The sequence below is a fragment of the Leiobunum rupestre genome, chromosome 8, assembly GCF_980474605.1.
Source record: "Leiobunum rupestre chromosome 8, qqLeiRupe1.1.hap1, whole genome shotgun sequence".
Classification (NCBI taxonomy): domain Eukaryota; kingdom Metazoa; phylum Arthropoda; class Arachnida; order Opiliones; family Sclerosomatidae; genus Leiobunum; species Leiobunum rupestre.
The window spans coordinates 57,092,620-57,164,708 of NC_143391.1; the positions used below are offsets into that span (position 1 = coordinate 57,092,620).

At 36.1% G+C, this 72,089-nt stretch overlaps 1 protein-coding gene and 2 long non-coding RNA genes across 3 annotated transcripts; 1 reads left to right on the top strand and 2 right to left on the bottom strand.

Annotated features, from left to right (window-relative positions):
• The first annotated feature begins 21,703 nt into the window (after positions 1–21,703).
• On the top strand, positions 21,704–27,498 carry LOC149933763 (uncharacterized). The gene is made up of 3 exons (XR_016473097.1): positions 21,704–21,794; positions 26,891–27,013; positions 27,335–27,498. It is a non-coding gene; the product is annotated as an uncharacterized LOC149933763 (long non-coding RNA).
• A 5,036-nt stretch (positions 27,499–32,534) lies between these two features.
• Positions 32,535–35,465, bottom strand: LOC149933764 (uncharacterized). Its single transcript, XR_016472855.1, has 2 exons — positions 32,942–35,465; positions 32,535–32,714 (listed from the first exon to the last, which is right to left on the bottom strand). It is a non-coding gene; the product is annotated as an uncharacterized LOC149933764 (long non-coding RNA).
• Positions 35,466–35,561: 96 nt separating this feature from the next.
• On the bottom strand, positions 35,562–38,901 carry LOC149933765 (uncharacterized). Its single transcript, XM_090156000.1, has 4 exons — positions 38,816–38,901; positions 38,151–38,212; positions 37,330–37,382; positions 35,562–36,418 (listed from the first exon to the last, which is right to left on the bottom strand). Exons 2-4 carry the CDS (start codon positions 38,200–38,202, stop codon positions 35,627–35,629), a joined length of 897 nt encoding a protein of 298 aa, XP_090012126.1. The 5' UTR covers positions 38,203–38,212; positions 38,816–38,901; the 3' UTR covers positions 35,562–35,626.
• Between the last annotated feature and the right edge of the window lie 33,188 nt (positions 38,902–72,089).

Below are 72,089 nucleotides of genomic sequence, written 5' to 3' on the forward strand. Positions count from 1 at the left end.
TTGAAAATGATTTCTTGAGTTTAAGGAGGTAGCTTTTAATTGTGACATCGGCCTCTTCGTGTTGGAATAAACATTGTTCCTCTCCAACAAGGCAAACTTTAGTTTCGGTGTTAGAATTACAGATGGCTGTAATTAACTGACGTTTGTTGTCATCACTTTTCATGATCATTTCTTTAGGGGGAAGTACCGTGTCCTTTGTCAAAATAAGTTGCTTTGGAGATGCATTTCCCGCGGGTCGAGCTCTTTCGTGAGATTTTATTAACCCTTTTTTATATTTATCAAAAATTACAAGAACTTCGTGATTACAGTTCACATATTGACATATCTTAGAAGCAAGGTCAGAAACGGTACCAAGTTTGGGCCATGAAATATGGTAAAGAGCTTCGTTACCGTCAACCAGTTCCACATCAATCTCATTCAATTTCTCGCTTGTAAAAACTACTAGCTTGGAAAATAATGTCGATTTCGTACCTTTGCTTATGTCTCCATATTCGACAAACAAAGCGGTCGAGACTGCCGAAAGTTCGTACTTAAATAAATCTTCCAATTTGACTTCTATGGATTTAATTTGCGTCAGATCATTCGGAAAAATTCCCGCCCTGCGAAACGTGCCCCAGCTTCACCTACCATACATCAAGTCACACCTATATCAACTACAACTACTGTCCAATCGTCCTTTAGGTAATATTTATTTAACAAAATCGATGTATATTACGATTATTTTATAAAATTATTACAGCAGTATGTCACTTCTTATTCTCCACGTGCAAAACGTTTACCGAAAGTGAGTCACAAAAGAGTTGTGTTATTTTGCGTCCTCCCGCTCTCGTGTTTGATGTTGCCTTTAACAGCGCCTTGCAAAGGGGGGTTGATTATTTCTTACCGCGATGACGTCACACCGTTAGTAGCTATCAGTGAAATATTTCCCAAAGAGACATACTTATTGATAGTTTTTATCAACTTATGGTATTACTATTGATTTAATTTATTTTCAATCTATAGCACTTCTCTCGCCACAATCTCCCAAGCAGTGGACCTCACTGTGGATGAACCTCACTTATTAAATAAGTATGTCACTTCTTATTCTTCACATGCAAAACATATACTGAAAGCTAGTAACAAAAGAGCCCTGCCATTTTGGGTCCGCCCGTTTTCATGTTTGGCGTAGCCTTTAACAGCGGCCTGCTAAGGGGGGGGGGGGGTTCTTACTGTGATGACGTCACTCCGTTAGTAGAGAGATTAAAAAACGCTCTAGAAGTTCCAACTGCAACGTCTAGAGCCACATGAAAATTTTTGTCATTTATCTTTCACGTTAATTTTTAGCGTATAGTTCTTATTTGAGGCTTATATATGAACTATCAACTGAACAAAACTTGAAAGGAAAACGCGAGGGGCTGATCACTCCGCGTAGTCGGTGTACAGAGCCGTACCTTTGAATGTACTAATGGGACTACGCGTAATCTTTGAAGTCCCTGCCTTTGGCAGTGGTAATCTAAGCGTAATCCGGTGTACAGACTTTCGAAGAGTGGTTAGCCTCTCGGGAAAACGAAACAAATCTTTAACGTGTGTCTAGACGTTGCAGTAGGAACTCCTAGAGCGTTTGCTTAAACTCTCTATTAGCTATCAGTAAAATATTTCCCAAAGATATATACTTCTTGAATAATACTAAACTTATGGTATTACTATTAACGTAATTTATTTTCAATATATAGCACTTCGCTTGCCACAACCTCCCAAGTAGTGGACTTTACTGTGGATTCAGTTTTCGAAATGGTAACGGACGAAATGATATGCCTTAGGACAAAGGACGCTTTCGCTGAAGCGAATAAAAAAGTAGTACCGGAGGAGGAACCCGATATTCCTTTTGATGACAGCGCTTTCATAAACGAGAAAGAACCAAAAGATGACACCGAAAGCAACCTGCCCGACGACCTTAAAGATGTAAATCTGAGCTTGCCAGATGTATAAAACCTTTCAAGGCATTTTAACGTGTTTTTTTTCTTTTGTTCTTTTTTGCCGTTTTTACATATAAATTTTTGTAAAATAACTTATCGAAGCTTTGTTTATTTCTTATACTTTATTTGCTGAAACTATTCTCAAATTGCTGTTATATTATTAAATAATCAGTTACATTTAAAATTTTCCCCAAATTTTTTAATTAAAATATGAACTACCAAATACTCAATGAAATGCGTCAAATTTAATTTTTCTCCAAAAAATAATTTTTTTCAACTAGGGGGATTCCTTAGAAATTTTTTTGGTGAGATGACCAATTAACATTCTAAATACTAAACTACATTAACTAATTTTTGGTTCTGGAAATGTGATGCATATTTCTGAGTTTCATTGATTCATAAAAAAGGGTATTTTTAAACAAAGGAGATGACCAAGATAGAAAAGCCATAAGCAGAGGGAAGATAACCGGGGGGAGGGGAGATATAGTAAGGCAGCAGCGTATGTCTGAATTTTGGGGTTACTTTGGAAATTGTGCCAAGTTTAATTTTTTTATTGGAATAGCTTATGTACATGACATACTTAATTTTAAGACCTGTTGTTAAGCTTGCATATCAGCTTAACTATTAGTTTTAAGTCATTTAGTTAAGGATAATTATCAGAATTGTGTAGCTCAATGTTTGTGCAACGTAGACTCTTGAAAAACGTGTTAATAATATCGTAATTCCACACCAGTTGGACAACATTTTTTTATTAATTTTGGTTTTTGGGAATGTTAAGCTTAAACCTTAAATATGTAGTTTTAAGGTGTAACACACGCCTCAACGTATAGTCTATCTACATTATCACGATTAAATGTACAGAGTTATTAAAAATGCTGGTTTGGATTTGTCCAGTGCATAAAAAGTGAAGATTTATTTTTTATTTTAGTATCAATCTAATTTTTATAACCTGCATTGCAACAGGTCTCAGGCCCTTAAAAACAGTGATACCGAGTAAATTGAACTATGTGGAAGGGTGGTGGCTAGCCTGCCACAGCTAACCACTAGCGTCCCTAAAATAACTATTGAATTAAAACCTCTGAAAGTTTTTAGGCGAAGGGGAAACCGAAGATATCGGGAAAACCCATTAACTAGTGGAGAGATAACTGGCAAACACTACGCAGGAGTGATTCCAGATTTCAATTCGCAAAATATATAACGTCCGCAAATCTATTTGCTATTAAATTATTTCTATGGCATCGACCTACGATGAGGTACGAATCGTTTTTGATATTTACATCGAAAATTCTTTGAAAACTAATACCCGTGAAAAACGTGTCGGGCGAAATTTATCCATTCATATCATGTCAATGATAACACTAAAATACCAAATGTAAAACAATTTCTTCAGCACGTGAAAATGAAATCCGAGCTAACTAACTATTTAAAAAAAAGCCTCTAGAATACTACAAGCTCAGTCACCAAATCTGTATTGTTTCCTCGAATAACAAACTTTCCTCTAATCCTAACCTCTCCGATGTGTTTGCGATGGAAGCTATGAAAAATGGAAAATATAACTTGTAAGAAGCTGACCAGCAAATAATTTTACACACTACCGACGTTGCAAACTCAGGCCCTTCTGTAAAGCTAGACATATATTCAATAGATACGGACGTGCTAGTTCTACTAATTGGTTTCTACCAGCAACTAGCAAAGGGCTCAACTCTTCTTCGTAACAACGGAGAAGGCTTGCCTTTGGTGACTATTACTTCAGGCTTGGAGAAAGACTAGCGAAACCATAAATTTGATGGTATGTCTTCAAGGGTAGAGATAATACAGGGTGCTTTGCGACTAAAGGTCTTAAATCTAATGTCAAAGCTTTCATAACGAGTGACGACAATATTTTAAAGGCTTTTACGTTGTTGGGATAGCAGACTATATTTTCGCCCAAATGGAAAGATATGTCTGTAGACTCTATAGATCGCTGGACAGAAAATTATAAACTTTAAAAGAACTTCGTATTAGCCTAGCTGATTATTTTTATTTATTTTTTTCGTTGGGACATATTTTCTAAATCAGGAAAAGGACGCTAATTGCCCCCAACCGTTGGAACACTTATTCCGCACACTAAAAGGGCTCATTATCAGGCTTTAGTATTAAAATCGTTCGACATTCCACGCCCAAATCTACCGTTAGCAACACAGTACGGTTGGATAAACATAGAAAGAGGTCTCCAACCTCAATATTGAAACCAGCACCTGAAGCACTACTTGCGCTCCGCAAATGTGGTTGTTCATAAGTTTGCAAAGGAAGAGCTTGTGGCTGTAAGAAAAATAACCTTCCATGCAAAGACTTATGTTCCTGTGGAGAGAAAAGCTGCAATAGAAGTGATAAGACCGTAGGATCGAATGACCCTTTTATTGACGTAAATATATTGTGATAGTTAAATTAATTTTGCAAATGTATATGAACTTACGGCCAATTAACCTTTTATTTCATATTCGGTCCTACTTTTCATAGACTATACGATTTGGCGTGTGTTACACCTTAAAACTACATATTTAAGCTTAACATTCCCAAAAACAGAAATTACTTAAAAAATGTTGTCCAACTAGTGTGGAAATACGAGATACTTAACCCGTTTTGCTTTCGAGTCTACCTTGCATGAAGATTGAGCTACAAAATTCTGATAATTATCCATAATTAAATCTAATAGTTAAACTGATATGAAAGATTAACAACAGGTCTTAAAATTAAGTCTATCATGTACTTAAGCTATTGCAATCAAAAAATTTAACTTGGCACAATTTCCAAAGTAAAATACATCTGCTGCCTTACTAACCGGTGGGGTAAAATGGCACTCGATGCCAATTTGAGGGAGGAAAACGCCCGACATTGTACCGTTATAGTTACTCGCCGAGGGCAAGCCGGGTTGTGGATTTTTTTTTCGCTACGTGGCACTTCAACAAAAGAACCAAACTCAGTCGAAGCCACAGAAACAACAGTGTATAAAAGCGAAAATTAAAAGGGCCTTTGTTTAAAAGTACCTGCGAGTTTTGCGCGATGAAGAGTAATGGTAGCGATGTTAGTGCTATGGAAGAAGATGTCGCAGCGCTAGACAAGATTGAATACCAGTTAATCGAATTGCATGTCGATAATGTTAATCCAAGTGGGAGTGCGAAGAATGGGACCGGACAACTTGATGTCGGAAGGAATAACCCTAATGGAAGGCGCAGCTCGGAAGTTATAGCCCCTTCACCCGGATTGGAAAACGGTTTCTTGACTGGCCACTGGAGTGAACCGACTGAGCTTGGAAATGTACTTCCGGACCGAAGTGAAAGCAAAGCGTCACACCATACAGTCATTTCGAGTAGAGCCGGAACCGACGGAGTGGAAGGGAGAAGAGAGAAAAGTTAGTTAGTATTAGCAATATTCAATTCTGCATTGACACTAGAGAATTTAGCCCGTACCCAAACCTTTAGCGAAGGCACAATCTTATCAAAATCATTTACAGGTAAAATCTTTCCATCCGCCAGCATGGCCACATTTAAAACGGTTACAAAGTACCTAGTGTTAACGAGGCTATAGAGTGAGGTTAAATGTTCCTTCCTCGGACCATTTAAATAACTTCAAATGTCCAGGCGGTGATTAAAGACTTCAATTTACATTATTTCAGCGTGTTGGGGATGCAAAAATACCGGCCGCCGAGAAAGATGGAGTCGTCAAAATGGAGGGAGTCGTGGAAGAATCAACCGGCGCAATCACGAGCGGGCAGAACGCAGAAATGGAATTGCTGACACAGAAAAGAGGCGATTAGTTTCGAACATGTTGAAATATTTGCAGTAAATGTAACTTCACGTAACTAAATGTTTGAGAAACATTTATTAATTTGACTTAGTTATACCTAGTGTTTATGGTCATACCGTTGCTACATACATGTATAATGATTAATGATTATAATCCGAGTTAAAAAATCCGATTTTGGGCTTCCATACTATAATTTCAGTCTGCTGATTTGCCAACGTAGCAGATGCAGTGTGTCCCCATTTGGGAGCAAATAAATGAAAATCATAAAAAACGTGACGTCTTATTCCCCCTTTTATACAAAACCAAAACAATCATATATTACCCATATCACACGCAAATATACTTCGGATCTTACGGTGTGTGGATTAAATTCAGAATGCAATCTCCGTGTACGCTATAGGTCCAAATGTATTCAAGGAAAAAAAGATTTCAAACCCTAAAGAAAATTATTTAAATATTTATGTAAAGAAGACGTGAAATGATTTAGCCTTACACAACCGTTATCCCCCACCCCCCGTTTTATACAAAATCCACCCAGTAATAAATTTTTACTATTATACGTAAATATATTTCAGAACTCACGGTTCGTGGTTTAAATCCAGCATACGATGTTCGTGTACACTATAGGACCAAATATTCTTCCTTAGGTTATTATTTGTCCGCCATGTTTCATACAACGCAAAAACAGCTGTTTAACAATTTCCAAATTGCAAAGGGAATTGAGTACGGCGCAACACACGGGCAACAGCGTTTTCACCCTAAACACTTATATTGAAATTTAGTTCTTCAAAATTATAAATGCCAGTCTATGCCATTCGAATGCAATTTTAAAAAGTTAGACCAATTAAACCACGCAAATATAACTAATCAGTTAACGCGTATTTTTCAATCAATATTAGGTAGAATCACAACAGATAATTTAGGATATAATCGCATGCGGGTCGTTATATCTTCCGATGAACTGAACGATCGTATAAATTTCCAATTAATGGTCATTAAAGAAGTAACTGCTGACAGAATTTTAGCAGGAAACGAAAAGGAAGGACAGTCCCTTAAAACTATTTATTTGTTTTCTTCCCTGAAATAAGACCTTGTACTCCTTCAAGATACACCCATGAGTGAGCCCGCTAAAAGAATATGAAATCGTTGTTTTTAATGTTTATATCAATACATAAATCAAGATAAAACATTCATCCCAATTAGATATATGGACAATTTATGTTTTTCAAGAGCACTCGTGGGGGGTTGGGAAAGTTTTTGGAAGACTATCAATATTGGCTAAATTTATGGCCGTGCGCTTGTTTTAATATAAACCAGCTAAACAGGAAGAGTAAGCTAAAAATTACACGAAATAAAAGACATAAGTAGATTCCAGAATGTTTTACTCGATTACCAGAATATTTTTAACTCGGCTGACGATGACTTCGATAAACTTTTCTTCGGTGAGTTTGCAAAAAATCAAATTTTCCTTTTAGAAAAAGACCACACCCACGTAGTACGATCTTCCTCTGCCATATTTGGCATCAAATATTTTTTTAAATTTTGTTGGACCTTATACAGGGTGTATTGATTTGATCGGCCCAGGCATTTTTCTCACAAACTATAGTTGCTAGAAATGTGAAATTATCAGGATATACTGTCTCGGGGAGGACCCTTTTTTGGAATTTTCAAAAAAATCGTGAAATTTTTCACCGTTTTGAAATTTTATTTTTCGAACGATAGGTGGTAGATGAAAATTTTCAAACAACAAGTTGTAGATTGTACTCGAAAACCTTTAATGGAATTGGTTTGGTCAAAAACGGACAATTATTCATGGAAATAATACGTAATTAAAATAAGCAAGTTGGTACTACAAATAAGGTTTACGTCTCATGAAAAAGAAAGTTAGAGAAACCTTTATAATTTGAAATGATCGTATGTATGTAAAGATAAAAAAGGACTGTTTTTAAGCCAAATCATTTTAAATAATTTTTTAGAGAAAATACAATTCCAGAATTCACGCGTCTTATTTTAAATGAGGTTCAATAATTCCACCGTCAGTTGCAATACAAATCCGTGCGCGATGAAGCATATTTTGAAACGAAGCACGGACCATCTCGGGAGTTACGTGTTGGAACGCTGCGATGATTCTCTGCCGTAGATCTTCTTCGTTAGTGACAGGCGTTTTATACACTTCCTCCTTGACGAATCCCCACAGGAAAAAATCCGGCTGTCCGAAATCTGAGGACCTCGGAGGCCATCGTACTGGACCGTTCTTAAAAATTATTATTATTATGATACGTAGAACTATGAAAGATAACTAATGTGTATTCCCTTAATTGGGTTTAGCCATCAAAACCGAAGTGAAACCTACTTTAAAAAGGAAGGATACTATACTCTCTACAGCAATCTCCTTTAAATTGAAGTATTTAAAAAGCCAAGCGCGAGACATAAAACAAGTGATGGACCCAAACCGATATGAGATCGGTATCGGTAACCGATATCGCGATTTTACCGATTAATCGCATCTCGAACCAATTTCCGATTTTTTCCCAATATTTTTCCGAGGTTTGAAAACCTTTTTTCTGAAAAACCAGGTAAGAGTCTCAGCTATCTTCGACATTCGCTTGGCTTTTATATCACTTAATATTAATAAATATTGTGTTTATTTCACGATTATAATAGGTAAGATATCGCTTACGGAAATAATCGGTTTAATTTCACTAACGGAAATGATCGGTTAGAAACCGCTAACAAAACTTTTTTTGAATTTAAATTATTATTTAATAGTCGGTATAAGTCTCGGAAAAATGCTTAAAATCGGTATCGGTGCCGGTTACAACACTACATTAAACGTTGTCAAGAGTCAAAACGAAGATCGCGTAAAATAATACTACTGAATAGAAAACGCTAGTCAAGAAACATGGAAACCTTGCCTCACTCAATTGTCCGGGACTTTGGGTCCTTTTTTGACATACATATTCAAGTATATCTCAAGAAATTCCGAAAATAAAACACTAAAAATAACAGGGACATAAACGTTTACTATTTTATTTTTCACAAATTAATCGTCAAATTGATGATTCCACCAGGATTTGAGACACATGCAAGCGGATATTGTATCGGGTTTCAGAGAACACCTCTTCAGGAAAATAATATCTTCTGGCGGTGCCAACCTTATCTCAGATGCAACTGAAGAACCTTAAATACATAGGTAATCTTTTGCCATGTTACTGACTGTGAGAAAATAGTCTTGATTTGCCTGCAATAGCGCTGAGAAAGTAGGAGTATACCTGATTTTTGGAAGGTAGTAGTGCTACCTAGGGCGGTCTGAACGTGGCGATTCAAATGGAAACATTAACATAATCCGACATCGATTTGTTTAAAAATTAGTGTTATTCCATATTATGTATAATTTGAAAATATACCAAGATTTTTGTTATTTATGGTGAATTCAATTAAATTGTTAAATTTAGCTTATATTAGAGTTTCCCGAACTAAATTGCAAAAAAGTTTGACGTAACTCTTAACTAATTATCGAAAGGTAGAAGAAAACGTTCTGGCAACCCACACTAGATGCAGCTCTACAATTGGGAAAATAAGCCTAAACGTTTTGAGAGATAAGTTAAGCTAGTTTATTATAATATATTCCTACGTTTTCATTATCGCAAATACTTTCGGAATTATATTTATTCCGAGAGATAATCGCCTTTACAACTCAATATTATCTTCCAGCATTCAATGATGTCAGTTGTGGAGGAAGCAAATCATCCTTGAAATATTTTAGGAGCTCTGATCTTTTAGCAACTTTGGGGCATGCTTTGGAAAATGCTAAGCATGTCAACTGAATCTGATTGATGTTGCGTTGTTTCTGGTCGGGGGTCGTAATACTCGTTTAAAACGTCCAGAACTGTAGATTTTAAGGTTTTGAACTCCGTGTTTCAGTGATTGGTCTAAAGCTGAACAGGACTTTATTGTAATAAAAAAAAACAATAATCTGTTACTTTTAGACGTGGAATTAATTACCAAACCGCTTAAAGGGCCACATCGGCATTCGTATTGAAGTTATTTCCCGTGCCAGTTTCCAAAGTATGATTGGTCGTATCTGCCTATCCCGTGGCTTATTCGGGGCGGATTTTTCAAATGCCAGTGTGGCCCTCTAAGCAGCTGTGAATTGGCAAAGTTAGTCAGGCAGGTGGGTACGATAACCTCGCAGCCCTACCACCAAAAATCAACTTTTTGGCCCCTTGAGAACACGAACGGCCGCCTCAAAGCAAATTAAACCGCTGAAACGGGGGATTTTGTCCATTTATCATCCGCGTTCGTAAGGTACATGTAATTATTTCGAATGTGCTGAATTATGTAAGAAGATAAAAAGGGACTATCTACCGACTTTAATATTGATAAACTTAACCATTTTCTTAGTGGTCATGATTACACGAATGTTTTACACGGGTACACAATGCAAACTTATGGGATTCCGAAGCTTGTTTTATTTTTGCTCAAAATCGATACGTTTGATGTTTGAAAAGTTTTAAAGCGTAAACTTATACGGACATTACTCTGGCGTTTTCAATAACTCATTCCGTTGAAATCGGTGCCAATAAAAAATGTTTTAAGTTTCTGATAACTTTAGTTTTTAACTAATAGCTTTAGATTTGTTCTTAAAAATCTGACCACCTCGGCGATTGATTTGTTAGCGCAGAAAATAATCCTGTTCCACGATTAAATTCCAGAATTACGTCATCACCACCTTTAAGAGAACGATCCAGGGCTTAAAATATAAGTTGGAACACTATCCTTCATTTTTCAATTCCTTTTGAATAACTCGTAGATATATTGTAAAATCAAACCTTTCAATGGTAGCGTATGTTAGTAGAAGATTACTTTTCGATATAGTTAATACTCCCTTTAATTTTTACATTTCAGAAAAACTAAATAATTCGGCGGTTTTGGATTGTTTGTAAAGCATACTCAAAAATTTAAGTTCAATTTTTCACAAGTATGCGAGATCATAGAAAACAAGTTGGTAATAGCAAGTAATAGTTTTCACAAAGTCAAGTTAATATAATCGGAATTAAATTATCTTGGTGAAAAATGCGGCATTTTGGACTAAAACGTTCCATTTTTAGACGTTTCACAAAATACTCTATAGCTCAGAAATTGAAACTTTTTTGTCTTACACCTCACAAAAAACAAATTAAAGTCTACTTTAAACGTCCATATATAATAAATTTACCTAGTCAATTTTACAACTTCACCTTTATTGGTGTTTGACAAAAAAAACATCCCATGATATAATAATCACGAATCGATTAAAAATTGATTTATAATCAAGAAATGCGCTTTGAGAGACCCTAACTAACTCACCCAAGGAAACCAGTGTGCTTCTCTATTGGAGAGTTCATGGTAATCTTTCATTTTTGTTCGGCTAACACGCACTCTTCTTTCATAGAAACTTCATTTGAATCCATTGCCAAATTAAGCTTTAGCCATAACTAGTGAAATGGTCGGATTTTTTACAGAGGTGACCTTCCTAGTGGCCACATGAAATATTTTGGAAAGGAAAACCACGTTGCAAATTATTTAATTTCTTTAGAACTGGCCATCCATCGCGCTGGCATTAATATCAGCTTTAATATGGTCACCAATAACGATATGTTTGCCTGGATGGTGCAACAGGGCACCACTCATTTGGGGCAACGAAAATTGTTTGACGACCTTTTTGTCAACGAACAAAGTTGCATTTTAGGTATTTTTAACCCAAAAAGGGCGCCATTCAAAGATTTGCCCAGGGCGCCTCAAACCCTAGCTACACAACTGGTTTCCAGGGTTGTTTGATTTAAATCAGCTATTTAAATCGCGATTTTAATCAAATGATTTTTTTTATAAAAATCGTTGATTTAAATCTGTTCCTATAAAAGATTGTTTAAAAGGTATTAACTTTCCATAAATGAGAGATTTACTATTGAGTTATTATATTTTAGACCAATTTTGTCATTATATTACACTATTACCTATCACTACCTCGATCCCTTCCCCACCTCATTCTTGGTTTTTTGAAGATAATGGACTCTCGGATTTAGTTTTACTTCTCAACGTTACTCCTGTCTGTGATACAAATATACTTCTTTCTTGGAATACATATTTTTTGACATGATAAAACTGTCTACTATTGAATATTATTTATACAAAAATAATATTTATATCAATAAGCTTATATATTTATTTTATTAAGTGAGAAAAACCTTAAAATAAAAAAATCGATTAAAATCAACAACCCTGTGGTTTCCCAACATTGTGTGAAATACATGCACTTCAAACAAACTAGGAACGTAACCATTTCCATTAGCGTGTTTAAAACGCGGGTTTGGAGCAATATCGCCGTTACATGACCATGACTTAAGTAGTGGGTGTGAGAACAAGGTCCTTTTCCACTTGCGCATAACAAATCACTGATTTCGTGTTAAGCGATAAATAATTTCTCTAACCCCATGTTAAACGTTTTACTTAATGTAATCGTCCATCACAACCAATAAAATATTTCTTTCACGTCTCTTAATTGAAACTAACCGGTATTGGGGATGTTTTATTTCAATGTGGTACTTTAAATTTCCTGTGCTGATGGTTGATTTTAGTCCTGGGGTATATGACCTACTTAATTAAACACAATATTAAGAACAATTTCCACGAAAGTGTACAACGCATGGCCACCCGAAATTTACGGCTGTTGTTATTCCACGTTACGTGGAAATAATTCAAGGGCCACGGAAATTTATTTATTAGATTTAATCGCGTTATTTGTCTTAAAAATCGTGATATATTGGAAACACTTCGTCAACTTCTATTTATATACTTTTACAACATATTTTGAATAATTAGTAGGAGCCTTTGTGTAGGTACATGTTTCAAGTCAACAACGAGACATAATCCGAACATTGATAATACCAAATTATATTATGCACCAGTGGCGTAAGTAGATCAATACACCCAATGCCGTGCAATAGAAGGAAGAACTTTTGTCGAGTCGCTAGTTTTAGAAAAAAACGTTATCAATACCATATTCATGAACAACCTGAATCCTAGTTATCTCGAATACCATTCGACTTAAATTAAAGCTTATAAACAACTCACATAGCTCATTAGCTTGTGGAATGTTCGCAAAAAAATGTATATTAAAATCACCCAAGATAATTTTGTGTGATTTAGGGGGACCTAAGTTATTTGCAATTAAGACTAATTCTGGGATTAGTCTCGGACTTCTACTTCATTTGTAGATTCGTTGTATTTGTACTGTTTTTCATCAATTTCCACAGTGAAATTCGATATAAATTTGCCCTTATCCGCCTCTTTTAGAAATTGTCTTAGATGATAGCGGGTTTTTTCTTGAGCAGGGGGATGTAGATTTTCGAGCCTGTTAGTTTATAGCCCAGTTTAAGCAGTTGAAATTTTCGTTCTTGATCAGATAGTTGAATAACTACTTTTCTCGGGAGATAGACTTTTTCTGTCATCTTCTGAAGACTTGGAAAGGTTTGAGATTGATTTGAACATCTAACAACTCTACTAAGATGTCATAAATTAGGTTTGTGATAATCGAGCGATTATCATCGGGGGTTTCATTAATACCGGATAAAACAAAATTAGATTTTCTGATTTTATAAATTCTACTTTGTTTTTTAACTCCAAGGTAAGTTTATCGGTGTGAGGGACGGAAATAATCTAGGTTTCTTTATAGTCATCGAAGTCTTTTTTTAAGGAGTATAATTCATTTTATTTTTTTTCAACGCTTGAGATTCTCTTACGTCGTTAGAATGGTCATTCAAGTAGAAGGAAAGTGAGAGTCTGGCGCCACTCCCGGGTTCGGGTTTGGGTTCGGGATCGAAATCCGGGATTTAAGGGATGAAATGGGGGTAAAATCGTCAAAAAGTCAATGTATTTATGATATTTCTCGCGACGATTTGTTTTCCCGTATATCAACATATTGTGTCCAGGCCAACTTGTTCATTTATCTACGCTTATCTCGAAAGATACTTGAACGTATATCTTATCAAGTTTTATCGTACGGAATAAGTTGAAATGATGTAAAAATTGATAACCTAGGCGACGCGTGCGCAGATTACCCCGGGGGACGCGGTTAATTTGAATTTAAGAGTGTTTTGACGTCATGGAATATTCGTTGTTAAAGTAGAATGGAAATATTTTTAAACTTTATTTTAATATCATTGTAGTACTTAAATATGCTTGACACTTGAACCAATCTCACGAGTATTTCTTAAAACGAATATCTCGATCGCGTTTTATCGTACGAAATAAGTGGAAATTATGTAAATTGTATGATACTTGATAACCTAGGCAGGAAGATAGCGCGCGCGTGCGTGGATTACCTGGGAGGCGGGGATTGCCCGGGCGCGCGGTTGATTTGAATTTAAAACATGGATTACCTCTCCGAAATAATTCATGTACCCAAAATTGGACCGCAAGTTTTTTTTCTTTTTAGGGGAATCTCTATGGGAGTTTAACATTACAATAAAGCTAATAGGTCCAGTTTGGGGTACTTTTGGTCCGAAATGGGGTACATAGGGCCGAAAATGGTGACTTTGGTCGTTTTAAGGGTACTTTTGATCTATTTTGGTCCATTTTTGGGTACATCAGAAAAGCAGTTGGAAAAACGAAGAGCCTTATTTTCCACCCATCTCCAAACTCCAAAAATTTATTGCTTTAATTTATTTATCGCTTCCGTAGGTATAAAATAAGATAAAAACCACTTACCTATATTTTAATTACGGTAAATTAAAAATAATTAGTGTACTAAGTTACGTTTAAAAGAACCTTTTGTAACAATTTCAATATGTAAATATAGGTAAAAGGATTGAAAAAATACTTAAAGTGGTTTTACTGATAAACTCTAAAGGAATTTAACTTTAAAGGGTATCTTAGATTATTGTTTTTAATTTTATTCAAGTTGAAAACGTATTAAGAGTCCTTCAATAAAAGGATTTTATTTACGAACTTAATTCATATTTTCTTCAAACTTTCAATTCGCTTTTATTACTATTTAAATACGGTAAAATATAATTCTTATACACAAATATAGTCAGAAAGATACTATAAAACACTAAAATTAAAATTAAATTAAATTTGTGTGGATAAGATTTGTAAATATCATTTTGAAACTAATAACTTTCACGCTTTATTTAAGTCAAGCCAATAAAAACAATTACCTATATTTTAAATACGGTAAAATATAAATACATATATAGGTAGTAATTACTACAAAAGCCTCTTACTCTACGTTCAATACGTTAAATTAATGATATGCCTCCGAACGAATCGTTCACATTTTCCTATTTAAATATACGCAATTAAATTAGAATTGCTTCTAGTGTTCGGCAGTCGATTAATTTTTATCCACAAATTTTCCGATTTATTTAAAAAACGTTGGTAAAAAGAATATCATTTTAACTTATTTAATTGTGTTTTTTACCCAACCAAGCATTTATTTGAATAAAAGTGGTATTTATTTAAATAATCAATAGTTAAATAAAAATTGTTAAATGTTTAAATAATCGAAAGTGATCAAGCCTATTTTTTAAATAAAACAAACAGACTTTAGAGTTGATAAGATTTGTAAATATCATTTGAAACTAATAATTTTCACGCTTTAGTTAAGTCAAGCAATTACATTTTTAAAAATGAAAGAAGTTAAACAATATAAAAATTTGTAAATATTGTAAATATTTTTAGGTAATAAAGAAATTAAGAAATGTTTTAATTAAAATATCTTTCATTTACTACTACATTTTTAAAAATGAAAGAAGTTTAACAATATAATTATTCTAATATAATTTCAAAATCAGGTATTATTTAAAGTACAAATGCATGATTTAGTGAAGCAATTCTTATTTAAATACTTTTATTTAATTAATTTGTGTATCTGAAATGTATTTATTGAAAAATAAGTGGGTTTTACTATTTATCACGGTTTTATATATATATATTGGAATTGTTACAAAAGGTTCTTTTAAACGTAACTTAGTACATTAATTTATTTTGGAAGTTCAAAACGTATTAAGAGCCCTTCAGAGTACTATAAAAGGATTTCATTTACAAACTAAATTAATATTTTCTTCAAACTTTCAATTCGTTATAATTTGAATTTAAATGAAAACATCATGGATTATAGGTACGTAATCTACTATTAGACCGAACGGATTAAAAAATACTTAAAGTAAGTGGTTTTACTGATAAACTAAAGGAATTTAACTTTAAAGGGTATCTTAGATTATTGTTTTTAATATTATTCAAGTTCAAAACGTATTAACTATCAAGGCCGATAATGAAGTGATTCGGAACGCGCCAAGCTGTGAAACCTTGCGAACTAAAATATCGCAACAATAATAGCGGAAAAATAGCCCGCACGGGCCTTAATAATAACGTAGGCAACGCTCGAAGATATTGCATTTAAAAGGTATGCCATGTGTATGCTCGGAGTATTCCCAGTGTATGCATGATGTACGATCGAAGTATGCCCGAAATATACTACGTGTATTCTCAAAGAGGTAAGCGACACAGTGTGCGTTAGAGTAAGGCATGGTATGTAAGATAGTCCCAAATTACGAAAACAAGGGTTATAGTGGGTATAGGGTGTTAGTGCCAAAAACCTGGCGACCTTTTGTGCTTTACTGCTGTCATGACCCAATAACCGCGGGACATTTGAATTTAAGAGTGTTTTGACGTCATGGAATATGGGACGCGGTTAGCGTGCGCGGATTGGGGCGCGGTTAATTTGAATTTAAAACATGGATTTGAGTGTTTTGACGTCATGGAATATTCGTTGTTAAAATGACGTAGTATGGAAATATTTTTAAACTTCATTTTAATATCATTGTAGTACTTAAATATGCTTGACACTTGAACCTATCTCACGAGTATTTCTTAAAACGAATATTTCAAGTTTAAGTATGAGAAACGTGTCGTTCTCAAGTATTGTAATTGTACATGTGATCCCGTATGAGGACCGGGTAAATTCCTATATACGTAACGCGATACACTTCAAAATGCGTATACGTAGAATGGAATTAATTTTAATAAATAAGATATCGAAGATAAATAATTTCAGAGTATAAAAAGGGAAAACCGTACAATAGTAAGACCATATTTAGAAAGTTCACCATCTGAATTGTATTGGAAGTGACTCCGAGGAACCTTAAAATGTAAGTAGGAATACTCAGTGATAATTCTTAACTTTGTCTTAATGTATTTATTATATAGGAATTGTTCATTTCCTGTGTCTGCCGACAAAGGGTTAATCGTTTATGCAGATAAAAGCATCTACTGCGGTCTATTAGATTTAACAAAGGGTATCAAACTAATAGAAGCGGAACTGCAAGAGCTATGGACAAAGAAAGATGCCATTGAAGCTTATTTCAATAACGAAGCTGAAACTTCGTGGGTTTTCACAGGTTCTGAAACCAAACGGTTTTCTGTTCATAGATTTGCCGAACAAAAGGTTTTAGATGTTAGACAAATGTACCTTGGTTAATTGGTTACGAGTCTATTCAGAAGTGTTTAAAGAAAATCAAGGAGGCGATGACTAACGTTGTTATTAAACAATTACACGAAGCTCTTAAGAAAGCGTGCAATGGCTGTCAAATTGATCATCCATCTCAACTCCAGCATGATTGTATCATGACGGATTATTCTAAGCGTGTAGATTTGCATTTTTATGAAATCATTATGTCGGTAGATTGGGAAAATATTATTGCAATGTTTACTCTTCGCTGTGAATTGTCGGAAGAAATTTCAAATAATATAATGTCACTTATAATATGCAATGCTATAAACTTGTTAAAAAACTAATAAAATTGATAACACTAATGTTACGATTCTCATTTACCATTATGTATTTAAGCTTACAACATCCAATGAATGGGCTTGTAGCCGGGTCCCCCCAATGCGGAAAGTCATTCCTGGTGGGACGGTTGATTCAATATAAGAAGACCTGCATATCCCCTCCTCCGGAGAGGATAATATGGTGTTATACCGAGTATCTACCGAAACTATTTCAATCAATATTAGAACACACACCTTCAGTCGAGTTTCACGAAGGGTTACTCGATATTAAACCCGCAAATTAGGAATTTAGTTTTAGACGATTTATTATGCGAGATATCTAATAATAATGTCACTAATTTTTTTATTCGTGGATCTCATCACAGAAACACCTCCGTACTAATTTAAATGCAAAACCTATAATACCCCGGAAAAGAAATAAGAACTTTAAATTTAAATGCTCATTATCTATTTATTTTTAAATCACCACGAGATAAATCAACAATTTATCATCTCGAGAGGCAGATATCTCCAACCAATAGCAAATACGTTATTGATGCGTTTCAACAAGCTACGTCACGGAAGTTTGGGTATTTATTAGTTGACTTGAAACCTCACACCGCAGATCAGTATTTACTACGAACATGTTTAATACCAGGTGAAGAATCGGCGGTCTTTATTCCAAAATGAAGTGTATTATAGAAGGGAATTTTTTTAGGGTTAATCGAGAGTGGATTATTAAAGTGTTTACTTTCAAATCTCCATGCCCTTTCAAAGAGCTTTCAAATGAAGATAAAAGACAATGTAGATGGATATCTCATAACATTTGTCACTTTCGATGGGATGACGGCGAACGTCCTTACAGAACGAGACGTGACATTTGCAATCAGATAGCGGAAAAAGCGACTTCGTTTTTCACCATAGGTTTAGAAAAAGCTGCAGTATTATCGACACTCCTCGGTGTTCCAGTAACTAACATCGAAGATACCGGTTGTCCTAAATTATCAGAACTAGAAGACGTTGAATTAAACTGCCCTTTCCATTCCGAAAATGTTCATTGCGCTTTAAGAAAGGCTAAGAAAATCTCGAAATGGATGTCTCAAAACGAGTAAAGGAAAACCTAGACTTTCTACGTTTCCTGACATCCTGTAATCAAAATCAAAGAAAGACAGCTATTAAATACGCTAGCAAGGAAGCTATATTGGCTCTCGTTGAATGTTGTATAAATGTATTGCACGGAACAATTGAACTGTCAGAACGTCATCGTAAGCGGTTAAAGAAACATAGCGCGGTTATACGAAACTTGTCGAAGAAGAACCCTTTATCAAAACGACGAAAGATTCTGGTACAAAAGGGTGGTTTTCTTCCATTTTTATTAGCGCCACTGCTATCTATCGTTAGCTCAGTCGCCGGAAGTGCAATAAGCCGAGCTATAAACCGATGATGGCTCGAAAAATGCTTCTAGTACCTGAAGATGTAATGGAGAGATCAAAAAACACAGAAGAAACACCTAAACTTCAAAAAGAGAAGACACTCGATGATGAAATGAAATCTATTTTAGATAATCCAGATTTAAACGAATCAGAGAAATTAGCATTATACAATCAAACTCTCCAACGACGGTTAACTTACGTACGTAAAGAGCGAATATCTCCCGTTATTGAAAACTCTGAACGACCTAAAACTTGATTCGCGCAAATATCTTATTCTCTACCTGCAACTTATGTTAGTGATGCAATTTCATTAAACCCAGCGACTACGCAAGATCCGAGATATATTAGATGAGCTAACTCAGGGGAGCTTTCTATTCGAGGACAAGTGATTGGAGGATCTAATATAATCGATCTTTTGTATAACGCTGTGAGAAAAACGCCTGGAACAGTGATTGATCCTATATGAGTTACTGAGTTTTACGAGGGCATTCATAAGTCAAATATTTCAAAACGTTTAATTAAAAATCCTGTAAGATTGACACTGTTAAAAACATTCGCTGTATTTCATACACCACCAAGTAGTTCAATGTTATCATCATCTTCATCTAGTCCTCTAAGACCTTACACTGCAAATAAATCGTTCACCTTAAGATCACTATTGTACACATTGGTAGCACATACATGTGATCTGTATATGTTCTACAAAGTGATCCCATGTGTGCTTTTACGATCTCTGAGTGTTCACTCTTTTGAAAATATCGCTTATAAGTGATCTCGTTTATCCTATCGGTGATCCTAAAGTAATCAAGGTGCCCTTAAAGAACGCATAACACATTTAGAACACTTTTATCAATGGTTTGGTACACTAAATTATCACTTTGAGGACACCGCGTTGTAAAATTTGGTACACCACATAATCTCTTTTCGAACACTTTAAATTTACAGTGCCAATTGGTACACTAAGCGTAACATCTAATTGTTTATATATATCCTTTTAGCAGACGCTAAAGCTTGAGCGTCGCTGCGCCACCTAGTCTAATTTCGGTAGCGAATTGAAATTTCATACTTTTGTTTTATCCCCATTAGCTACTGAACACTTTCGTTATGCCCCCTTTCGGCGGCCATCCACGACATGTAGAGGATACAAATACGTAATGAAGTCAAAGCTACGAGAACAGGGGGCTTAACAGACGTTTGATACACGGTGATCCCACTTAGCAGAAGCTAAACAAAAGCTTCTGCGTCGCTGGGGCCACTTAAATTCGTTTCAGTATGGCTTACACACTTGTTTTCAAACACGGACAGTAGGTGCCGTCTCTTATTCCTGTTTTTCTACGCACGGCGTCTTTAGGCCCCGTGCATGAAAAGAGAAGATACAAGTAAATTCAAAATCGTCTGCTTAACTTTTAATTTATCCAAGGACTATAGTGTAAACTTAATAAAGCAGACGAAAATGAGAGCCACATGTGGTATCTTTCCTCATTGCGGATAGCTTTAATGCTTCCAGATATCTAATCTACGCCAGGGGCCTATTGCCTTACATATTTATTTTCTACCCATATCGGTAAAACCAAGATTTTTAACGCACGGGGTCTAAACTATTTTTTTAGATATATCTGTAGTAGCAGAAAAAGATACTTATATCATTCACGTTAATAAATTGCAAACAAAAATAATGCCGTTCAATATTAGAGCACTAAATGATCACCTGCGCAACAAAATTGGCTCATCTGTTCACTTAAAGAAATAAGGGAACACTACTGTTTAAGTGTTCAACTGTGTTTCCGGTGTGTTCTTTAATTGTACAAGTGAGCCAATTTTGTTGCGCAGGTGATCTTTTAGTGCTCTATTTTGAACTGTTTTAGAAACACTTTCAGAATGTCAAAAAACACTACAAGATCACTCAGGAAAACTAAAAACACACCAAAAAACACTTAAACAGTAGTGTTCTCTTATGTGTTTCCTAAGTGTGCTTTAAGTGAGCAAGTGAGCCAATTTTGTTGCGCTGGTGATCTTTTAGTGATCCACCTGTACACACTTTTGAATTGCTTAAAGAACGTATTATTCACGCTTGTAGATCACTATAGTACACTAGTTACACACACGAAGTACTATGTTCCAAATGTGATCTCTTGGTGTATACTGATCCGATTTTGTTGCGCACTTTTAGCGCGCTTTTAGTGATTTACTAGTGAACGTTTTTTTTGCAATGTAATACTCTTTAATTATGGCTGGAGCCAAGAGATTTTTTATTTCGGGCTATTTTTACGACGTTGGTTTTTCAGGTGACGACAAGGTGTGATAATCGATAAGGTGTTTCCGGAAACCGGATTATTCCTATTTAATTTTGGACATTCTACGAGAGCTTCCCCAATCTGGGAATGGTTTGATCATTTGGGCTTCGTTCGGGAGACTTCTAAAACTCATAGCTATTTTTAATACCGATCAGTGAACGTGAAATGACGAGTTTGACCTCTCCGCGTTTAGCGAATCCATGGCGGGATTTACAGGAATACATCGGGTACCCCGCGAAAGAGTGGCCGAGAGGAGTTAGTGCGCTTTTCTTTAAAAAAAAATATAGTTAAACCAACTCAAGTAATTGAAGTTGCAGCGTTTCCTAAATTAATTCCGTGCCGGCACAAATGGTATTTGAAGCGCTGCGGTTTAATAAAGCACATCAAGCGTATAAAGATGTCAGAAGTGCGATACAAAATATTTACCGCGCTTGGGAGGCTAGCGTCGATCTCCAAAGAACGACAAAATCTTTCAACATGCTTTACAACAGAGAGTTAAATCTGGAACTAGAATGGTAAGATAATTTATTTTTAGCTTTCAGGGATTTATAAATGTTTAGCTTCTAACTATAGTTTATGAACATTGTGCCTATGGGCTCTTTGTCATTTTCTTATTTTGTAAAATTTATTTTCCCTATCCCGTACAAAAATTAGGTCAGTTTTATAGAAAATTAACAAAAAATTCGTTTAGGAATTCCATGGGTTAGTTTTATAGCAAATGTATAGATTCATTGGGGAAAGGTATTTAGAATAGATTATCTTTTGCAAATGGGTAATTTTGCTAAATTATCTTGAGAGAAAATCAATAGAAATTTTCCAAATGCTACTGTTTCAAAAGTAATAGTCCAGGAGACAGACAGAGGGGTGAACCGTCGGATTCGGTCCGGTAAAGGTTTTTTGAATGATTCTGGTAATTTCGAGGCCGCTGATCACGAATCTGCCGGGTGCCAGAGCGAGAAAGTTGGGCATTTTAAGTTATGACGTCATCAAGATGGCCGCCGGTACCACAACACTAAACGGGGCTTATCTCCAGAACGCCTTGTTCGAATATTACTTTTAAGGTGTCATTTGATAGATATTGGACGTTTTCATATCATAGTGTAAATGAATTGCCAATATCTATCACCAGGGGGCAGTGTGATATTTTTTAGGCCATTAATGTTGATTCTTGCAAAGAAAATAGGCTTGTAATATCTCATTTAAAAGCATTTTTTGACCCCTAAGTTATTTCGATGCGGTTCAATTAATAATGTATTCATAACTGCCACTAGGGGGAGCTGTGATAATTTTGAGCCCTTAACTGTACAAATAATATGTAGGCTTGTAATATCTTATTTTAAAGATTTTCGCGATCCCTTGGTCGGCACTATACTAAAAAAACCCTAATTTATTAATATATTCCACTAGGGGGAGCTGTTATAGGTTGAAATTCAACAAATTAGTTATGTATAAAAATATTTATTAAAATGACATATTTATCAGTATTCTTCCTTATCATCGTCAAATTCTACAGCTGGATTTACTGAGTATTTATTTTTACAGTTATCGCCCCTTCACATTTGCAATAAGACGTACACGATAGACCAGAAGAACTGCAGTTACATCGTTTTCCTTCGCACATGTTTTTAGATTGGCAAGAGCAAGCAACAACTTTCAGTAACCCTTCAGGGGCTACAGCTGCTGTACTAAAATTTGGTACCGGGAGATCCTTATCCAGGTGCCACCCAAAATTGCACATTTCTTATTTAGGGGGTTCAAGTTTATCCGCGGCACACCAAGTCAAAACTTGAAGTCGAGCCCGTTTTATGTGGTGAACTGTAGTTTCATTCGTTGGTGGAAGAGATTTAATTTTGGTGGGTCTTTCCTCCGGCTAAAAATTTGGTACCGTAACGTGGTCATCTCAGTCCCTTGGCTTCCACCGTACAAATTAACCGTGAAAGCTTTACCTGCTTTGGTGTAATTTTCTTCCGAGGCCATCTCGTCGCACATTGGGGAAAGATCTAGTTTCGATTTCAAAAAGCATTTTAAGGCATCAACCTTCCCTTTCCCAAACGGATAAGACACGGAATCGCACCCGGTCAAAGCGTAGGAGGGCAAAATAGAGCCGCTTATATCTCCCAATTTGGATCGGTCTTCTTTATACCAATTATTCGTCCGTCAAACATCATGTATTTCCAAACAAAAGGAAAATATTGGTATCGTCCGATTAAACTTGAAAATGAGTTCTTCCTTTGTTGTTGAGTTTAAGGAGATAGCTTATAATTGTGACATCAGCCTCTTCGTGTTGGAATAAACATTGTTCCTCTCCAACAAGGCAAACTTTAGTTTCGGTGTTAGAATTACAGATGGCTGTACATAATTAACTGACGTTTGTTGTCATCACTTTTCATGATCATTTCTCTAGGGGGAAGTACCGTGTCCTTTGTCAAAATAAGTTGCTTTGGAGATGCGTTTCCCGCGCGTCGAGCTCTTTCGTGAGATTTTATTGACCCTTTTTTATATTTATCAAAAATTACAAGAACTTTGTGATTACAGTTCACATATTGACATATCTTAGAAGCAAGGTCAGAAACGGTACCAAGTTTGGGCCATGAAATATGGTAAAGAGCTTCGTTACCGTCAACCAGTTCCACATCAATCTCATTTAATTTATCGCTTGTAAAAACTGCTAGCTTGGAAAGTAATGCCGATTTCGTACCTTTTCTCATGTCTCCATATTCGTCAAACAAAGAGGTCGGGACTGCCGAAAGTTCGTACATAAATAAATAAATGACATCAAAGTGTGCATTCCTCCGGGTCTAACTATCAAATTACTCCATCTCTCTGGGAACGACCGTTTAATTTGCGTCACTACCTTATGCATGTTAGCACTAACGTGATAAAATGACAACCCACATTTCTTCATAAGTCTCTCGATGTAGAGGAGAGTTGTCAAAACAGTGTCTGGGTGCGAGGGCGGGGAATCTATTAAAGGACCAAACATGTATTTTGTATATGGTTTCGCAACCTGGTCTTGTCGAGAACGCTTAGCCATATACCCCGACCATTCGGGGACTAAGTCGGTTTCCTCTGATTGACTAGTAAGTGCCAAAAGCCAATCAAAATCGCATTCCAGAGCAGCTGCGATAGATTCGGTTAGTTTTGCGAGAAAGTGATAGGGAAGCCCCGAATTTACTAGAACCTCGGGTGGTTTTGGCTTCTTCTGTCCATTGAAGTGTTGAAGACAAGTCGGTGATAAATCGTGAATATTTAAAATAGCGAGTTGTTGTCTAGATAGTCTGGGGATGTCGAGGATTGATATTTTTGAAGCCGCTGTCATTGAGGTGGAACCAGAACTGTTTTGTACTATTTCGACAGCCAAACTGTGAGTTTCTCTCGCACCATTGGGAGTGAAGACTTGTAAGTCGAAGTTGTCAAACCAAGCGCTGATAAGACGCTCACTGTGGAATTTTCCCATGTCGCCTTCTTCATCACTCGCGTATTTCGCAGCTGACTTTCGGAAGGGCTTAATTTCGTCATACGATTATATATATCCATTGGCGTGAAGGGTATCTATTAGGTCCCTGGATCCAAATTACTTGCGCAGTTTTAACCCTAAGCCTAATGTAGTTTGGTTAAATGTCTTAAGAATCAGAGCTTGAATAGATTGAGCGAGACTTAGTGATTGTCTCGTAACTTCGTTGGTGGAAAGCAACCCCCTGATCAGCCTCAATAAACTCTCACTGGTGCATTCCACGGCTTTCTCTATAGAAAAGTTACTAGTACTGTAAGTGTAATTTTCGTTGAAAGGCTCTTTGATTGCATTTTGATTTCGTTTATAACACGTGAAACGTGATCAGTATCATCAGTGTCGACCAACTTCATAGTTTCAGGTATATTATTTCTCTGGCATAAAATACTAGCGCATCCACTCACCCTAAAAATGAGAAGCGTTTTCCAGTGAAATTTCTAAGGCAGTCTCTATAATATTGGGCATCTGCTGCGTGGAGATCAGCTACCGCTCCTGAAACTCGATTCCGAACTAGAACTGAAAGATCGTCGGTTCGCACTTCGCAAACTTTTAATATGGAATTTTTTATCTCAGTTGTTCGACACTGGCTAGTAGGTCTCCATCTGCTTGGATGTTTCGGATCCATAAGTTCACACATCTCACCGCAAATGAAACAATTGTCCTTGAAATTAAATGATAGCGAACTTGAACGTCTTTGGGGTGGTTCTACATTAAAAGTAAATTAAATTGTACATTGAAACAATATGGTAAAACTTTCATTTTCACTTAACTTTTGTTGTAAATCAATGTGGTAGTTATCCTTTCTTGTAATACTTGACCGAATTATTTTATTAATCCCCGCTTCGCTAGCTACGATTAACTTTCCTGTCTTTTTACATTCAAAAAAGCATTTATCTGCAGTAGATTCGGCCATTTCAGTACAAGGACAGATTTCCAACTAAAATCCTGGGTGAAATAAAGGTCCGCCCCAAGATCAAATTTCAATTCTACACCAGAAATTAACCGAAGCGTGTCAACAATATATTTATCTCGAGTTTTAAGTTGCGAGTTTGTTCTTTGTGAAAATGTGGGGTAGCTAAAAGTTAAAACCTTTAAACTCTTCCCAACAAAAAACCAACAATTATTTTGTACATATATATGGAATCTTAACATATTACAGCGCCACCTAACTTATATATAAATATATATATATTTCAAGTCTAAGTATTGTTTGTAAGAATCAGCATTAACTTAACCGCATCGAAATGACTTAGGGGTCGTAAAATGCTTTTAAATGAGGTATAACAAGCCTACATATTATTTGTACGAATCACAGTTAAGGGCTCAAAATTATCACAGCGCCCTCTAGTGGCAGTTATGAATAAATTATTAATTTAACAGCATTTAAATGACTTAGGGGTCGTAAAATGCTTTTAAATGAGATATTACAAGCCTATATTCTTTGCAATAATGAACATTAAGGGCCTAAACAAATATCACACTGCCCCCTGGTGATAGATATTTGCGATTCATTACAACTATGATATGAAAAAGTCCAATATCTAGCAAATGACACCTTAAAAGTAATATTCGAATAAGGCGTTCTGGAGATAAGCCCCGTTTAGTGTTGTGGTACCGGCGGCCATCTTGATGACGTCATATCTTTCTCGCTCTGGCACCCGGCAGATTCCTGATCAGCGCCCTTGAAAATACCAGAAATATTCAAAAAACCTTTGCCGCACCGAATCCGACGGTTACGTCAAAAAAGGCTATCTGTCTCCTGGACTATAATATTCAATTAATTTAAATATTATTTGATACACAAATTTGGCGTAAACTTGATTTAGACATGATGTAAATGGTTTTTCTATAGAATACTCTATCCATTCACGCTCTTTAGAGCTGTAAACGACTTCGTAGAGGTTGTATAGAAAATTTCTATACGGAATAGATTAAATAAAGCTATTTTTAACGTCTGAATCATCCTTAGCCATAGTTCCTGGTTTTTTGAATACTTTGCTACGGTTGGCCTTCTTGGGCTTTAGTTAAAACCTAAGTTAATCCTACTCTTATATACTGGAAACCACACGTGCTAACCTATGTTTTTCTAACCATTTCCAGAGCCTATGGATTTAATTTGCGTCAGATTATTCGGAAAAATTCCCGCCCTGCGAAACGTGCCCCAGCTTCACCTACCATACATCAAGACACACCTATATCAACTACTGTCCAATCGTCCTTTAGGTAATATTTATTTAACAAAATCGATGTATATTACGATTATTTTATAAAATTATTACAGCAGTATGTCACTTCTTATTCTCCACGTGCAAAACGTTTACCGAAAGTGAGTCACAAAAGAGTTGTGTTATTTTGCGTCCTGCCGCTCTCGTGTTTGATGTTGCCTTTAACAGCGCCTTGCAAAGGGGGGTTGATTATTTCTTACCGCGATGACGTCACAACCTTAGTAGCTATCAGTGAAATATTTCCCAAAGAGACATACTTATTGATAGTTTCTATCAACTTATGGTATTACTATTGGTTTAATTTATTTTCAATCTATAGCACTTCTCTCTCCACAATCTCCCAAGCAGTGGACCTCACTGTGGATGAACCTCACTTATTAAATAAGTATGTCACTTCTTATTCTTCACATGCAAAACATTTACTGAAAGCTAGTAACAAAAGAGCCCTGCCATTTTGGGTCCGCCCGTTTTCATGTTTGGCGTAGCTTTTAACAGCGGCCTGCTAATGGGGGGGGGGTTCTTACTGTGATGACGTCACTCCGTTAGTAGAGAGATTAAAAAAACGCTCTAGAAGTTCCAACTGCAACGTCTAGAGCCACATGAAAATTTTTGTCATTTATCTTTCACGTTAATTTTTAGCGTATAGTTCATATTTGAGGTTTATATATGAACTATCAACTGAACAAAACTTGAAAGGAAAACGAAACAAATCTTTCACGTGTGTCTAGACGTTGCAGTAGGAACTCCTAGAGCGTTTGCTTAAACTCTCTATTAGCTATCAGTAAAATATTTCCCAAAGATATATACTTCTTGAATAATACTAAACTTATGGTATTACTATTAACGTAATTTATTTTCGCTTGCCACAAACTCCCAAGTAGTGGACTTCACTATGGATGAACTTGACTCAATGTTCACCGACGATTCAGTTTTCGAAATGGTAACGGACGAAATGATATGCCTTAGGACAAAGGACGCTTTCGCTGAAGCGAATAAAAAAGTAGTACCGTAGGAGGAACCCGATATTCCTTTTGATGACAGCGCTTTCATAAACGAGAAAGAACCAAAAGATGACACCGAAAGCAACCTGCCCGACGACTTTAAAGATGTAAATCTGAGCTTGCCAGATGTATAAAACCTTTCAAGGCATTTTATCGTGTTTTTTTTCTTTTGTTCTTTTTTGCCGTTTTTACATCTATATTTTTGTAAAATATCTTATCGAAGCTTTGTTTATTTCTTAAACTTTATTTGCTGAAACTATTCTCAAATTGCTGTTATATTATTAAATAATCAGTTACATTTAAAATTTGCCCCAAATTTTTTAATTAAAATACGAACTACCAAATACTCAATGAAATGCGTCAAATTTAATTTTTCTCCAAAAAAGAATTTGTTTCAACTAAGGGGATTCCTTAGAAATGTTTTTGGTGAGATGTCCAATTAACATTCTAAATATTAAACTGCATTAACTAATTTTTGGTTCTGGAAATGTGATGTATATTTCTGAGTTTCATTGATTCATAAAAAAGGGTATTTTTAAACAAAGGAGATGACCAAGATAGAAAAGCCATAAGCAGAGGGAAGATAACCGGGGGGAGGGGAGATATAGTAAGGCAGCAGCGTATGTCTGAATTTTGGGGTTACTTTGGAAATTGTGCCAAGTTTAATTTTTTTATTGGAATAGCTTAAGTACATGACAGACTTAATTTTAAGACCTGTTGTTAAGCTTGCATATTAGCTTAACTATTAGTTTTAAGTCATTTAGTTATGGACAATTATCAGAATTATGTAGCTCAATGTTTGTGCAACGTAGACTCTTGAAAAACGTGTTAATAATATCGTATTTCCACACCAGTTGGACAACATTTTTTTATTAATTTTGGTTTTTGGGAATGTTAAGCTTAAAGCCTTAAATATGTAGTTTTAAGGTGTAACACACGCCTCAACGTATAGTCTATCTACATTATCACTATTAAATGTACAGAGTTATTAAAAATTCTGGTTTGGATTTGTCCAGTGCATAAAAAGTGATTATTTATTGTTTATTTTAGTAGTAATCTAATTTTTATAACCTGCATTGCAACAGGTCTCAGGCCCTTAAAAACAGCGATACAGAGTAAATTGAACTATGTGGAAGGGTGGTGTTTAGCCTGCCACAGCTAACCACTAGCGTCCCTACAATAACTATTGAATTAAAACCTCTGAAAGTTTTTAGGCGAAGGGGAAACCGAAGATATCGGGAAAACCCATTAACAAGTGGGGAGATAACTCGCAAACACTACGCAGGAGTGATTCCAGATTTCAATTCGCAAAATATATAACGTCCGCAAATCTATTTGCTATTAAATTATTTTCTATGGCATCGGCCTACGATGAGGTACGAATCGTTTTTGATATTTACATCGAAAATTCTTTGAAAACTAATACCCGTGAAAAATGTGTCGGGCGAAATTTATCCATTCATATCATGTCAATGATAACACTAAAATACCAAATGTAAAACAATTTCTTCAGCACGTGAAAACGAAATCCGAGCTAACTAACTATTTAAAAAAAAGCCTCTAGAATACTACAAGCTCAGTCACCAAATCTGTATTGTTTCCTCGAATAACAAACTTTCCTTTAATCGTAACCTCTCCGATGTGTTTGCGATGGAAGCTATGAAAAATGGAAAATATAACTTGTAAGAAGCTGACCAGCAAATAATTTTACACGCAACCGACGTTGCAAACTCAGACCCTTCTGTAAAGCTAGACATATATTCAATAGATACGGACGTGCTAGTTCTACTAATTGGTTTCTACCAGCAACTAGCAAAGGGCTCAACTCTTCTTCGTAACAACGGAGAAGGCTTGCCTTTGGTGACTATTACTTCAGGCTTGGAGAAAGACTAGCGAAACCATAAATTTGATGGTATGTCTTCAAGGGTAGAGATAATACAGGGTGCTTTGCGACTAAAGGTCTTAAATCTAATGTCAAAGCTTTCATAACGAGTGACGACAATATTTTAAAGGCTTTTACGTTGTTGGGATAGCAGACTATATTTTCGCCCAAATGGAAAGATATGTCTGTAGACTCTATAGATCGCTGGACAGAAAATTATAAACTTTAAAAGAACTTCGTATTAGCCTAGCTGATTATTTTTATTTTTTTTTCGTTGGGAGAGAAATGCTGCAATAGAAGTGATAAGACCGTAAGAGAGAAGGATTAACCCTGGGGGATGAGATAATGAATCTGATATCTTATCACAATCCCCCAAAGGTAATCGCAAGATTTTCTCTCTCTCTCTCTCTGCTTTCCCCCTTTCATCCCCCCATCCCCCAATGGTAATCGCAAAATTTTCTCTCTGCTTCCCTCCGAGTTATCACAATCCCCCAGATATCTTATCACAATCCCCCAGCGGTAACAACAAGATTTTCTCTCTCTCTCTCTCTGCTTTCCCCCAATCCCCAATGGTAATCGCAAGATTTTCTCTGTGCTTCCCTCCGAGTTATCACAATCCCCCAACGGTAACAGCAAGATTTTCTCTCTCTGCTTCCTCTCCCCATTCGCCGATATATAATCGCCAAGATTTTTCCTCGTGCAGATTTCTGGAGGATGGAATTTACCCCTCTCTACTCTTAGCCCCACCGCGTTAACCATAATTTCCACTATCGCTTCGGAACCCCTTAATTTCTAATCTCTAGGCAATTAAAAACAAGAAATATACATTTCCAATTTTATTTTACTTTTATTTACATGATAGCGTAAAACAGGTTCTAATATTAGACCGACAATATAAATAACGCGTTTAAATCGTATTTTATCAATATACCCATTCGCTATAAATCGCAGCAGTTTGCCAGAATTAGTTTTACCTCACCGAAATACTTCATGTACCCAAAATTGGACCGCAAATTGTTTCTTTTTAGGGGAATCTCTATGGGAGTTTAACATTACATTAAAGCTAAAAGGTCCAGTTTGGGGTACTTTTTGTCCGAAATGGGTTACATAGGGCCGAAAATGATGACTTTGGTCGTTTATAGGGTACATTTGGTCCATTTTGGTCCATTTTTGGGTACATCAGAAATGCAGTTGGAAAAGCGAAGAGCCGTAATTTTTTCCACCCATCCACAAATTTAAAGTTCTAACTCACGTATTTGTAGTGTCTAACAGCAGTATCGTCTGGCATACGAGGGACAGTCACAAACGTCGTCTTCTTCTTAAGGTACAGGTGAGATGCATTTGTCAGCGACCGTAGTTAGTTTTGGCGTCGGGGGAATGTCCCATTCTAGCGAGATGTACTTTTTTTCCGATGGTGAATTATCCCTCGACGGACAGTTTGGAAAGCATCTGGCGTGTTCAAGTTCTGGTACGTCTCCTGATTTCCAGTGTTCTAAGATTCCATGGCATTTGTTACATCGTACTTCATCGCCCCGTTGAATATAGTAGAATCCCGCCTTTGCTAGTTGCTCCTTAGTGACGTGCGGATTTTTCCAGTGACGAAAGGTTTCAAGTCGATACGCTTCGATGTCCATACTGTAAAACTGATAGTTTCTATAAGCTATTGCCTACATTCTTAAGCCTAATTGGTTAAGCCTAAATTTCAATAAATTATGTTTTTCTATTTATTTTGGTTAGACTCTAAGACTATTTGGCTAGAATCTAAGTCTATTTACTTCAAAGACGCTACATTTTCAATTTAAAAAAAAGCCTAATTTCCCTCTATACTAAAATAATAAAGTCACTTACTTTTACGGAAATCCTTAAGCCTTTACCTGTAAATAGAGTCGAGAGGGCGGCGTACGGAGTGCGAAAATCTACGTGTGTCTTCTCGAGGAGGTCCAGGAACTAAAAGAACGCTGTGTCGTATATCTAGAGATCAAATAACACTCGAAACTTCCAAGTAAATCCTGATTTATCATTGGCTGAAACCAATTGAAGTCACGGGAGATTGTAAAACATAACCAAAAATAGAGGTTACTGCTCATTGGTTGGCGATAAAAAACCGTCACGTGTTAAATTAGGCAAATAAGAATAGCTGAAAATACATTGCGCTTACTGGGTCGTATATCTAGATATTAAATAACACTTGAGATAATCGAAACTTCAAGTCCTAAAAGTTATTTTTATCTCGGTACGGGTAAAGGGATATTTGGAATTACTATGTAATAAACCTTGTTGAGGGGGTAGTAAAATTTAGGCATAATTTCAACTTTACGTACAACTAGGGCTGCGTTAACAAATTCAACTTTATACGCGTCAAGAGTGTCGCTAAATAGGGTTAAATCATTGTTTTTTCTAGTTAGAGAAACTTTAAGTTGTACAACGTTAATTAAAAAATATCGCAAACATGTTTCCGTAAAGTTCAATTTCTTTTGATTCAGCGGCTAGAGCCTGACGTTTTATGAATCCGGCGTTTGTTATCAGATCCATGCTGCCATGTGTATCTTTGTACAGGCCAGATGTCGCTAGATCCTTCAACGAATAAATATTTCACTATATTCGGATCAAAATAAATTTATTTATTTTATTTTTATACAGATTTTTTTTTCATTGTTTTTGCATTAATTTCAATTTTGGGAGTCGGTACCCGTTTCACCGAAGATGAAGATGCTTCGTTTTATTCAGCGTCGGGTGAATCGCCGTGTAAAAAAGCATCTAGCATTGCATTTACTTTTCCCTCCTCCTCGTCCGAGACCCCTACAATGTCTCTCGATCTATAAAGTAAAGAAATCAAAATAATAAGCTAAACGATAATCCATACCTTCTATTCACTAGTTCAATTTATCACTGTATCATATATCCACTATCGTACATACATACATACACTAACTTACTAACGCTTTAAATCACCGCAAGTTTTTATGTTGTATAATTAAAGTTTTGAATCGAATAATAATAATAATAATAATAATAATTAGATCAAAACAAATTTCAAACTTACGTTAATGTATTCCCTTGAGTGAGGGCCCAATCTTTGAAAAATCTTCTCAATGACGACATGGGTAGCGCCAGGATTCGATCCCAGTCTACGTTCATGGCCAAAGAGCCATCGTTTAATATCGTTTTTGAACTACCTCTGGTATCTGCTGGTTCACCTTTGATCTCAGTGCGTTTGCTCAAAATCACCATAGAGGGCAGCGTTTCCAAACGTACGATAGCTATCGTCCTTGTCGATAATACTGAACCAATTTTTGTGCTGTACAATGTTTTTGGAAATTATTTTAAAAATATTCCGCGACTCAATGATAGCCATAAGTATGACACTAAATAAAGCTGGATAACGTACAATCATAAGAAACAATATCATAAGTATGAATCTAAATGAAGATCTGTAACCTAGAATCATAGATAACAATATCCATTAATATGACACTATACGAAGCTGTGAGTGGTGTTGGTGTGTTCAACGTACAATCATAAGTACCAATATAGGTAAGTCAATAAATGCAAAATTAACCGTGTGATTATCGTACAATCAAGTGTACTTTTATACTAAATGAAGCTGTGTGACGGACTATCATTAGTAACCAAATAAAAATAAGCATGGTACTAAATGTATCTGTAATCGTTTCACACGATACTTGGTTCACCTTTGGGATCTAAAATTTGGAATATAAAGTTTTGGACATGCATAAGGAAGTAGGTTAAAACATACGCCGAGGAATATACATTACGAACTATTACTTGCGACAACTACCAAAGAAATGGTTTTTTACTCTCCGACAGGACTATACATGTAATTCGTAGATAGATGGATTCCTTTCATGTATTTAAATTAAACTCAGTTTAATTATCTTGCCTAGGACCAAACATTATCTACAAAATTATCGAAAATTCCAATTTAAAATCGTGATCTTAATAATTTAAAATAAAATAATTTATCAATCAATAAAACAACGGATTTTATAAAAATGATAGAATTTTGGAACAGAATTACTGCCAGCAGATGTGGATAATGGGAGGAAGTATGAAACGCTCCGTAAAGTCAATGGTAAAAATCGCGTACATGAAAGTTTATCCATAAAGAACATAATTAACTTGAGAGCGATGGTCTTTCTGATGGACTAGCAGCGGCTAGTGACAACAGCCGCGAAAGTAGTGGCGCCTGACCTTCAGCCGGGGTTTGAAAAAATGGAGGTACGTACGACGGCAACTTTTTCTTACCAGTTTGGCCCAGAACTTAAATCAAAACTACTACAAACAACTGTAATGTATTGTTGAAACGAGATCATATTTGTGTCTGTCCCGAAATTACAGAACTTCCCAAGAAAAAGAGGAAATGCGAAGAAAAACTTTAGGTAAATATAAGCCTTGGTCATAATAAAGCTACAACACATTTCTTAGTTTCAACTTTCATTCAAACATATATTTCTGTAAGTAATTATATTTAACTATCTGCTATCATTTTAATTACTATATTTAAAAATTGCAACCGCTCTCTATAAACTATTAACATGTTTCTATGAGTTATTAAAGCCACAAAAGTTCAAAAAACGTTGACATTGCAAGTACAGTAAATCTTCACTTATGCTGCTATACCAATTGTTTCTCCCCATTTGTTATCTTCACCTTGCGTTGATGCATCGAGGCAGTACTCCCAATTAGGTAAGATATATTTTGTTATAATTACTTCAAAAATTAAGGCATAGCCTTATAAGAAGGCCTGTCAGGCCTAAGTTTTCCCTTTGGAAAGTTGAAGATTGGTTTAAAAATTCATTGTGTAACTCTAATTGCGTGGAAGTATATAAATTATCTTTAAAAGTGTTAAGTTCAATTTCCTCCTCTATAACTTAAATTACCTTGTTTAAACCCATAAAATCACAATTATTCACTACACTACACTCTTCCATGTAAAAGCAAGGCCAATTCCGTCTCCTCAGAGTAGACAACCTAGGGAACATCAGATATTATAACAGACGATTGAGACCGCTTTACCGCATATGAATACTACAAGCAGGAAATCGCTGTAACTCCACGCGTAGCTCAACGACGAAATAGGGCGAAACCTTTCATATCATGCGATTTGGAGTTATTTTCATACTTTCCCCATTATCCACATCTGCTGCCAGGCTTGTTTGGTGGAGATGCGTTTAGGTCTTAAATGAAAAATAATTATCTTCATAGATGCGAACTCAGATGTGGTGCTGCACTGTTGAGTATCGCACCTTTTATAAAAGCAATTCAAGAAACTCATAATGATAGTTATTTATATTTAACCTATCTTAATATATTAAAGCTTTTTGAAGATCGGGACCAAACAGTAGCGAAGAAATACTTTCGTTTAGAGTAAATAGAGAAGTTTAAATTCCCGAGAGCTTGATGTTTGGTATCATCACTGGAACGGCAAAAAAGGGTTAACACGGAAACGAGCTCTTTGACACTGACAAAAGCAAGCCATAAGATTACATAAAATGCTGAATTTGTTTATGTAGCCGCGCCGCCACACGAGTCAGCGAAATGCATTACGGGGGCTCGCTTCATTTATTAATGACGTCACTAAACTATTTGAATAATAACGAAACGCGAGACAAAAACACGTCATAAAAATTAAAACCAAGAAACCCACTGAAAAACTTAAAATATATTGTGGTTATTATACATACATGAAACAATGAAAAATTCAACTTTAGCTTTTACTGGCCAAAGATACTTTTTTATTTTTTTCTTCTTTCACGGCAATCGTTTTGGTTTTCCCGTCCGTTGTTGGCGGATCTCCTTCCTCTGACAAAGGGCAAACAGGTGTCTTTGAGCATGGCGATTCCGGTTTTTCTCCATTGGCTGGTTTTTCTGGATTGTCTGGTTTTTCTGGATTGGCCGGTTTTTCACCATTATCCGGTTTTTCTGGATTGGCGGGTTTTTCTCCATTCACTGGTTTTTCTGGATTGGCCGGTTTTTCACCATTAGCCGGTTTTTCTGGATTGGCCGGTTTTTCACCATTCGCTGGTTTTTCTGGATTGGCCGGTTTTTCACCATTAGCCGGTTTTTCTGGATTGGCGGGTTTTTCTCCCTTCGCTGGTTTTTCTGGATTGGCGGGTTTTTCTCCATTCGCTGGTTTTTCTGGATTGGCGGGTTTTTCTCCATTCGCTGGTTTTTCTGGATTGGCCGGTTTTTCACCATTGGCGGGTTTTTCTCCATTCGCTGGTTTTTCACCATTAGCCGGTTTTTCTGGATTGGCGGGTTTTTCTCCATTCGCTGGTTTTTCTGGATTGGTCGGTTTTTTGTGCAAGGGTGGGTCGTCCAGCGTGAGTGGTTCTTCCGGTGTTGGCGGTTCTTCCGGCATAAGTGGTTTCTCCGGCATGGGCGGTATTTCCGGCATGGGCGGTTTTTCTGGTTTTGGCATATCGCACGGTGGTGGCTCTTTTGACTTAATTGTTGAGCATGGCGTTTCCGGTTCTTCCGGGATGGGTGTTGTTGATATCTAGGGCATAAAAGGGGCAAAATACGTGCAGTAAAATAGAAAAAACAACATTATTTAAAAAGCTATTATATACTTATTATTACCTCGTCCATTGTAAAACCTAGGAACAACAAACACAATGAGAAGACAGCTAGCCGTTAAACACGCTAACGCAGGGTTGTGTACAAATTTCATTGAACGAGCCCTTACGCTTAACGTTTTACGGGCGGGAGGAAGACAATTTCTCAATATTTCCCTTCCGACCGCAGCAGGCGAAAATTCATCTAACCAATGAAATCTGTACACAATAAAATGCACAGGTTGCCTTCTCCTGGCGTGGGGCGCTGTGTTTGTTGCTCTTATAGGTACCAGACCTAATTGTCGAATTTCCAAACGCATTTTTCCGCGCAAGCCATTCATTTAAGACATCATTAGATGGGCACGCGCGGTAAACTTTACAGAGTTAGAACCTGTCTATTATTATCAATGATTTGATTATATTTCGTGTTGAGTTTTTTTTATAAAAAGTCTTAAATACATGTAGCTCATGGAATGACGCTATTTTAAAAATAAATGCGGATGGAATTTTTTTAGAGGTTCTTTTGAGAAACATTTCCTTTTTTTTAGAAACCCTGACATTAAAACCACCAAGCACCTTCAATTGCTATTAGAACTAGATAAAATATAAATCTGGCGAAGCAGAAAAAAAAACCCTTTTTGTAATGCTGAAGCTTGTTAAGATTTAGATAAAAATATACCAACAATTGTTATAGACATATAATATAAATCTAAATCTCTGATTGTAGTATTTAGTATGTGTAAAGTTTCAAAGAATTAAAAAAAAAATGTAACGGAGATTTAGTTGCCGAAATATTAGTGTAGTAAAAAGCGCCCTTGATTCGCTCGTCCAATTATAATTTAAATGAACTTACCGGAATAATCGACGATAAAAAGTCGTTCATGGGTTCCTTACCGGTGCTTTCGCCTTGAACAAAATGTAAATATTATTTTTTATATAAGTTGCAAATTAAAGGCTATCTGACAAAAACCTAACTTTATTTAAGTAATAAAATTTTAATTAAAAATAATTCGATAAATTTCAAAAAGGTAAAACAATTTTCTTTCGTTCATATACGTACACTAAATTTTATTTAATTAGATTTTTAATTTAGTTGGTGTAAATTTCCAAAAATAAGAAAATGTATGTATTTTATCCCGAAGTACATAAAATTTCAATTGTTTTAATTATAGTTTGAATGAATTGCTCAATTTATAAAAAGGTATATAATTGATCTTTACCTAGATAAATTTCAATTAATAAAAGATTGTATCAATATTTTCATTTGTAGAATTTTCTAAATTTAAAAATGCCCTCGAAACCGTTGATTATATTTAATTCAAAAATTAAGTACAAAATTGGGTAGATCCAAATAAATTAAAGTTATTAAATGAAGAGGTTAGAAAAATATACAAAGATTACCACTTTAAGTCTTTAATATTTTTAAATAATTATGCATGTTAGATGAGTAAAATTCTTGGAGATTCTTGCGGAGTGACATCATCACACAAACAAAATGGCGACGTCAGACGAGACCGATCGAAAGCATTACGTTTTAGTGCTAGTTTAAGTTTAAGTGAATGTCTTTCACAATTTCTTTTATATGTAAAGTCTAGTAAGTGTCATACTTATGGCAAAATATTATAGACTTAGGTTATCATTTCACAATTAAAGCATATTAAGCTGGTATCTCACCATATGACGCAAACAGAAAAACAGTTGCTATTAGACTTAGAAGGCAAGCCATCCTTCAGACTCTTTTTATGAAATCACAAAAGTCAAAATACGTAAAATTAAGTAGAACTTTTAGTAAATTATACCTATCACATCGTTTTGTAGATGTGAAGAGGCATTTATCGCAGACTTTAATAGAACTTTATTAGCTCCTAATTCAGATTTTAGTGGAGGTATAGAGGACCTATTACATATTTTAGTAGAACTTTAGTAGCACCTATCAAAGATTTTAGTACATATAAAATAACACTTAAAAAGTAATATATATTTTTTCAGGGTTTTGTAAATGTTATTCAAATGCTAGAGCTATAATAATATTATTTAAAAGTGCTTATAGAAAACTAAGAAATTGCTTAAGTCCAAATTTCTTGGAAATATCGTTTTTTTGAAAAAAATCTGTATGTGCTTCGTTAGAAAATTAATTTATACAAATTATAGGCATTAAGGTAAACAAGGTTAGTCAAGTCTTTTAATAGAATTTAGAAATTCGGACTCATTTCTATCATATTTGATTTTTCCCCATGAAATGGCGCTATCTTTTCAAAGATATTAGGATAAAAACATATCCCGTATTAAATTTTGTAAATTGTCACGGTCATACATTGAAAAATACTCAATTTACTTACCAATTTGGTCGAATCTCCTCAACTAATCATGTACGATTAAAAAATTGGAAGAAATCTGTGGAAAGGTATGGCCGGTATTCCTTTTTATACATTAACCGTGTAAAACAATGAAGTAAACGATACGTTCAATTGCCCATTGAACTTACTTAGGTGTTTAATTGTTCTAAGAACCATGAAATTCTTGTGTTCTAATACGTGACAATACATATTCTTTGAAAGAGCAAATGTCTAAAACGTGCCGTGCACTTTGCCTTCTTTATTTTCAGTTCGAGTAGAACGCTTGTTTTGTGGCATTAACACTCGTAAAACTAAAACATAAAAGAAGAAATATGATTCACATAATTGTGTCAGTTCCATGTCTCCATCGTGTCAAATGTTTACCGAGGGCAACCACAATTTCAGTAATTTCATCGGGGGTAAAACACACTTTTTAATTCGGCACCTGATATTATTTTAGGCATAATATACCTAAAATAATAATAATAATACTAATTGATACACTTTGAAATATAATTCAAGTTTGGACGCACAAATTATTTTCAATACATACGAGCTATTTTCATTACATTTAGTGAATTACGTTTTGAAATTCCTCAAACAACGTCTGTGTTCGGGCGTTCGTCAAATTGCGACGATTGGATAAATATATTAAAGTCAAAATATTTCCATAGTAGAGCGGAATTGTAATTTTTGATCATCATAATTTTGTAGTAAGTCTTCCTTTCCTAGGAAATACGCAGATTTTAGTTCATTAATATTAAACTGAGTTGCAATTTATATGAGCTGTCCGATGCAATTTTTAATGAAACTGTCGACTTAAGCTCATTTAAAGTTAAAAAATTATTTGACAACTAAATCGTTTGTGACTCAGTTCCCTTTTTTATATTACTGATAAATGACCTTAAAATGTATAATAAGTCGAGTGGACGTGAAATTTCAAAAAAATTTGGTAACTGATTCGATTCCTTCCGTAACTTGCTTCTAGGATTTAGTCGAATCAACGATTCAACTATTTTTCTCGGAGCATGTTTGAATCTTTAAGAGATTCCATCTTAATAGTTGTCGTGATACAAAACGTTAAACCGATGATGCGCAAAGATACTACACTTTGAACTTACCCTAAATTACACTTATATTTTTATTTCTGAAGCCGGGAAATATATTTAAACCATGTACGAGAGTCGAACTTTAAATACTTTTTTATTTAAACTAATATATATTTATCAATTTATACAAAATAGGTTATCTATAAAATGCTGACTTGCTGTGTCGATCTCTGGAACCAAAAAGATTTTTCATGTCCAGTTTGCCGACGCCCCTTATATAGTGGACTTTTATGAAAAAAAAAACACTTGATGGGTCCAGTGATAATTGTCGCGTATGTGTTTTGGGACATGTTTCCAGCCGGTTTAAATTGAGTGGCGTCACTGGTTTTTCTAGTGGGGTCTTATGGATAAACCCAGATGGGAATAACTGGTTACTAGTGGTGTCCTATGAATAAAACCAGATGGACATTTAATAGGTAACCCTCTAATGGTTTTTTACGTTTTTAGCCAGATAGTTACCATTGGTTTTTCAAATGGTTCCCTACGTTTTTAAACAGATAGTTACCATTGGTTTTTCAAATGGTTCCCTACGTTTTTAACCAGATGGTTCCCACTGGTTTTTCAAATGGTTCCTTACGTTTTTAACCAGACAGTTACCATTGGTTTTTCAAATGGTTCCCTATCAGATGATTAATTAAGCCTTACTGGTTTTCTAATGGTTAGTTACATGTAAGCCATACTGTTTTTTTAATGGCTGTGGGAACTGTTTCCCTTAATGGTTCCAATGGTTTCCATTACCATTACCATATAGTTTTCGTTGTAAATTGTAAAAAAAATTACTAACTACACAATTGGAATTTTATTTAAAACCCTTTAGTTTTTATTAAAAATTTTCTAAAAATCGTCACAATTTAGCATTTTTTTTTTCATTTTCTTGGTCTTCTTAGATCGTAAATTTTATCCGAGATGGTTTTATTAACTGTTTTCGCTGCTGCTTCCTAAGAATCTTCAGTTTTTCCTTTGGTTTTTGCCAAGTATCGGACACAATCTAATTTTAAAATGCAACAAATTAAGTTTAAATGTTAAATAACCAATCGACTCACACTGCATAAATCTTTTATCTTAGCCTCAAATGTAACGGGTTGCGATTCTACTCTTATCTCTGTCTTTTTGGTTATTGAATCTTCTCTGGCAAAGAGTAGAAAAGCACCACAGTTGCTTAATCAATTTTAAAGAAAGCACTTTTGACTACAGTTAACTTATGTGGCGTTAATGGTGGCTTAGGTTCTTGGTTTTGATTGCGGTTCGAGGCAACACCAACATTGCTCCTCTCGCAAGGAATTTTTCCTCCCCAAATTATCAACGCCAAGTTTTTGATTCATTCCACTTATTCCAGTCCAAGAAAACTCCAGGGCAAATACCTGTCAAAGAAAGGTTTTTTTTAGTCAAGCGACTAACAACTGACTTTTAAAAACCAAAGTAATACATTGCCATTTGGAGTTTTAGTAAATCGACCTTGTACAGCATCAAATGCCTCCTCTTTTTCTTTCCTCGCACTGGCCGATTTATATTCTGCTTTATTCTTAGCATAGTTTGAACCTTAAAAGTTATGATACTATAGCAATATGTATATTGCAATAGATTATATTTTATAACTATTGTTTTACCTTTTAAATCGGTATATTGTAAAAATTTTCTTTGCAATTCCCTATTCAAAGATGTCAACTCTGCATTATCTTTTTCGAGTGAAGTTACTTTATTCTTTAAAGTTTCAAATAGTTTTTTTCACACCTGAAATGAAATTTATTATTTAACATTTATAAAAATATATTTTATAAATAATAAAATTATTTTATAAATAATAAAAACACCAACCTTCGGATATAAACGGGTCATCTAAAACATATAATTTAAAATTTACGTATTCGATGTTGGCTTTATGAAAGCTGTTTTTACAATCTTTTGTTGGTTTTTGGTTACTTCGGACTCGCTTGCGATCATTATTTTCCATGTTGTCGTAATCACTCAAATTAATGCATTTTTTGTAGATCTTTTCTTTGGCTATCGTGACTATGGGCCCGCTTGGAATTATTATATTCCATGTTGTCGTCATCACTCAAATGAACGCTTTGTTGATGATCTTTTCTTTGCCTTTCGTCGCCTGAAATGTAATACATTATGGCTATCTTAAATTAATGTATATATTAATTTATGAGAGAGGGTACTTGAGATTATGTCAGCATATATATCAGAAGCATTTGATTAGGAAACTGATGAAGACCGTGGAGACATAAATGGAAATGCCATGTCTGAAACTTCTGCTTTCGTAGGAGTTACAGATGGAATATTTGGCAAAATGAACATCTTCATTGTTGAGACTAGAAATTACGGATACGTAACCAGCATAAGCACCCATTTATTCCTCATTTCCATATTATCCCTAAAACATTAAATGATATAGATTATTTTACATGTACGCCTTAAATAATTTCTTCAATTAATCTTCTTAAAATTACATTTACCAAAGGGTAAGGATTTTGCTTGTTCTAGTATGTTCATTTCCTTTTGATTTTGTTTTACTTTTTCATTTTTTTCCTTGCTCTGGTGTCTTTAATTATTTAGAATTTGGAACCATCACCTTTTTCTCACAATGATTTAGATCCAATTCAGTTTCTATTGTATGAAATAATGGTATTAATCCTTAACAGTATAGAAATACTACACTGTAAAAACTTACTGCTAAGCTTTAAAATGCTAAATAATTCTACGTCTCCGTTACATTCGCCAGTTAAAAGGCTGTACTTTTGTCTTGATTCTAAATCTTTTAAATGTTTTGGATTGAATCTTTGAATCATAGTTAATGGAACTACTTATCTTGCATCAATTTTTAGGACTTCAACTAGGGCAAATTTAGGAAGATCGCCAGCATTTTCAACCCTGTCAACTCTCTTCACTTTTTGTATTTCAAAAGTTGTGAAGCTTAGACTTTTCGTTTCCATATGGGATTTCTGGACTTTCCTTAATTTCTTCATTCTAAAACGATAAATATGAAAATAGTTTATAAAATATAAACTATACTAAGTATGATAAAATTAACGTTGGTTCATTCAACCTGTTTTTCAAATTATTTCTGGGTTTGTACTTTATAGGCCTCGTCTGAAAAGAATAACCCTAAATTCCTAACCCTGACCAAATAATTGAATTTCATGTAATGGCAGGTATTCTTTTATCGTTTATAAATTTTATAAAGATAAAAAGGTACTACAATAAAAATGTATTTACTTACTTTGGTCGCAATTAACGAAATTACGTTATTACGACGACGTGGAAACGTGTCAAATAAAGAAGATGGAGACAAATGGAGATAAGATAATTCGTTTTGAGCGCTGCCAAAGACTATAAGATTATATATATAGTCTTTGTTTCCAACAAATTGTGTATTTTTCCAGAATAGTGTTAAGCAGGGCAGATAATAAGTACAGGACACTGGACATGGGTCCGACAAATTTGACAAATTAATGTGCGATAACTTTTCCATGGTCATATGTCCAATAACATTATCTAATATTTGAGAAGCTTTTATTTTTTAAATCTTTGAGATTAACAACATGTCCGATACCTTTTCTGAAAAAAAGTATGGGGTCACTGGTTAAATGTCCTATAACTTCAAATCCTTATTTTCGGCCCTGGTGATAAGGAAATAAGCTACGGGCAACTTAGATTCACTGCTTCGAGTAGTAATGAATCTAAGTTGGCTGTAATTCAACAGAGGGATGCCACCATAGAGATAGAAAATAAGTAGAGACCCAATGAAATCTGAGGGTTTGTTCCGCGGTGTTATCCCCCTTCGCGAGCTATGCGTTATAGGGAAGAAAACACATGGCGCCACAAACGGCCATCTAAGAAACTAAACTCCCTTTGTGGCAACCAGCTGGGCTTTATGACGTCATTGCAAAATGTAAACAACGTCGATATTTGGAGAGAAAAAAGGTAAATTTACCTCTAATATTAAAGATTAAATACAATTATCAATCGTAATAATATATTTCTGATAGACTGGCATTGCATACAAAATTGTCCTTTTTCGAACTACTATCGTTGTTGTATCTGCTGATTTTTCTTAATCTTATATTTACAAGTATCCTATGGGGACTTTTAAATGGCCGTTGATAGCCACAACCATAAATAAAACCGTTGATGTTGCAATTTCGTCAGTGGCTTGAGTTTACGAATCCGGAAAATTAATTTCCTATCCATTCAGTATGTTTCTTGATTGACGATTCATCAATACAAAACAAATAATGCTATTAAAAGTTGATGGTCTGATTTGTCACTCTCATTTTTAATGTAGTTAGAACTTGGAACAATTTTGTTTATCCATTCTCGTAGAGGGTTGGGATGTGGTAAACAAAGGTGTTTTCTCAAGAAATCGTTTGCTTTCGGAGAATAAAAATTAACTGTCATGGCAAAGCTTCGTAGTAACTGAGGGTATTGCTGTTTTTTTATTCTTCAACAGTTCTATTGAAGTTGGACCAAGTCTTTTATCATTTCACGAAGAGTTTTTTAGAGATGAATCATCTTCAATCTCGTTCATTTCAATAGATTCAAAATCCATCCATAATGACTAGAAATTTTAAATTAACATTAATCATGGAATATTAATTATTAGGGTATCTGAGGATGACACTTTTAAGTCGAGAGTGTCGAGACCATAGAACGTTTCATATTGGATATCCAAAGACGTTTTCGAGAGTTTTAATGTTTCCGTGGAATAGTAGGTGCTAGTTGTATATTATTAATCTCGAGTGTCTCCGAACTGACCAAATCAATATGTTAGCTGTAAGTCCTCTAGGGATGCAACGGTTCCACTTTTTTGGACTATCTCGGTTCCGGATCCGGTTCTGGTTCTTAAATTTTTGCTTTATCGGTTCCGGTTACGGTTCCGGTTCTCAAAATTTAGAACCTATCGGTTCCGGTTCCTAAACGGTTCCTATACGGTTCCAGTGTGTTTAGTATTATTTAAAGTTAAATACGCAAGCAATTCAAATGAAGTTAAAGATAAATAAAATCCACCACATTTATTTATTTAGAATATAAAATTGGTTTTTGATCAATTATATTTTAAAAATAGTAGCTTTCTCAGTGACGTGGCTATAGGTTCCGGGTCCTCCCGCGAAACGGTTTTTGGGGTCCCTTATAATCATTAAGGCCGAGTCGCGATTATCGCCTTCTTGAGTTAGGGCTAACATGTATCGCCTTCTACAATTAGCGTCTGGATCATTAAAAACCAAGGTTCTGGTAGAACTTGGAAGTCTGGAGTTCAGACTCCCAAGTCCGACCAGAATCACGATCTAGATGACTTAATGTAAAATAATTAAAAAATTATTGCTACTATTCTCTCGTAGGGAACTCGTGTAAGCGCGTTATTTGTTTATTCAATAAAGTAGGGTCAAAATGAAATCTTCTGTTTGAAAATTCCCACGGTTTCATCGTTTCAAGATGGAGGGGGGGGGGGGAATGATGTACTTTCAAGTTTTGGGGAGACATTGCCTTCCCTTCCGTTTCTCATATCTGAGGCGTTGGAGGGGGCAAAGAGAAACGAAACGGGGGTCTAGGAGCTTAGCCCCCGATGAAGAGTGAGTAATCGGTCGCGAATGTCATTAAGGCATTAACAATAACAACAGTTATCATACGAAGTGTAATTTAGTCTTTAGAGTCGTTTATGAATTTAAGATATACAAAACCACAATAATAAAATGAGAATGGGTTTGAATTTTTAAAGGAGTATAGCTTCACCGAATGCATGTGTTACTGTTTGACTAATATGTAAATTGGCGGGAAAAGACACAGTTGAGCTTCTATAAGCTTAATATGCTTTTAAATTGAGAATTTGTGCTTTTAAAGATTTCCACTCACCAAAAAGTTGAAAAACCATAACATTAGTTGCCCCTCAAAGCAAAATTCTAGGGAGGGGCATTGCCCCCCTGGTTCCTACGCCCCTTCCTCAAGCAAGTAAAACATTAACTTGAGCTGAGAAGAGAAAAACTAGACGAGGCCTCGCGCGGTTGGACTGTACATAGTCCCATAAGCAATTTGGGGGCCCCTCGATGGAAGCCCCCCCCCGCATTGCGGAGTCTGCCAGGCCTTTATTTACGCCACTGGCTTTTCTGCTGTTCCTCCTCTAAGTCGGTTGCGAAGGGGATCATCAATTATGCTTGCCCATTGCCCCACTAAATAATTGCTCGGAAGGCACACTAGTAGCAGTAGATATTGTGGCCTTTGCTACATTTGTGAAATTGTGTCGAGTTCTCCGACTGAAGAAAATAAATCTAAAACTATCGCGGATTTCCGGATTATGGCAGTTTTTAAAGCAAACATTTGGAGGACGAGCCCATTTTCAATTGAGAATACGTAAGGGTGTGTCAGTTGACAGTTACGTAGAAACCCACGTAGAGTTATCTGAGATAGGATAAAGATGAGCTTATACACTCTTTTTAGAAACGTTTATTGGGCTCCGCCATTATCGTACAGACATCCAACGAGCCAGCCCTCTACCGCAGAAATTTCATCCCCCCAAAACCGGTTTTTTCATCACCCTCCCCGAAGACTAAGGTAATGGCGGTTGACTGGGAAGGCGCGTTTAAGAGTCTATATGAAAAACTAATAGTAAATTAGGAAGTTTAATTACTAAATTTCCACATGCGCTAAATGTTGGTAAATAAAGTAATAGAACCGTTTAAAAACCGTTTAAAACAATGAAAATCTCCGGTTCCGGTTCCGGTTATCATTTTGTTACAAATATCGGTTCCGGTTCCGGATACGGTTATCAAATTTTTATAATATCGGTTCCGGTTCCGGTTCCGTTGCATCCCTAAAGTCATCTATAAAGTTATTTTGGTATATACCGATATCACCAGAAGTACTTCTGATTTCACCAGAAGTACTTCTGATATCACTAATATTATTAAACTCTGAAAATTGTTTCTCCCGGTTTTGTTGAATCTCAAGGGAAAATCCAATTTGCAACTTCACAAGCTTCAACTATTTTCAGATTAATTTAATTGACACGACATTTACGTTTTATACTAACATATTACTTTCCAAAGTTGTCAAGTCGATACTTAGCTTAAATGTCGATTATTTAAGCCCAAATCTTAAACTCAACGATTATGTTATTTTCCAAAAAACCCGATGGGAATAGTCCAGGCTATTAAATCGAACCGATTTAGATGAAATTATATTATTTTAATTTGATCTTAAATATAGTTTGAAACGACCAATTTAAGTTCTTAAAGCTTTCGTCATGAGAAATAGTTAAATATTATTCATTTTCAGTCTACTCATCACAGATTGCGCCAGAACGGCATTCTGATAAAAGGACAAATTTCCGAATTAAGTTTTGTTTTACTGCCGAAGGTAGAGTGGTGCTTAAATATCTGTCAACTGGCTCGTAGGATACAAAGGGAGACAATATATAGAGCGCTTCACTGTTCGTCACTGTCTTTTCTTTGCATTCAGATACCATCTATTTAGTCAGGCAGAGTAAAATTAAAATGTTTAATTTAAGAACTAAATTAATATTAATTGAAATTTTAACTAACCATCCAGAACTTCGATACTTTATGAACTAACAATGAAGTGAACATTGAGATATAGTTGTTTGAAATGGTTTGTTTTAGAAAAGTTAATCTATTAAAGAAACATCGCTTCTTCCTAGTGATAAGTACTCTTAACACGTCCGCCAAGAAGGCGATAACATTATTTCGTGCCCGTATTCCATTTGAGCAGGTAGCATTAAATCATGAAAAAGTAAAAAAAACATTTGAGTGAAATATTGCCTCCAGCCATACACGGCTTCGAAAAGTAAGTGCCACACTTATTTATTACTTCTGGCACACTTATTTGTTACTTATAATCGACTCCTACCACCAAAACTGTCCAGTAAAGTCTACCAGCCAGCCCAGGTTAGTTCCTTGGTGGAATAATGAGATAGGTAGACTTGGCAAAACTACTCTCAAGCTTTTTAATAAAGCTAAGAGGTCGGGTGATTGGTCAGCATATAAGCAGACCCTCATTTCCTATCGTAAGGCCATTCGGGAAGAAAAACAGGCTTCCTGGAGGGATTTATGTGAGAGTATCTCTGATTATCCAACTAATGAAAATTATGGCACATAACAATACAAACCATCTGGATATTATTAAGTTGAAGGATGGTAGTTACTCCAGTTCTCAAAATGAGACACTACCTCATATGCTGGAGTTCACTTTCTAGACTCCAGAGTCATTGACACAGATTACTCTTATGATCTTCCTCTTCGGTTCAAAAGAACTAAAAAGGTAGGTTGTCACTCACTTCAACCTTATGTGAGCTATAAAGTGATTTACCGGATGGAATCTCACCCGTCTTATTGCAGGAGGGAATTGATATTATCTATCCTGTGTTGTGCAGGATCTACAGGCCCCTGTATAATTGTTCTTAGGCATTTACCAGGCTCTTGGAAGCATTAAAAGGTTATATTTATTCTTAAACCCGAGAAAACCAGTTATCTCGAGGCTAAGGCATTAAGACCAATCAGTCTAACTTCATTTCTCCTAAAAGTATTGGTAGATATATTAGAGAGGAGGTTCTTAGTGTTACACCCCTCTCTGATGCTCAAAATGGCTATCAAAAGGGCAAAACTACTGAGACATTCGCTGTTTTACTGGAGGGGGCTTTTGATAAAGTATCTAAGGCTGTCATTATTAAGGCTGCTAGATGTTTCGGTATCAATGATACGCTTTGTCTATGGATCGATTCTATGTTCACTGATCGGATCGCGACGGCCTCCATGCTTGGTGAATCGCTGAGGGTCACCGCCAGCCGGGGGTGTTCTTTCACCCCTGCTGTGGAGCCTGGTTGTGGAAGAACTCTTGGTGAGGCTAAACAGCTAGGATTGCTGTCGCGGCTTTGGTTACGACGATGTCGCAATGGTTATTACTAGGAAGTTCCCAGGAACCATTTCGGTTATGATAAGAAAAGCTCTCATTTCTGTGGAATTCTGGTGTAGGGAGGTTGAACTCATCGTCAATCCTGACAAGACCAGCCTGGTTCCTTTCACTCGGAGGAAGGTAAAGGACTTTTTTAACGATATTTCTTTCTTTTTGGACCATCTTGGTCAAGTCAGCTGAGGTAAAATACATCGGGGTCATGGAAGTCTCATCTTGATGGATAAGATGTTATTCTGGAGAGTAAGGTAGTAAGCAAGTCTTGGGGTCTTAGCAAAAAGGTTTTATATTGGATCTTTACCATGATAATCTGACGTATGCAGCAGTGGTTTGGTGGCCGGGGTTGTGCTTAAGTCAGTTCAGGCTGAACTATGCACTGTGCAAGGCTGACCTGGGTCAGCATTACAGGAGCTATGAGAATAGCCCGAAGCGTTTCTCTGTAGGTGCTCCTGAATATTCTGCCGATCTATCTTTATATAGAGGAGGTTGCAATTATGAGTGCCTATCGGTTACTACATAATGGTTGGTGGTTGTCTGCTAATTGGGAATGCAGCTACACCAGTTTCGGCAATCTTCTGGTCATTTACCGGTCTTATTGTCGGGTTCTGACCACATAGCTGCAGTTTAGTGTTTACTTTTTGGAACCAAGGATGAAATTGTTTAGTTCACGGATGGTTCCAAGACACACTCAGAGGTAGAAGCTGGTGTTTACTGTCAGACTAAGAAGTTTGGCTTCTTTGAGAGCCTCGGCGTTTTAGCTACGGTCTTTCAGGCAGAGATTTCGGCTATCTGCTTCTGTGAAGACTTCTGTCTTAAGAAGTATTGGGGCAAGACTGTTAAGATTTTTTCGAACAGCCAGACTGCCCTTAAGGCTCTTAATCCGTTAAGTATCACTTCTAAGATCGTTCTGAGCTGTATGATCTTCTTTCAGCTTAAGCTTGCCAAACCTATATATTACTCTTAGTCTTTAAAAATAAAAAGATGAATGATTAAGAAAAGGGGTTGGGATAATTGTTAATCCTCGGATCAAAATTTGTAACGTCTAATTTTCCTCCTCAACAAAAAAACATACATACCTTAGCGCTGTCTTCAAGACGTATCCAGGTCTAGTTGTCTTCTTTATTTTCAAGCACTTCATCCGTCCATCTTCAATATCAAATCGGGAAAAAAATAAAAAAATCGCCCATAATAACTAACATACTCACCAACGCCTTGCTTTCGAGAGCTCTTCTAGTGGCCCTCCTCATCTTCGCGCTTCATCCGTCAACCTTTTAAAAAAAACCTAATCTTCTCACCACCGCGCTGATTTCGAGAACCCGTTGGTCAATCTTCTAGTTGCTACCCTCATCTAGAGACCTGTTCGGCAATCTACTAGTCATTTTCGAGACTGGTTCTTCAATTTTCTATGTGCCCTCATCATCTTCAAGCCACGGTTGGCAATTTTTTTACTTAAAACAAAAAATCAAATCGATTTTTTTTATTTTAATTAAAATTTCCGTTTTATATAATTTAGTATCATAGTTTTACCTAAAACAAATGTTTTAATTTTGTAAAGACTATAATGCATTTATTCAATTGAAGCTTTGATAACCATGTAGAAATTCTTATTTTTACAAACCTATTTGGGTACATTACCAAAAAAAATACAAATTGACATGTAACTGTAGCTGTTCCTACGGTGGGGCTTGGAGTTTATTCGTCATCATACAAAGAGAGGCTGAAGGAGGGATTCAAATGCTTAAACAAAAATAAAAAATTTGCAGATTTTTCATTCCCTAATCGGTTTCTCAATTTGCATTGCACCAATCTAAAGGTGCTAAAAACCCGTTCGGTTCCCGCTGACGAAGCTATAGCAATTGCAAAGCAGTTTGAAGTATATTTTCCGGTAATACCTCTTTGTGTAATTCCCACCATTCGCAAACTCTTAACTGTTTAATAATGTTAGATTTAAACATGAAGGGTTTAAAAGGGGACCATTTATTTTCGAATTTAACTCCATAGCTACTTCTCTTTCATTGTCTGTGAGATTACTGGAATCATATCTAGGATCAAAAAGGGCGGGTGTTAAAGCCATCTCATATCGTTTTCGAATATTCGTCATTAACCCATCAAAATTATATATTGTCTCCAAATCACAGTATTTTACCGCGTCTGATATAGTGCAGGTATTGCTCTGGGTCTTGTCTAGAGCTAATGATAATGGCTTCAGAATGGAAAGCAAATCCTATGCATTTCTCTTAACTCAATTTTTAACTTTTCCAAACATAACTATCTATTTCATCTTTGTTTTCGTCACAAATGTTTACTTATTCAACCCAGTTATCTAGGTACGATTCTAGACTATTTGTCATTGAGTTTCAACAAACCTCAACAGGTAAAACGAGGGAATTCAGCTTCTCTTCTTTGGTTTTAGCCAACGCAAAATGAGTGTTTCTAAAATATTTTACCACAGTTGTAACGTGTTTAATTACATTTGGTTTGTTTAGTCAGATTTGGCAAAAACCCGGCAAAATCAGGTTTTTGCCGGGACATGTGGGAAAAAACTCTTTTCACGCTCAATTAATCATTGATATCTCTATTAAGTGACTAATTTGGTCATTGCAAATAGGAGATATGCAAAAAAGGCAGAAGAATAGAATAGAAAAATATACTGCTTTTAATAAAAGCAGTATAAATTCAATAAAAAATAATAAAAGCCTTTTATTATTTTTTATTGAATTTTGCCACTAGAAGTGGAAAAAACCATGGAAATACGATTTTCCACACTGTTTTTAATAGGAAAAAACAGGTGCGAAAAACCGCGGTTTCTTCCACTCTTGGCAAAATCGTGCCAACCCTGGTTTAGGTCTTTCGCTTAGAGATTTAGAATTTGGGCAAAACAACCGTAAGTTAGAACATTGATATTTTTTCTGGGTTGATTCCTCATTTCTCCCATATTGGCGACATTATCAATAACCACACTTCTAACTCTCCCCTCAAATTTTCTTTCGAATTCTTCAATGCCCTCTATCGTTATTTCTTCAAGATATTTGCTAGTATAAGCCTTTCCCGTCGTGTCAATTGATTTAATAAGGAAAAACAGGGTTCGTACAGATCCTGGATAAGTCAGGGATTTGGAAAAAGAAGGCAAAAGGTCAGGGATTTGAATAACTTTGAGAAAAGTTAGAGATTTCGTTTAGTTGACCTAAACATACCCCGCCAAATATTTTATTCCATCGTAAAAACTACTCTTTCCTCAGCTACGAGAAAAGAGACGAGTCAGAAGACCTAGAGAAGACTATATGCGTTGCCTAGTGCTTCTATTTCGCATCTTTCGTTTGCGCCACTCCTTACTGTCTGGACCCCCGCTACCGAAACTCCTCGATTCCCGCGAAAACATCTCTAGTTTCCATACTACGCTAGACTTCAGCAGTTTCGTCTGCAAAACTTTCTGAACATGTTTTGGCACGAAGTTATCCGAATTTTGGCGCGTATAACGGACAAACCTAATTTGCCAAGGTCGTTCATTTTACAATAAAAGGTAACTTAATTTTGAAAATATAAATAAGTATACATTTTTAATGTTATATAAATATATCTTTAAAATTATAGGAACTAAAATGATTTTTTTTGTTAAAAAATCGTTGATTTAAATCGATTTGAATCAGCCAACCCTGCTTCAAGCTTGATCTACTTCGAGAACTCTTCGTCAATCTTCTGGTTATCCTCATCATCATCTTTGAGTGCTTGCTCCGACAATCGTTTCCACAAACAAATGCTCACCTTTGCGCTGTCTTCGAGACTTACTCATTAATATTCTAGTCGCCCTGATCATCTTAGAGTGCTTCATCTGTTAATCTTCTTCTAACAAAGAAAATAAATAATAATATTAAAAATTATCCTCACAAACGCGCTGCTTTTAGTACATGTTCGTCATTCTTCTAGTTGCCCTCGTCATCTTCGAGATCCATTCGTTACTCTTCTGGCTACCCTCGTCATCTTAAAACTTCATCCGTCAGTCTTCAAAAAAACCTACTCTGCTCACCAACGCGCTGATTTAGAGAACTCGTTCGTCAATCTTCCAGTAGTGTAACTAGGAACTCCGGGGCCCCCCCGCGAAAAACGACTCGGGGCCCTTTTAAAAAGCACCAATTTCAATCATAAACGTTCCCCCCCCCCCCCCCACGCTGCGGGGTCAGCGGGGGCACTATTTACGCCACTGCAATCTTCTAGTTTGCCTCATCATTTTCGAGACCCGTTCGTCAATCTTCTGGTTATCCATCATCATCTTCTTCGAGTGATTCTAAAGAAAATATATACTCACCAATGCGTTGCTTTCGAGATCTTGTAGTCCATCTTCTAGTAGTTCCCATCATCTTCGAGACCTCTTCGATAAAAAAAACAACAAAAATCATCAACAAAGCACTGCTTTCGATACCTATTTGTGCAATCTTCTAATCACCTTCATCATCTTCGAGACCGGTTGGTCAATCTTCTAGTTACCCTCGTCATCTTCAAGTGTCATTCGTCGGTTTAATAAAAAAGCTTACCTTCGCAGAATTCGAGTACCTTCTCCTATACAAAAATTTCTCGTTTTCGAGTATTCACCTTCAAAAACTTTTGGACCATCATTTTATATATATATAATTCTTCGTCCACATCAATTTTATACTTACCTACACACTGTCTTCGAAAGCTATTTTACCATTTTCTAGTAGTACTCATCTTCGAACTCCAGGCATCAGTCTTCTAAAAAAAATTACTTCCTTTTGAACTGTCTTCAAAATGTATTCCAGTCATCCTCATTTTTTCAATATTAATCCTTCATCAATACATTAACGTATATATGTACTCACTTCTGAACCGTCTCACAACACATATTTAAACATTCGGCTCAGGGTTATCTGTCGATATTTTACTTATATCAACTTTGTATTGTTCATCCATGGTTACATGTACCTCTCATCTTTACATTCATCTAATTACTAATGATAAATCTAACCAATGTACTTTTATCATTACTGCTTCGAGTGTAAACTATCGTCATAATATAAGTAATCACTTGAAAAAATACTTAAAGTGGATAAATCTGCATAATTCCTACCATCTAAGCATTATCGTAAACTTTATCCTCGTTCAATAATTACTCATACGGCACTCCTTCAGTTCCCAATTTGTTTATATAATTTATTTCATTCCGTAATTGTTTAATTTTTATTTTTTTTAAAAAACTTCATCGGTGACTGAGGACGGCCTGCAGTTGTGATGCGCCTCTGGTGTCTCCCCGTGGGGTCGGGCTGTTACAATTTAAGGACCCCGCAAACCCCCAAAATTGGGAAACTACCCCAAAAAAATTGTTCTCTCTTCAATTCCAGTTACCTGATGATTAAAGCAAAGCCCTTTGGTAGTGGTGCCAGGGAAGGTATATAGCCTTTTTAACGAAAATACGAATAAAATAAAGAAACTTATAGCATTATGAACATTTACCGTCGTACATTGCTAACGCTTTTTTGCAGCAACCGAGTTCCAAAAGTAGCTCAATTGTGGAGGGAAACCACACACATGGCAACACTGCCGGCGGCGTTCCAGTCCCTCTCAATATTTCATGACCAGCGGGCACGAAATAAAAAGTACAAAAAGGATGGTCGTACCAACAAATGGAGAATTTTCCCAAATCACCACCTACTCTGAGATTTAAATTTAACATGAAAGCCGCTTATGGTTTAAAGTCTAATAGTTCGAAATTGGATTAATAAAACTTTAAACCATAAAGGGTATCCATTTTAGGGCGCATAAGGGTCGCATAGTCGTAAATGCCGACTAACGCATACGCTTTGATTTTTCGTAGCAGTCGACCCGACGTTATTTTAAGTATATAAAATTCTTTAAAAGAAGAAGCTCATGGATTGTCAAATTAAATTAAAAGAAACCCGGCTGCAAAATGGCCGGGTTAGCGGAGAGAGCTTTCGGCCCTCGAAAGGCCTTTGTCAATCTAAAGTAAAATCTAAAAACCATTAGTATATATACTAAAAGTTAAAACATCAAACATTTTTGTTGTGTAAAATGTCCCCCCATAATTTTGCCTCCAAGCGCCCTTCGTCCAAGTTCATATTATCCTGATGTTTTTAATAAATAAACCCTCAATAAATTTCCTTTTAAACCAATTTTTTTTCTGAGTATGCAATTTCCACCCCATTGAAATCTATCTTATGATTATCACCCGTAGAGTTCCAAATATGATGGGCTAACCCATTTTCCATGTCACCTCTAGCCACACAGTTCTTATGTTCACTCATTCTTGTATTTACCTTTCGCTTAGTTTCTCCAAAATATTATTTAGAGCAACTACATTCTAATTTATAAACCACGCCACTGTGTTGTCCGACCGGTACTTTATTATCAGGTTTATTTTGTTATTAAGAATGTTTTTTAAAGTATGAGTGCTGCTACTGACAAATTTAACGTTGTATTTTTGTTTTAAAATTCTAGCTGCCTTTTCTGTTTTTTCTTTTATATATGGTAAAACTAACGGTCTGTCTTTTGGTGGCTTTTGACTACTGTAGTTACGAATATGGTAATAATAAAATATGTTATCAATGCATTTTTCTCGGTAATTGCAGTTTTAATTTAGCTTTGTCAGTACAGAGATTATCGGAAAACGATTCCACACGAGCTTTTAAACCTTTTACTAAGCCTAATTTTACATGACGCGGGTGGTTCGAAAAATAATTCAAAAATGCGTGGCTATGGGTGGGTTCTTGGTAGAGGGAGCAAGTGAGGGTTTCAGTACCACTGACTCTCTCTACCATTACATCGAGGAAGTTCAACCTTCTATCAACTTCTATTTCTAACGTGAATTTAATAAATGGGTCAATGTCATTTAAAATTGGTAATATGTCATCAACATAACGTAACCAAGTTTTTATGTTGCGAACTAAGCGCGGGTGCTTAAAAATTGTCTCCTCAATATGTTCCATATATAAATTAGCTAAAATGGGCGACAGTGGATTACCCATAGCAAGTCCCTTCGTCTGACTATAAAAGTCGCCGTTAAATTCAAAGTAGGTGTTAGCTATACATATTTCGCTCCGTTCCAATACGGATTGCACACTTAAGTTAGTCCTCTGTAGTAGAGTTTTATCAGAAAGCAACCTCCCTCGAAGAACATTCAAAACACCGTCAATAGGTATATTAGTAAAAAGGCTAACTACATCTAAACTAAGCAATTAATATTTGGTGGATAATTTCAAGTTTTTAATTTTGGACACAAAATCAGTAGAATTATTTAAATTTCTATCATTTCCTACTAAGGGGGCGATTATTGGAACTAAATATTTGGCCAAACGATATGTTGGGCTAAACTTGGAATTGACTATAGGGCGCATCGGATAATTTTCCTTGTGGATCTTTGGGAGACCGTATATAGAAGGGGTTTTTGCACAATCAGTTATTAAACGGAAATATAATTTTTTGGGAATTTCATTGTTTTTAATACACTTGTTTACACATTATTTAACTAAAGAGTCAACCGCACTGGTTCTATCCCCCCTAATTTTTTTATATCATTACTTTGTAAAAGTTTGTTCATCTTAGAATTATAATCTATTGTGTCCATTACCACGACACGATCCCCCTTATCTGCACTTACGATTCTATTATTATTTTTCAATGTTTTCAATGCGTGTCTTTCGTTAACTGTTCAATTCGGTTGTTCCCTACCCCTGGCCTGAGAGTTTTTGTAATGTAGATAAGTTTCCTAATAGACTGTTTTTCCATTTCCGAAAGTTTACTGTTGTTATGCAAAAACTCCTCCGTTCTGGCAATTTTTGTTGGAGGCAAAATTATGGGGGGACATTTTATAAATATCGGTCGTGATGTTTTAACTTTTTAACTTTTAGTATATATACTAATGGTTTTTAGATTTTTCTTTAGATTGACAAAGGCCTTTCGAGGGCCGAAAGCTCTCTCCGTTAACCCGGCCATTTTGCAGCCGGGTTTCTTTTGATTTAATTTGAAAATCCATGAGCTTCTTCTTTTAAAGAATTTTATATCATTTTACCATGGATTTTAAAAGTTTTAGTATTTATGATTTCACGCACGAAAAAGAAGACGTAGCGAATTTTTATAGACTTAAGAAATGTAAACTGCTTTTAGCTTCAATTACTAATCAAATACATTTCTTGTGCAAATGTCGCGACTTTGACTTATCTCCTAACGGCCTCTCTATTAATTCCAAGTCTAACTTCCAAAAACGACGACGAGTTCTTAATGCGGAATGAAATTTAGAGAAAGCTCTTCTCTCAAATTAAAACGTAAATCACTTTACAGTGAGGCAACCTTTCTCAAAGATCAGCTTTATACTTACCTTGATTACTCAACTGTATATAACCTTTTAGACATAATTCAACATTTGTTAGATTTTTACGGAATAAATCGAAAATACAGAGCTAAATAAAATAATACGGTTTATTATGATGACGTACAAAAGTAGACTAGCACAGAGATTTTCTAGAACTAAAAACAAAGAGACACGTGATTAGCTAATAGAATCCCGCGGGAAACATTATCGCCATCTATGTTTCGAGTTCGGCATAAGTCTATATCACTCTCTAACACTTCCCCTTGTCGACTCATAACTTTCTCTCTTAAGTCCTATCTGCTCACAATGTTCTTTAATGTGTTGCGCCCCTATAGGCTTGGTCAGCATATCTGCCAGGTTCTTGTCGGAACGCACATACTGAAAAGAAATCTTCCCCTCGTCAACCATTTCACGTAGAAAGTAATACCTTAAGTCAATATGCTTGCTGCGATCAGAAGTCATTTGATTTTTGGCTAAGCACATTGCCCCTTGATTATCCACGTTTACCGAGAATGGTCCTATTTGAGTCTTCTCTCCAATTTCTGTCAACAGATTTCGAAGCCACATCGCTTCTTTAGCTGCAGCACACATTGCTAAGTATTCGGCTTCTACCGTTGATAGTGCTGTTGTTCTCTGCTTCTTACTACTCCATGATATCGCTGTATTTCCCATTAGGAATACGTAACCGCTGTAAGATTTTCGATCCACGTGGTCTCTTGCCCAATCGGCGTCCGAGAAAGCTGATACGTCACCAGAATTCTTTCTGTAGGTCAATTTATAATCTTTCGTCTGTTTTATATTTCGGAGTACACTCTGTTCAAAAAGTCTTTGCCCGTGGGAGATTTCGAACATTTTCGTCCGTCATTTCTTTTATAGTTGCATCAAGTCGAAGCGGACATCGGTAATAGATTAATAAAATGTTTAGCTACAAATTGGCCAAAATCATTTTCTGGATAGATTTATAATTTGGCCTATTTTGGCCTAAAAGAGGGGGTGTCAACTTTTTTATTTTTTATCTCAGGTCGTTTTACACCCGATTTTCGTGTTCTCCGGGGTTGATTTATGTTCAGAAAGTGTTGGAATTATTAAAATCGACGCATTGGTTCAAAAGATATTCACCAAAGACGTTTTCACAGAAATTGAGAAATATATAAACATCTTACCAAGCCATTTAAAATAATAAATGTTGACGGGTTTTGTCGCCATCTATAGTTCCTAGAAGTAACCTTTTTTGTTTAATTCTAAATATGTAATAAATTGAAGGTTAACATAAATATTTTCATGTGCTCATTTGAGAAACGAACAGGGGTGACGCCAGAAAATATTTAGGTGTAGACAAAGATTTTTAAAAGTTCCTCAAATACTTAAAAATTACATTTTTAGAAGTTTTTTTTCATATATTGAAAATAGTTTTAAATTTATTTTACAAGTGTTAACTAACTTTAAAATATAAATTTTAAATATAGTGTTTATTTTAGTTACAAATTTGAAAAGTCGAGAAATTTTATAAAAAAATTTATAATGTTGCGGTTTTTAAACTTTTACAATTAACTAATGTCGCAGCAGCGCGTGAAAATTGGATTTGGCGCCACGTTGGAATAAGCCTTTGAGCATTTTCAGGAAGTTAACTAGAAATCGCCGGGGCAGCTCCAGACTAACTTATGGGGGGGGGGGGGGGCACCGTATTGGTTTTATATTGAAAAACGTAAAGAAATAAAAACCTACAATCTCGTGTGGTATATATCAATTGTTAACCTCCCCCCCCATGGTGCCGCCCCGGGTAATCAGCAAAATATGTAGCAAAAACCAATTACAAAAATCTCAAAATTACGCCTAACGAGGGCTACGGACGACTTCAAAAGTTTATTTACGTATGTTAGTAAACACTTAACTTCATATGTGTTTTACGTTTACGTTATCGTTAGTACTAATATAGGACCGTATGGATATTAGCTAGGCTGAAGCTGAGATTGCGTTAGACTAGTTATATTAAAGGTCAATTAAAGGTCCGCGCCGAGTAGCGACTTTCGATAGCTCCTTTAAATCCATACACATTTACCCTGCTTGAATCAATATGCCACGATCCTAGCTCTTCTAAATGCATATACCCTGGTCGTAATATTTCGGTATAAAATGCGCGAACCTTGCAGTTTAAGTAAGTGATTCAGCTTTAAAATGCCCCGAATCAAAGTCGCTACTCGGCGCGGATCTTTAATTGACCTTTAATATAACTAGTCTAACGCAATCTCAGCTTTAGCCTAGCTAATATCCATACGGTCCTATATTAGTACTAACGATAACGTAAACATATTAAACACATATGAAGTTAAGTTTTTACTAACATACGTAAATAAACTTTTAAAGTCGTCCGTAGCCCTCGTTAGGCGTTATTTTCAGATTTTTGTAATTGGTGTTTGCTACATATTTTGCTGATTACCCGGGGCGGCACCTTCAATTATCTATTTCGATTTTAACCTGTTACCTTAAGCGCCCCTCACTTTTCAGGGTGTAGCGCGGAGATTTGTTTTCGTCGTCTTAGGATGCCTTCACGCGTTGCTGCGACATTAGTTAATTGTTAAAGTTTAAAAACCTCAACATTATAAAAAATTTTATAAAATTTCTCAACTTTGTAACTAAAATAAACACTATATTTAAAATTTATTTAATTTTTAAGTATTTGAGGAACTTTTAAAAATCTTTGCCTACACCTAAATATTTTCTGGCGTCGCCTCTGTTCGTTTCTCAAATGAATACATGAAAATATTTATGTTAACCTTCAATTTGTTACATATTTAAAATTAAACAAAAAAGGTTACTTCTAGGAACTATAGATGGCGACAAAACCCGTCAACATTTATTATTTTAAATGGCTTGGTAAGATGTTTAGATATTTCTCAATTTCTGTGAAAACTTCTTTGGTGAATATCTTTTGAACCAATGCGTCGATTTGAATAATTCCAACACTTTCTAAATATAAATCAACCCCGGAAAACACGAAAATCGGGTTTAAAACGACCTGGGATCAAAAATAAAAAAGTTGACACCCCCTCTTTTAGGCCAAAATAGGCCAAATTATAAATCTATCCAGAAAATGATTTTGGCCAATTTGTAGCTAAACATTTTATTAATCTATTACCTATGTCCGCTTCGACTTGATGCAACTATAAAAGAAATGACGAACGAAAATGTTCGAAATCTCCCACGGGCAAAGACTTTTTGAACAGAGTGTACGTGTTTGACACAACGCCAGTGTTCCTTAGTTGGGCGCTCGTTAAATTGGCTCAGGAACGTTGCTGCAAACGCCAAATCTGGTCTTGTAGCCCCTGCGAGATATAGTATGCTACCTATCGCTTGTCTGTATGGTATAGATTTGCTTTCAAATTCTACATCTAACCATTCTTCGTCCGAAACCTTCTGTGATTTAACTCCGGGGTCTAAAGGAATTTTTAATCCTTTCGAATCACTCATTCCGAAAGTTTCTACAATCTCTTCCACATAGGCGAGCTGGTTTAGAGATATTGAACCATCATCCCCCTTTTCTATGCTTATTGAGAGCATTTGGCTAGCTTCTTCTATTTCCCTACTTTCGAATGCTTCTTGAACGGTTCTGATAAATTCTTCCGCGATTTCGTCATTTCGCGCGATCAACAAGGTGTCGTCAACGTAGATTCCAATTATAATTCCCTTCTCCAAATTATTATAAATACATGGATCCACTTTGGACCTTGTAAGACTGGCCGACTTAAAAAAATTGTCAAAACATGTGTTCCACTGTCTTCCGGCTTGTTTTAGCCAATAATTTTTCTTAGATGACATACCCAGTTTTCTTTCCCTTTTTCTTCAAAGTGTTCGGGTTTTTCCATATATATGTCTTCTGTTAGTGTTCCATGCAAGTACGCCGCGGTGATATCCAGTTGTCGTATTATCCAGCCCCATTTCGCTGCTAGTGCCAATAATATTCGGAACGACTTCATTTTTAAAACCGGTGAGTAGGTCTCGTTATAATCTACGCCGTGTATTTGATTATAGCCTCTCGCTACTAAACGTGCTCTGTAACGTTCCAATTCTCCGGTTTTCGTCACCTTTCTCCGGAAAACCCATTTGGAAGTTATAATTCTTCTATTGGTTGGCTTAGGAACAATTATCCAGGTTTTATTTTCTTCGAAGTTGTTCATTTCTTCTCTCATGGCATCCAACCAGAATGTTGCGTCTCTTCTTGACATTGCGTCGTTAACGGTCAGTGGGTCTTTCTTGATATCTGTAGATCGTATGATGTTACATTCTCTAGCGATCAGTGTTTTTGGTGCATTGATTTGCTCGTCTATCTTCCCCTTTCTGTTTGCTATTCTTTCAGATCGTCTGAGCTGTACCACCTCTCCTGTTTTTGATGTCGTCGCTTCACGGGTTGGTACTAAGATTGGAATGTCCACTATTACTGTTGATTGCTTTGTCCGTGTAGTCGTTTCCGGTTGAGTGTCTTCTCTCGTTGAAACATTGTTGTCTTACATTTCGGATAAACATTTTTCAGACTCGTCGTCGGTGTTAGATGCGTTTTCCTGTTCAGAAGTGTCTTCTTCAAATGAAACCTTGATGTCTTCCCCTTGATTTATAGTTTCTTCTTCCTTCCTGTCTTCTGTTGGCGACCAATCGTCAGCCTTTCTCAGTGGGTAAACATCATATTCAACGATGATGTCTTTGCTTACGTATATTTCATTAGTCCTGAAGTTCCATAGCTTATAGCCCTTGACGCCTTCCGGTTAACCGATAAAAATTGTTTCTTCACCTTTCGGATCAAGCTTCGAGCGCTTGTCCAATTTGCTTCGTACGGACCAAACGCGACAACCGAACGGGAGCATGTGTTGTATTGGGGCTTTTTCTCCAGTCCACATTTCTTCTGGTATCTTGTTGTCTAGAGATTTAGTTGGGCATCGATTTCTGATGTAACAGGCTGTATTCAAGGCATCTGCCCAAAACTTTCTTGGAAGGCCCGACTCAATCAGCATGCATCTCGTTGTATCCATTAGAGTTTGGTTGGCCCTTTCTGCCACTCCATTTTGTTGTGGTGTACCGGGAATGGTAAGTTGTCGTGTAATTCCATGTTCTACTAGGTACTTATCAAAGTCATTACTTATGTACTCTCCATTGTCAGTCCTTAGCTTTTCGATTCGTAAATCTAAAGCGTTTTCCACGCGTCGTCTGTATACGTTAAATTTTTCCAGGACTTGGCTCTTCTTTTTCATAAAGTACACAGTTGTGTGACGTGTAAAGTCATCGATAAACGTCACGAAGTACTTTGCACCACCCTTGGACATGGGTGCGATTTTCCCCACAACATCAGAATGGATTAATTCCAACGGTCTTTTTGCTCTTGTAGCTTTGCCTTTAGGAAATGGCTTACGTCTTATTTTTCCCAGCATGTAGGTCTTGCAGCTCGTCTCTGCCGACGCTCTCTCCTCTTCAGATACGTTTTCTGTCTTCAGTTAGTGACCCAAAGCTTCCTTGTTGAGGTGTCCAAGCCTTCGATGCCATAGTTCTGATGTAACTGTTTTAGCTGTCTTGGCTGCATGTCGTGAGGCGTCTTCTTGAATTTTGTATAAACGTCCTTGACGGATAGCTGTCAGAATCACCTCGCCGTCTGTTTGAATGACTTTGGCTTTCCCGTCTTCAAATACAACTCTGTGTCCCATTTCTTCAATGCGGCCGACAGATAAAAGGTTACCGTCCAAATCGGGTACGTATAGAACGTCGTTTTGGGTAATGCTGAACTTAGTTGCATTAGATTGTGGATGAAACTGCATTTTCCCTTTACCTTCCACGCGAATTACGTCCTTATTCGCTACTTCTACGTTTGCGTTCGTTTCACAGAAATCCATCATACTTGTCTTTCGAGATGACGTGTGGTCAGTGGCACCACTGTCTAAATACCAAACGTCGTCGCTTCGTCCGGCTTTCTTCGTTATGCCTAAATAAAGGGCTTTGTGGGAGACAACTTCTTCTTCGCGGTACTCTTCTTGGATTTGTCCTGAAATTTCAGAGCGTCCTCCTTTTCAGGACAGTCAATTGCAATATGCCCGAAATTCCCACAGCAAAAACATTTAACATGGCGTATTTTCGAAAGGGTACTCTTTACGTCATATCTGCCCTTTTGGTCATGCTTCGAATCAACCTTCGGCTGTCTTCTTTTAAAATGATTCTTCGTTTCGTCGTTACCCCTATTTCGTATAGCTAATGCCTTGCCTAGACCAAAATCTTCACCGTCTTCTTCTTCTCTACGATCTTTTCGTTTTTCTTCTACAGATAGTCGTGCTTTTACTTGTTGGGTAGTTAATGCGTTAATATCGTGCTCGAGATTTAATATGACATGCTCGTAAGCTTTCGGCAATCCCATCAACATGATCAGTGCCAACTCTCTGTCTTGGAACCTGTATCCACACGCGTCGAGCTTCCTGTGAAGATAATAATCAGCTAGGCTAATACCCAAGGCACCACCTTTGGCCTAAGTCATCAAGCGACTTTTGAAGCCTTTTAATTCAGGTGGCCGGGTTACAATGCGTAGGAGGGTGGTGGCAAGCCCTGCATGCCACGCGACCGAGCCAACAGCTCCCTACACTAACTATTACCGTTAACCTTATTCTTCCCAAATAAGTCTGCATCTTCTCGTCTCTTCTCTTGTTGACATTAAATAAATCTCTTAATAGTTGTAAAATGTGAAGCAGGCCATATTTCGTGTGCATATCGCTCAATGTCTGCCACGCTTCTTTCGCTCTCTGGTGAGATCCAATATCATCAAGAAAGTTGTCTTCAACTATGAGAAATAAAAACGATAATGCCTTCTCATTCGTTTTTCTCGCTGGAGCAGACATTACGGGAGCGAAGCCAGGGTCTATGGCTTCCCATATACCTTTGCTTATTAGCGCGGCTTTTGTACGAATAGACCATGAGTGGTAGTTCGCATTTTCAGCTGACAGTCTTGTAATTTTAAACTCATCACTTTGCGTAGCCATGTCGATATTTTTGCTTTATTAGTAAAAACAGTCCTCTCTTCTATAGCTGTCTCCTATTTCACTCCGGCTTCTCGGGCAAAAGAGTGACCTTTGAACGTCTCGTATTCCCGTGTAACTTTGCTTTCGAAACGGTGTTTTTGTTTTGTTTTCTTCTAAACAAGGCTCAGGCTTCTTCATAGGCCTCTGCATGCAAACCGAATATTTTCTTTCTAATAAACTTATTGTTCGATAACTCACGTAAATGTCTTCTTCCGTGTACTTCGTAGCGTTTTTGGACCCATAACCTGTTAGATTTTTACGGAATAATTCGAAAATACAGAGCTAAATAAAATAATACGGTTTATTATGATGACGTACAAAAGTAGACTGGCACAGAGATTTTCTAGAACTAAAAACAAAGAGACACGTGTAAGCTAATAGAATCCCGCTGGAAACATTATCGCCATCTATGTTTCGAGTTCGGCATAAGTCTATATCACTCTCTAACAACATTACTATCTACGTGAATTTGATTCCGTTAGACAAAAACATGTAACAAAATTCGAAACCTTAAACAATCGTAAAGTCCACCGTTACAAATCTATCAACTACCACCCTTACAGATTCCCAGTTAACATTACTTTCAAAAGGGTTAGGCTTTGCGCCCTCATCGAATAAAATTACTCATGTGGATTTTGCTGCCTGAACGGAGGAGTTTTTGTACATTAGGAACGTTATATTATCTACATTTAAGTACAAAAACTCTCAGGCCAGGGGAAGGGAACAACCGAATTGAACAGTTAACGCACTGAAAACATTGAAAAATAATAAGGACCTTAGAATCGTAAGTGCAGATAAGGTGGATCGTGTCGTGGTAATGGACACAATAGATTATAATTCCAAGATGAACAAACATTTGCAAAGTAATGATTATAAAAAATTAGGGGGGATAAAACCAGTGCGGTTGACTCTTTAGTTAGATAATGTGTAAACAAGTGTATTAAAAACAATGAAATTCCCAAAAAATCCTATTTCCGTTTAATAACTGATTGTGCAAAAACTCCTTCTATATACGGTCTCCCAAAGATCCACAAGGAAAATTATCCGATGCGCCCTATAGTCAATTCCAAGTTTAGCCCAACATATGGTTTGGCCAAATATTTAGTTCCAATAATCGCCCCCTTAGTAGGAAATGATAGAAATTTAAATAATTCTCCTGATTTTGTGTCCAAATATAAAAACTTGAAATTATCCACCAAATATTAATTGCTTAGTTTAGATGTAGTTAGCCTTTTTACTAATGTACCTATTGACGGTGTTTTGAATGTTCTTCGAGGGAGGTTGCTTTCTGATAAAACTCTACTACAGAGGACTAACTTAAGTGTGCAATCCGTATTGGAACGGAGCGAAATATGTATAGCTAACACCTACTTTGAATTTAACGGCGACTTTTATAGTCAGACGAAGGGACTTGCTATGGGTAATCCACTGTCGCCCATTTTAGCTAATTTATATATGGAACATATTGAGGAGACAATTTTTAAGCACCCGCGCTTAGTTCGCAACATAAAAACTTGGTTACGTTATGTTGATGACATATTACCAATTTTAAATGACATTGACCCATTTATTAAATTCACGTTAGAAATAGAAGTTGATAGAAGGTTGAACTTCCTCGATGTAATGGTAGAGAGAGTCAGTGGTACTGAAACCCTCACTTGCTCCCTCTACCAAGAACCCACCCATAGCCACGCATTTTTGAATTATTTTTCGAACCACCCGCGTCATGTAAAATTAGGCTTAGTAAAAGGTTTAAAAGCTCGTGTGGTATCGTTTTCCGATAATCTCTGTACTGACAAAGCTAAATTAAAACTGCAATTACCCAGAAAAATGCACTGATAACATATTTTATTATTACCATATTCGTAACTACAGTAGTCAAAAGCCACCAAAAGACAGACCGTTAGTTTTACCATATATAAAAGAAAAAACAGAAAAGGCAGCTAGAATTTTAAAACAAAAATACAACGTTAAATTTGTCAGTAGCAGCACTCATACTTTAAAAAACATTCTTAATAACAAAATAAACCTGATAATAAAGTACCGGTCGGACAACACAGTGGCGTGGTTTATAAATTAGAATGTAGTTGCTCTAAATAATATTTTGGAGTAACTAAGCGAAAGGTAAATACAAGAATGAGTGAACATAAGAACTGTGTGGCTAGAGGTGACATGGAGAATGGGTTAGCCCATCATATTTGGAACTCTACGGGTGATAATCATAAGATAGATTTCAATGGGTTGGAAATTGCATACTCAGAAAAAAATTGGTTTAAAAGGAAATTTATTGAGGGTTTATTTATTAAAAAACATCAGGATAATATGAACTTGGACGAAGGGCGCTTGGAGGCAAACTTATGGGGGGACATTTTATAAATATCGGAGAGAGGGGTGTGTCCATCTGGTGATTGAGAATGAAATTCTCAATCACCAGAAGGACACAAAGCTGTAGCTTGGCTCCCGCCTCTCCCCCTTAATCACCAGAATTTCTAATCACCAGATTCTCGTTCACCAGCTGCTTTCCCCCCATCCCCATTCTCCAAAATTAGTTTTCCTCGCGCAGATATCTGGAGATTAGATTTTTACCCGTTTGCTTATCGCTTCAGAACTCCTAATCTCTAGGCAATAAAAACAAGAAATATACATTTCCAAATTTATTTTACTTTTAATTACATGATTGCGTAAAACAGGTTCTAATATTAGACCGACAATATAAATAACGCGTTTAAATCGCATTTTATCAATATAAAAAAAATTAACTCGATCTTCGTGAGGAATATGTACAATTTCATTTAAAGGGCTGAAACGAACTACCTTCTGCAAGTGCAGTTTGTATAAATAATTTTATTAAAAGTTCTACCTCACCACGTCTGACCGGAATAGATATGAAATCGTCATCATCCAGTGCCGCTGACCTTGGTGGTGCCGGGATCTCCCATTCTTGCGAAAGGTACTTTTTTTACGATGGTGAATTATCCCTCGACGGACAGTGTGGAAAGAATCTAGCATGTTCCCATTCTGGTACGTCTCCTGATTCCCATCCTTCTAATACGCCATGGCACTTGTAACATCGTACTTCATCGCCCCGCTGAATATAGTAGAATCCGGCCTTTACTAGTTGTTCCTTAGTAACGTGCGGATTTCTCCAGTGACGAAAAGTTTCAAGTCGATACGCTTCGATGTGCATACTGTAAACTGATAGTTTCTATAAGCTATTGTCAACATTCTTAAGCCTAATTGGTTAAGCCTAAATTTCAATAAATGTTTTTCTATTTATTTTGGTTAGACTCTAAGACTATTTGACTAGAATCTAAGTCTATTTACTTCAATTTAAACAAGGCCTAATTTCCTACTACAGCAAAATAATAAAGTCACTTACTTTTACGGAAATCCTTAAGCCTTTGCCTGTAAATAGAGTCGAGAAGGCGGGGTACGGAGCGCGAAAATCTACGTGTCATCAAATAACACTCGAAACTTCAAGTAAATCCTGATTTCTCATTGGCTGAAACCCATTGACGTCACGGGAGATTGTAAAATGTAACCAAAAATAGAGGTTACTGCTCATTGGTTAGCGATAAAAAATTCTTCACGTGTTAAATTAGGCAAATTAGAATAGCTGAAAATACATTGCGCTTACTTCGCACTAATTTACTTCTGATACAACTTTGATAAAAATTAATCCTGTTTCGGGGGAACCCACAGGAGGAAATCTTAGAGACTATTAACTCGGTAGAATACACTATTTTAGCAATTGCAATTGCATATAATCCTTGTTATTGTAATGTTTGATATATACTGAAATGATTATTGTTGGATAGGAAAATAAAAGAATCGTGATAAATGTTAATTTTTTTATTATAAAATAATTGGGACGATGAGTAGTATCCTACTGGAATGTATTTCGCCCTCATCGTCCCAATATAATTGATGTTCCAAGACTTGAAGAAGCATCCTGGGCTCTCCCACCTCAAGGCTAACAGAACAATACATAAAATTTTAACTTTAGTACAGTATAAATAATTCGTGAAATTTAATTTATTACCTTATTCTAATCTCAAATTTAATTGAATCATCGCTCGCGCTTTGCATTACTATCCCCTTCAATTCTTCAATTCTACATGAAGAAAATTAAAATCTAAAATTTTTGTTCTAAAAGTTATTTAAATCTTAAAATAATATTTACCTCATTTTTGATTTCGTTTTCGTTTTGCTCCAAGCAAAGAAAAAGGTTGGAATAATTTGTTCTAATTTTATTACTCCCTTTTTATACCATTTTCCATCCCCACCAATTCCTAGCCCCTATATCCTATCTCCTTCTTTTCCGTGATGAAATCTAAGTTAGTGAGTGAGTGAGTGTGGAATCTATTCAGTGTGTAAATAAGTGGGTAAAGTCGGTAAATTTTTCCATTGGTTAAATAGTGTTCGTAGATAATTAATTTCGTGAGACTGGGAATTTCCACCATCTTCCTCTTAGCGTACGTCAAGAGAAGATGGTTTAGGTTCGTGCAAAGTCTAACAAATTTACAGATAAGAGTCCGCATTGTAGTACGTTCTTGCATCGGACTGGTTGACTTAACGAAATTCTGGAAAAAAAGGGGTAAGCGATTTTCAATAAAGAGTCTTTTTTTGTTACGTTTTAAAGTATTTATTAAGAGTGAAAAAGTTACATAGGAAAAATTGTTTACAATTGTTTTTTTTTCGCGTACATGAGTTTATATTATTAAATAAAATGGCAGAGTCAAATTTCAATCTTTTTTATCATTACAAGACCCAAAGCTAACTAAATCCCTGTTAAATTATCTAAGGCAATGTTTTTTTCGCCAATCTTATTTTGCGTGTACTAAAGATATTTTGTTAATGACGGGTAGAAAACATCTTTCAATGGTTCAAGACGGTAACAGATTTCAATGACTTTTAGAAAGTACTTTAAATAGAACGTACAGGAATAATGCAATAATATATTTCTACCAATGTTTTGTTTTCATGCTAGATTGCGTAAACCACCCCCGTTGTCCTAACTAGTATACCAATACTTTCTGATTCTATTTTAATTTTTTTGTTTTTGGATGGTTTATTTTATTCGAAAGTAAATGGTTTGGCCCTCGTAGAAGCGCGCGCATGTTTTCGAGAGAGGTCGGGTCATATCTCTAAAAGATACCAGATAGCGTGGGAATATATTGTTTTATCCTCTGGAACCGGATTTTTTCCAGTCAGTCACCATACCTCTCTCTCTAGCTAATGGATTCGCTAAATTCGATGTGATGATTTTTCTAGCATGATTTGCGAAAGATAAAAATATCTTGCTGTCGTTTTTTTCCCAATTTTTGGAAAACTTTTGGTAGTACGTTTTTGTACTCTGTCCTTTAGTTCTATGCAAAATATACATTACGCAATATTCGCCGCAAACGTTACTAGTTAGTCCTTGCAATCGTCTTTTGCTAAATGTCCACGTCTTACACATTGAATTTAAATATTTTCTGATTGGGGGTAAAAATGGGGGAAGCCCCATTGAATCAAAATAGAACCCCCGTTTTCGGCCATCGACGTAGACGCAAATCCAATGAGAACCTGTTTCTCCCCTTTTATCAAAATTAATGATAAGCGATTGCGGATATTTCACCATGGGTTTTAAATTATCTGAAGAAAAAACGCCTAAAAAGTTCGGTGTTTTATACAGTGCCTGAGATAAGTCCACGTTTGTCGTAGTCATTTTAATAGTCTCGAATAATGTTCCTATTTTTATCTATCTGTAAACAAGATTGAAATTCAGCGTACACGATAACGACCGTAGAATCTTTTAAAGGGGTACCAAATCCTAAATCTAAACGTAGTTGCCCTCTCTTTACGGGGTTCCAAAACGTGACGTCACTGGCCGAATTGTCGGGGGTTAAATCAAAAGCATATAGGGCAAAGCCTAGAGGAAAGTGAGCCAACGCGATGTGATTTCCCTCGTCTTGGTAGAGTATCCCAGATCCCGAGAATAGCGAATGATAGGCTAGCGTAAATTGTTTACTATTAAAATTAGGGGTCAACGCTTTCGAAGGGATTTGTTCGTTATCAACGTATAGAGCCAAATAATTTAGGTCGAAATTTTCAAAATTATAAGGATTAGACTTAACGGAGCCCTTATACGCTTTGTTGGTAGCTAAACCAATAATGACTCTGTTGGGCATCGGACCTAAGTATATATTGTCAAAACTATCGTTCTGAATAGAACTAGCCTATGTTTTAGCTTTAATTTCGGTACGAGTAAAGGGATGTTTGGCATTGCTACGTAATAATCCTTGCTGATGGGCTAATAAAATTTTAGGCATAATTTTAACTTTACGTACAATTAGAGCAGCGTCTATAAATTCGACTTTATACGCGTCGACAGTGTCGCTAAAAAGGGTAAAATTATCGCTATTTCTAGTTAGTGAAACCTTAAAATGTACGCCATTAATTAAATATTTGTTGAAATTAAAAATTTCACAAAAAAATGTTCCCGTAAAGTTCAATTTCTTTTGATTCAGCGGCTAGAGCCTGACGTTTTATGAATCCGGCGTTTGTTATCAGATCCATACTTCCAGCCGTGTCATCGTACCATCCAGATGTAGCTAGGTGAGTGTTTTTTGCATCGTACCCAAAGTTGAGCAAGGTTTCGATATAGGCCCTATAGGGGTAATTTGAGGCCGATGGTGAAACCGTCGTATCATTGAGTTTCACTTCGCATTGTTTGAATAGCGAATGCAGAGAATTGTTCACGAGCGAAACGTTAGACCCGGCATCTAAGTTGTCACCGTTGGTTCTGACGATTTTGACTTTACAATATATCATTGTCATTGCCAAATCTGTGTAAGAGTCTCCCGTACCCGGTACCACGAATTCGATGATAGAACTGCTGTCGATAGATGAAATTGGCTTACACCATACCGTTTGACCTTTTTCAACGCTGAGTTGAGTTGGTAGTTCGTTGAAAATATTTAATTCGCTTTTAAGTACTTCCATTTTTTAGAGAGCAAAAATATCGCGAACCGTACGGGTGAACTTGCGGCGTTTAACTGAACTCTTTTTCTTTGCGCGGAGATTCTTCTTCTTCAATGCTTTCTTAGTAGTTTTTCTTCTCTTGCGACGACCCGAACCTTCTTGCGCAGCCATTTCGTCCACAGTTTCTGTCATTCGTTTATTGGCTGACGTTTTTAAGTCCTGACCTTGCAAGACGTCTCCGAGTACTTTCTTTCCAGTAGAAAGAGCCCTTTTTCCCACGTATTTGGCAGACTGTTTTAGGAATGGGAATACAAACCTAGCTAGCCCTGAAAAAAAGCTACCAATTCCGTGTCCTTTTTGTCCCGCAATCCCAGAGAAATAAGGTAAATCTACTCCGCCCCCCGCCTGATTTAAATAATATTGCAAGTAGGGACAATTTCTATCAACGTACTGATAAGCCATTCTTTTTTTTTTACTGAGCTCGTCGTAAATGTACTTTACACGTGACTGAACCAAACTGAAATGGCACGAATTCACCTAAACTAGTTCTTATATTAATGTCGATACAGTCAAAATAATTTCTACTCAGTTTAAGGTAATGCGGAGAATCGAAAGTTTTTGAAACGGTTGATCCATTGGGGGCATTTTGGTCTACAACAATTGTTCGCAAAAGGGGGGCTAATGTATCCCCAACCATTTCATTTCCTACCAAATCGGAATACACGAACATAAGATCGGGGATGAATAAGTTTAATTGCATAGGGGAATCTGATCTGAATGCTACCTTAGGTGAAATATCAGTAACATTATCTCTAAATCCTAAAATTTTCCTCAACTTTGGCGTTAACTCGAGTTGGTAATAATGTTTACTATAGGAAGTGTATTGTACGTGTCCG

Excerpts from the sequence above, each read along its gene's own strand:
- LOC149933765 (XM_090156000.1), bottom strand. The coding sequence starts at position 38,202 with ATGGCTTGCCTTCTAAGTCTAATAGCAACTGTTTTTCTGTTTGCGTCA. Across the intron at positions 37,383-38,150 it reads TTTTCTGTTTGCGTCATATG|GCGAAAGCACCGGTAAGGAA; the intron begins GTGAGATACCAG and ends ATTTTGTTCAAG. Across the intron at positions 36,419-37,329 it reads TTTTATCGTCGATTATTCCG|ATATCAACAACACCCATCCC; the intron begins GTAAGTTCATTT and ends TTTATGCCCTAG.